General features: G+C 37.9%; 1 protein-coding gene across 1 annotated transcript; it reads left to right on the plus strand.

Moving 5' to 3' along the window:
* Nucleotides 1-30,105: 30,105 nt before the first annotated feature.
* On the plus strand, nucleotides 30,106-30,899 carry LOC122731662 (protein EOLA1-like). Its single transcript, XM_043971916.1, has one exon. The coding sequence runs from the start codon at nucleotides 30,159-30,161 to the stop codon at nucleotides 30,678-30,680; it is 522 nt and encodes a 173-aa protein (XP_043827851.1). The 5' UTR covers nucleotides 30,106-30,158; the 3' UTR covers nucleotides 30,681-30,899.
* Nucleotides 30,900-72,089: the final 41,190 nt, after the last annotated feature.

The following is a 72,089-nucleotide window of genomic DNA, read 5'->3' on the forward strand; positions in this document are numbered from 1 at the left end:
TGAGAAAATATTCTCGATCAGTTCTTCCAAACTCAGTTGACCCTTTTGCACTGAGTTGTTTTTACCAGAATCTATCAATACACAATTACTGGTATGCTGTATTCTAAGTATTCTTAAATCAATCCTTTTATATGGGTATTGTTTTCTAGTTGTCTGTGCTTCCACCCCCATCTGGCTAATGCAGGATTCTGCCTACTCTGAGTACTCAAAATTAAAAGCTGCTGACTGACTGAATTAGAAGAAAGAAATGGGAATTACCATAATAAGGAGGATAAACATAAATATGTCAGAAAGAACTAAGACTGATCCTGTCAAAGAGAACCTGGTAAATCCAAATGTATTTCTTGTTAAAAGAGTGAGGGGAAAACATGAAATTGAGAACCCAGGTAACACCTTTTTTTTTTTTTTTTTAGTTTTCTTGGTGAGGCAATTGGGGTTAAGTGACTTGCCCAGGGTCACACAGCTATGAAGTGTTAAGTGTCTGAGGCCAGATTTGAACTCAGGTCCTCCTGACTCCAGGGATGGTGCTCTATCCACTGCGCCACCTAGCTGCCCCAACCCAGGTGGCATCTTATACTTAATATAATCAAAATACAGTTTATCAAAGGGCATTTATTTGTAAAGAAAACAAAAGGCATTACAGATTTTGCCTTTTTATTTTGGGTGTTGTAGAATTATCAAATTATTATGGTGGTGATAACTTGCAATGATATGACCTCTGGAGTTATGCACTACCTCACATCCATTAGTTCATTTGAAGTGACTTGTTAAATGTAACACATTTGGTTAAGCCAGGTCTTAACCAAGATCTTCTGACTCCACGGTCAATGATCTTTCAACTCAATTCAATCCAGGAAACATTTAGTCCACTATAACATGCTCACTGAAATAACTGGTTTATAATCTTAGACTATGTGATCGAGAAAGTCTTTTAAAACTGCTTAGTCCAGTATTCTCTTTTTACAGATGAGGAAATTTCAGCCTAGAGATCAAGATAGAATACAGAATCTTATAACAATCCAAATGTCTAGCATTTATATAGGGCTTTAAGGATTTATGTAGGATTTTATGGATTACAAATCATTTTATACATGTTATCTCATTTGATTTTCGTAACCACTGTAAGTTAAGTTAGATGTTATTATTCTTATTTTACAGGTGAGGAAACTAACAAAGAAAAGTGTAGTGACTTGCCTAGGGTCATAGAGATAGTGTCTGAGGCAGGATTTGAAATCCAGGTTTTGCTGATTAGCAATTGAGTGCTCTACTCACTATGCCACCTGGATGCCACTGTTATTTATAAAAATGATCATTTCATTATACTTTTCATCATACTTTGTAAATTCATTGAAAAAGAACCCTGTAAAGTACAGGTAGAGCAATTGTTGCCCCCCATTTTATAGATAAAGATACTTAGGATCATGGAGATTAATTGATAATGATAAGTGCCTGGACTAAAACCTCAACTTCTTCCAACACCAAGGCCAGTGCTCATCTGACTATAAGAAGTGTTTCTTTTCCCCATAGAGTTATCATATTCAGATTTTAAAATAACAAACTTTGGACTGTCTTTATTTTGAAAGCCTGAGATGAGTTTCCCATAGAAGTCAGGGCTACACCATTGTGAATCATGTACCCTCTCCAGAGTTGCTAGATTAGAGAACTGGTTTCAGACCATATCTTCAGCACCACAAGGGCAAGAACAATGTTTTTATACAACCTCACTATCTCTTGTAGTGCTTAGCACCATGATCTGGACATAGCAGACAATCATTCTCTTGAGGAATCATTTGAAAAACAAAGCCCTATTTAAGCAATAATTCAATGGTGGTGGATTAATGTTCATATACTAGGTGAAAAAGGCAGCAGTTTATAATTAATAGGAAACTGACCCTGGAGGCAGGAAGATTTAGGATCATGTCTTGCCCCTGACGCATATTGGTTGTATGGATTCTGAGCAAGTCATTAAACCTTTCAGTCTCCCAGGTAACTGTGAACTGCATAACAGGTACAGATCTATACTGGTAGGAGGAATTTCCTCTTGGAGCATTCCCTATAGGGATGAAATCATGGATCTGGTCACAATGCCCTTCCTTTCTCTACCCCCCAAAAATAAAAAATATGTGAGCAGAAAACAATGGAAGCATATTTTAAAGTGACTTATTAAATTATTTACGCCTTCCTACCCAGATACGAAACTGAATGACCACCCTGTAAACTGGGAAGGAGAGACCACAGATGGTAAAATATTCATGGGAATCTGTTGCTTAGATGAGCTCTAAATCAGGTTCAAAGCTTTTCAAGGGTGATTACACGTTCCTTACCTATAAGCAGGTAACAGATTCTTGAGTCTATTTGAAATCAGTATTGAACTGACATATATCTGTCTGATGCAAGGGATAGAGAAGTAGATACCAGGTTTGATATAAGTAAAGGTGGCACGTTCCCTTTCTAAAAGTTCTTTAAAGGCTGCCACATGGAGAGACAGGCTGGATTTGATGTGCTCAGTCCAAAGATCCAAGAACAATGGGTAGAAACTACAGTGGCCATTTTTGGCTTCCTCATAAATAACATCTGTCCTTATATACTTACCAAGTCCCTTCTCTATGTTAGTGTTCTGAACTGTGCTGGTGCCAGGGATACAAAGGTAAAAATGGAACAGCTCCTGCCTTGAAAGAACTCATGTTCAGAGGTCTGCTGGCAAATGTTTAACAACCAGATCTCAGTGGGTTGTGGGGAGAAGTACATGTTAGTAATCTGCATTACTAACATTTTTCATTACTTTCTTAAGTCTAGAATCAACAAAATAATAAATCATGCTCTAAATCATAGCATTTGCCAATTTTTCAGAATAAATGCTGATACCCCTGGAAGACAAATCACATGAACAAAAGCTCTTGGGAGGGTCTTCAATAATTTTTTTAAGTGTAAAAGGATCCTGAGACCAAAAAGTTTGAGAACTGCTACTTTATGAATTTGAATGATGATGAACCAACTGGCTTTCCATGATAATTTTTCTCATTTTGGGGGAGTACCCATTGTTAAGAAGCCTTTTTTTCTCTTACCTAAATTTTTTCATTGCACCTTCAATATATTGCTCCCAGTTCTGCCCTCTGGGACCCAGCAAAGCAAATCTAATTTCTCTTCCACACTTCAAATATTTGAAGATTTGAAAATATATCCCACCCCACCCCTTTCTCTTTTCCAAAAGAACCATATCCAGTTCCTTCAGATGACCCTTCTCTTATATGAACTGGAGGTTCTGAACCACTTTGGTTGATCTCTCCTAGTCACTTTCTAGCTTGTCAATATCTTTCCTAAAATATGTGCTCCAGATGTGAATAAGCAGGTCAGAGAACAACAGGACCATCACCCCTCACTTCTTTGAAACTGTGCCTCTCTTGGTGAAGGTGTGCTTTCTAGGTTGCCATATCACATTATTGAACCTTATTGAGTAGTTGCTTAAACCCCCAGATTTTTGTCCCTAAAACCTTCTGTGTGGATATATCTCCCTAATCTTATTCTTATGAAGGTTATTATTTTGGAACTATATGTAAGACTATTTATCTGGGAGCATCATGGTGCTAAGCTGGGAGGAGATGGCCAAAGACCGCGCCCGATGGAGTTCAGTATTCAGCAGCAGCCTGTGTGCATCTGAGATGAGCTTTCAAGCTCGGGAGGAAGAAAAATGAATGAGACGCAGGAACCGAAGGGCAACAGAGAGCACAGTTTTCCAATGTCCTCGTTGCGGCAGGAGCTGCGGCTCCCCTATCGGACTGCACAGCCACACTGTGGCCTGTGACTCTTCAAGGCGCTGATCCATGGTTGTCTGCGACTGGTGGAAGAGTACTACCAATATTGTTACCTGTCCAGATTTTCTTTGAATCCCAATTTTGTCATCCATTGTAGCTGTCAGGCATGTGTCATCTGCCAAGTCAATAAACACACAGCCTATACCTTCAGCTAAACATTGATCAAGAAGTTAAACAGTATAAGAATATTACTCTCCACAGATAGAAAATTGGCACATAATGACTGCTAGAGATATGCTCACAATACACTGAATAGCAGGTGCATCTTAGACCCCATTGAAGGGGGCTTAGCACTGAAATGGGCAAACTCTGTGGTGGTTTCTTTCATAAGGCATGAAATCCAAGGACAACATTGTATGTGGACTTCAATGACCTACAAGTAGTATTATTATTCCTACAAGGAAACAAAAAAAACCCTTATTTTTTGTAGGGTCACATATCCTATCAGTGTTAGAGATAATAGTAGAGTGTATTTTCTCTGACCCAAGGGCCATGATGTCCCTAAAGGAAAACTTTACACTTAAAGAAACATATCAAAGCTCAGTGGAAGGAGAGAAATTAAAGGATTGTTTTATTCATTGTTAAAACCTGAGGAAATTAGAATATCAGGTTTGAACACTACCCTCTGACTCACAGGGGTGGCTTGTACATCCAGTGAATGTTATATTATGGACAAAGGTGATTTTAACAGGCATGTCAAGATGAAGGGTCATGTTATGTCTGTTACTGGAGTCACGACTTTGGACAAGAGCCCTAGCAAAGGTCAGGAGCCCAGAATGCCCCCAGCTCTATTTGATGAGAAGAGGCACATTCCTTCCAAAACCGTCATGGGAAATATGGCCCATTTTAGAGGGCAAAGGAAAGGAGGTTTTTCAGGTTGGTTCAGTTGAGAAGCAGTAGCCTTGCCTTGAATTAGAATGTTAGGAAAAGTCTGCTTTGCCAGACTCTTTTCCATCTTTTCTACTCCCTGGTAAGAGGAAGGGATGTAGGGAGGGGGAGACGGAGGGAGGGAAAGTAAAAAAGAGCTAGACAGGGAGAAGGAATGAGAATATATACCTTTCTTGGCATGACTTGTGGGTCTACTTTGTCAGGCCAACAATCTGGATCATTTCATTTCTTTTTCTGGTCCTGGCTTCAGAATCAGTCATTTCCTTCTCCACAAACCAGCTTCACTTTATACATAAAAAAAGAGGTCAGAGTCACTACATACTGACATACTCAAAATACCCACTAGCACCCACAGGGAAACTAGTAAAAGCTAACAAGGCATGCCAACAGGATGTTCCTGGTATGTTTTCTCACATAGAATTTGGTTCTCTAGAAGCCTGTCTCTAGGCTGTCTGAGGCTACAGTTCCTTTCTGGACAACCTAGGCCTTGGCATTAGTTTCATCCTGTAGGTCAGTATGGGGTCTGTGTCCATAACTGTGAGGGTCCCACTGACTCTGCTCAGAAGAAGCAAGGCCTCCTTTGAATGCCTCAACTTTCATTTTGTTTTCTCTCTCTGAGGAAGCATGGTAGATTTGATAGAGTGACAGATTTAAAAGTCAGAGAACCCAAATTCCAATCCTTTTTCTGTTCCTTATTTACTGAGAATTCTTGGACAAGACACTTAGCCTTTCTGGGCCTCAGTTTCCTCATCTGTAAAATGAAGGGATTGGACTAGATGACCTTTGAGGTCCCTTCTGGCTCTAAATCCATGACCTGGTGACTGATCAGATCTAGGGTCAGATGGTTAGATAAACCTGACTCCACAGAATAAAGGAGAGTGCACCATGTTCTGGTCCTGCCACTCCAAGCTGAGGTTTCTCTAGCATCCCTGATGAGCCCTATAACAGAGAACAGTGAAACAGAAAAATAGAATTCAGGAGTTTTATCTATACTCATTCAAAGGCCATTTAGAGCACTCTTGGGATTTCATCCTCTGACTAAGCAGCCTGGCTTTATTTTGCTAAAAGAAATGGTTACGGCTCAAGCGAAGGCAGCATATAGGCTCTGGGTCTGCCCTCTTAACTTAGACTTGCACTGTCAGGTCTGGTCCCCAGAGCTGCCTACCCCTTTTCTCTTAGGGGTAACCCTAAAGGGTTAGGGTTTGCCTTCATAGTGCTCTAGCTCACAGACTCCTATCCAGTGTATTCTTCCAAATGATAAGTTTGTGTGTCCTTAACATTATCAATACCAGTGATTAACATTCCATTTTAATCATTATCACTGACAATTTATTAACATCAGTTAGCTTTTTAAAAAGCACTATTTATTGAAATGAAATAGCTAGACTCAAAATGCAAAAATCTCTAAGATCAAGAGCACAGCCTCCTCTCTCCTGGGGAGAGTAAACTCAGACTTTTAAGTGATTGATTTAAACATTTCTCCCACCAAGGTAATTTTCATGTGCAGTATAGCTGCTGAAGGAGAATTCATTCCCTTGTTTTGCAATACATTGTCTCAGCTACCAGGTTGATTCCTTGCTGGGCTGGGTCAAGCAGGTTATTCCTCAGCCACCTTGGCTTCTTCAAACTCTGCTATGTACTACAATGGTTGGATTCCTAATGGTCCTTGTTGCGTTGCAAAGTTCACAAGGTCACAGCCTGGTCTCGTCCATCTCTCCTACCCTTTCACCTAATATCAGGAAAGAAAACACACAGCTGAGACAGAATAAAGAAGAGACGCCGTGCATTCACAGCCACATGGAGGCCCTGATGGAGACATAAGGCCGCAGGTGCTGCTGTCGCCTTTCCCCTCACCCGGACATTTAAAGGAGCTCTTCCTCCTTATTTGAAAGCTCCCAGAAAAGAGATGAAATTTTGTCTCTTCTTGTCCTTCATATGCCTATAATTTTTTCATCGCCACATAGTAAATCCACAAGAAACAGTCCCAGAATACTTGTGCATGCTCAGAATTGGGAAAGCACGATCCCTTCATTAGGCTCCAGCATGCATTTCCAGAAGTAGGCTGAGCAGCCTCCATATGAACTTGAAGTGACTGAGAATACTGCGAATACTCCAAGGAATGACCCCCAGAGGCCAGCCTCCTCTGTGTGTGTGTGTGTGTGCATGCACACATGTGTGCATGCGTGTGCACACACACACACACACACATCCACACAGACCCCATTACCTTAATATAATTCTCTTTCAACATTCAGAATTCTCAAAAAAAAAGTCACACATTATTTTTGTGAATAAGTAAAAAAATAGATAAAGGGTCCCTTCTAGCAGGCAGTGCCTTTTCCCACTCCCTTCTTTTGACAGCCATCACCAAATAAGCAAGTATCTCATTTCTTCGACAAACATTTCCCAAGCCCCTACTGTGTACAGAATACTATGCCAATAAGTGGAGAAGATACCAAGTCTAGGTAAAACAGAGTCCATTTCCTTATAACATTTGCAATTTGCTATGGGAAAACACTTCCCCCCCCCCCACCTTGGTGAAGGTGAAGAGAGAGACAGAAGCAGGAGTCAAAATCTGTGATTCCATCAGAGTGGAGGTACTTCTGTTGTGGAAACTTCCTCCCCAAGTGCTGATCATCAATTCCTCTATAAATTTTAATTTTGCAATTTTCCTGGACACACTGAGAAGTGAATGTGACAGTCATACAGGTAGGTCATCCTGACTTTATTTACTATATCACACTATCATCCAGAAAAATGAGGGATTATATATACTAGGGGAGTCACAAAGAGGAATGGACATAACAAATGTTTCAGCAGTGGGATTTACTGTATATGATGATAGGTGAAGTGAGGGAAAGAAACAGTCAAACATGGGATCCTGGGTGAATGGTAGTTCCACTAAAAGTAATTCAAAGGCTGGAGTAAGTTTATGAAAAAAGACAATTGCTGTGGTTTTTGACATGTTGAGATTAAGATGCTAGTAGGACACCCAGATGAAATTGTCTTGTGGGTTGTTGGAAATGTGGGCCTGGGGCTCAGCAGAGGGTCATTGTTAGAGACAGAGTTTGGGGAGTCATTTGCTTGGAAGTGTTAACAAAAATGGATGGCCAGGGTTTGGAGTATTGAAAGAGAAGAGAGGCACACACTGAATCTTAGGGAACAAAAACATTAAAGGATTGAGAAGAGAAGGCAGAGCTAGTAAACAAGACCAAGTATTAATGGTCATCAGACAGTTGGGAGAAGAACTAGAGGAATGGTTTGATTTTGAATCTTAAAGGATAGAGTATGCAAAGAGGTGTGTGTGGGGGGATGGTCAAAATTGTACAACACAAAGAGATCAAGCAGGATGAAATCTTTTAAGAGGTCAGGGGATTAGGCAATTAAGTCACAAGTGACTTTTGAGAAAGTGTTTTCAGTGGTGTCTTAAGAAGAAATCATATTGAAAGGACTGAGAAGAGTGTGTGGGGATACAGTCCAAGCAATAAATATAAACTTTTTCTTAAAAAAAAGTTAGGGGAGGGGCAGCTAGATGGTGCAGTGGATAAAACACCAGCCCTGGATTCAGGAGGACCTGAGTTCAAATCTGGCCTCAGACACTTGACATTTGCTAGTTGTGTGACCCTGGGCAAGTCACCTGACCCTCATTGCCCTGCAAAAAAACCCAAAAATTTAGAGATAAGAGAGAAATAATTATATGATAGCTAGATCTGGTAAAGAGCATCAAGAATAGGGAGACCTGAGCATGTTTTCAGACAGAAAGGAGCCAGTAAAGAAAAGATTGGGAGAAGTGTGTGAGGAACTGGGAAGGCAGGAGGCAGGTGGAAGAGCCACCTTGGGTCCTAGGGCACTGCCTCCTGGCAGCAGCTGTAGACCCCTGATGTCCTGGCGACCCAGTTCAGAAAGCATTGGAGAGGAGGAGAAGGAAGAAGAAAAACAGGAGGAGGGAACTGCTGGGCTGGGTTTGCTCTGAGATAGACAAGAGGCCTATTATTGACTCATGTAAACTTTGAAGAACCTGTTGCAGCAGGAGTTTCTATGCCAGGCATTTGGAAAGAGAAAGATCCAGTCATGTGACAACTTTTTCCTCCTCTTCTTACTCATCCACTTCCTCTTCCCTCTCTCCTAAGGCCTCTTTTTCCAACAAGAGCCCAGAGAACTTGCAGTTCTTCCCTAAACTTCTGAAGAGGTGGCCCTGTCATAGTGGGTCAACTACTTTGTGTAGCTTGGTGCTCCACTGTTCTGGAACCACTTGAAAGGGCTCTTGACAGCCTCTTAGCTGGGGAACTGCATAGAAATTGAAAATGCAGAGTACTTATGTCTAGATGGAAAAGTTGCCTACATTGTCATGGGACAGTTTCCTTCTCACTTTAATTAAACTGACAAAATTATGTAAACTAATTCTCTGACTGGATTCCAGAGGAGTCATTTATATGGAAGTGTCTCTTTGGAAGCAATGGAAGAATTCTCCTACATGCTGATTAAGAACCAAGTAAATATTGGGGGTGCATGTTTAAAAGATTATGGTGAAGGAAAACGTAGGATTGATAGTGCCCCTGTTGGCAAATTAATGTATTATAGCAATTGAAAAGAGAAGCTCTGAGGGAGTAGGCCTATACCAATCATGTAGTGCAGCAGCAGGTAAGATTGAGCTTCGAGAAGTATTTGAGAAGGATAGCAGGGCTGCAGTCATATAACCAAAGGTGTCTTTAAAGATTACATAAGAGAACTTACATTTCCTTCAACACTGTCCAGACTCTCTGAGTTGGTGTCAGAGGCCATTGCTATAAGGTCTTTGATCATGGCTGGTGATGTCTTGTCAACATGAGGAAGAGGACGCCAGGAATATGGTGCAACTTCTGGATTGTTTCACAGATACTGCAAAGGCATCCTGGAGGATCCTTTTGGATCATCTCAAATTGATAGGCTATTATGAAGCTAAGATGAATTGCTATAATTTAGCAGTTTGCTTCTTCCCAATGTTGAGACAAAGGCAAGAGACTTTTCCATATAAAAACACATGCTTCAGAGTCAAAAGAACTCTCGAGTGCTCTGGACTTTGGAAAACACATAGATTCTTTATTACTTACTCTAGTTATGACCAGTGACAAGTAGCTTGTTTTTTTTTGGTGAGGCAATTAGGGTTAAGTGACTTGCCCAGGGTCACACAGCTAGTAAGTGTCAAGGGTCTGAGGTCGGATTTGAACTCAGGTCCTCCTGAATCCAGGGCTGGTGTTCTATCTACTGTGCTACCTAGCTGCCCCCAGTGACAAGTTTTAGTGCTAAAGAATTAACAGTTTGTTCCCGGAGATGAAATCTCTGAATTGTTTTCTGCAACAAACTCATGTTAAATTTGAATGGCCCAAGGGGTCAAGAGGGCATAGTCCAAGGAAAGACAGACCAGATAGCCTCCTGAAAAATCCCCATATAGAAAGTGACATTATTAAGCTTCTTCTCCTGAGATAATGGGTGACCAGCAAAAGCCCATTAACAAAGAGTGTAAATTCCAAGTTTACTTGACATTGCAGACAATAGATTCTTCAGTGGAAGGAAGGGCTAATCTCAGAAATTTACAAGAAAGTATTAGTGTTTAATTGGAAACCTTAGAGCATGAGCTCAACAGAAAACAAGTTTGTTATAAGCATTTGATAAAAGAGCTTTTTGTGTAATATCCTTATCCTTTTTCTTACCACTTTATGCTTACCCTTTTAATTTTATTTCCAATGCAAATGTTTATATAAACGTTATGTCAAAATATGAACATATTTCCATATCAATTATTTTACTTTTTAAATGTGCAAACATGAACTATTTTTCTAACCCAAAAAGTTTATGCATATTTATATAAATACACATATGTATGTATTTGGAAAGGGGGCACCAAATAGTAGTGTCATAAAATATATATGCCATGTGGCCAAAATTAGAATTTATTTCAAAATATTCCCCTTCTCAAGAGATTTATAAAGAATGGATTGAGGGGGCGGCTAGGTGGCGCAGTAGATGGAGCACCGGCCCTGGATTCAGGAGTTCCTGAGTTCAAATCCGGCCTCAGACACTTGACACTTACTGGCTGTGTGACCCTGGGCAAGTCACTTAACCCTCATTGCCCTAAAAAAAAAATTAATTAAAAAAATCAGAAAAAAAGAATAGATTGAAAGAGTAATTTGTACAGGAACCCATGCCCCAAAGGACACAGAAAGATAATTTTCACCTGTAACTTAACCTACATAAATATTTCTTTCCCAGGTTCTAATTTAGAGATCAGTCATGACACTATAAAGACATATTCTGACTGAGTTGTAAATAATTGACATTTACAATTTCTTGGCTATTTAAAGAAATTTTTGGCTCTTCAGATTTCAGTATTGAGTTTCATTTTCTTCATTCCTTTCATCTTGCTGGGAATTCAGGAACTGACCATAATTAACCCTAAGGGCTATGACTTCCTAGATGAGAAATTCTTACAATTCTATACATTAAAACATATAGCTTGGCATTTAAGTTATTGATTCACATAAGTACACATATGTATTGTAGTGTCACCCCTTTTCCATGAAGGACTCTCTTTGAATGCTATACTTCATTGATTTTAATTAGCTTATTTGGGCTTTATTAATCCAGAAGACAGCCACTACAATAATCACAGTTCTCTTTTTCAGTATCTTATATTTATGTATCACACATCACATGGCTCCCACTGTGAGGCTTTTACTGAGGGGGAAGGGAAGGCTCAGGATTTCTGACTTTTGTATTCCTTCACATTTTTGTTGTTTCCTTTTCCCCATAGTGTTGCCCCTGTTAGAAGGACTGTCCAGTAAAAGATTTGAAACTTGTAATTTCTGAACAGGGAAAGAAAGACCTAGCATTATTGCCTTTTATTGTATTCAACATTTCAATTAATTAATTAATTGACTTTTGTTTTTCCCTTAGGACAGTTCTGTTCTGTAAAACTCTTGAGACTAGGTCTGCTTCTTCTAGAATCTTTGGCACATTTTATTTGTTTCATTTTTGTTCCATTTTTTTCTCTTCTCATTTCCATCTCTTAGTACTACCCTTGACAGAAGGATTATTCAGTTAAAACATTGAAACTATCCAGTTATAATCATTTAACTGTGAAGGTAGTTCAGAAGGTCCTTTAGGACCTTGCCAGCAAAGGGTGGTGTGTGTTTTCCTTCTGATGGTCCCAGTTTCCCTGACAGAGCTTCCTCTCAGACCCATAACTTCTTTCATCCTCAACTTCACTAGTGGCTTCCCTGGTATAGCTTCCTCCCCACCACACCAACCATCCCCCCACCCCACCAACCATCCCCCCACCCCCCTGTAACCTGATTGATTCAGATTCCCCAATGAAGTCCTTTGATTAAGATACATAACAAAGTTCCAGCTGCATGTAATCTGGGCCTGCTGGATATGTTAGTTGTCCAAGATCACACAAATTGCCATAACCTGTAGATCTGCTGCTCAGATAGATACATTTCCATGAGGAGGCAAGGGAGCCTAAGTCTAGCAAAGTTGAAGTGCCACTTTGTCCTTGCTGTGTTTGGGTAATGTAAACTTCCTTTGTTAAATTTCAATTGTGTGGGACAGCTAGGTGGCGCAGTGGATAAAGTACTGCTCCTGGATTCAGGAGGACCTGAGTTCAAATCCAGCCTCAGACACTTGACACTAGCTGTGTGACCTTGGGCAAGTCACTTAACCTCCATATTCTTTCTCTGATTCATTTGACAAATTCTAATACTCTCTCATCACTCAGTCCTCTTCCCTTCTCTTCTAGTTATCCCATCCACTTTTCTGGTTTTGATTTTGGCCTTATAAGGGAGAATACCCTCGATGAGAAATTCATGACACTTCAGCTACTTCCTAGTTCTTCTGCTCCTTAGATTTTATCCTTGGATGGAGCCAGAGCTTCAGATTTGTTCTGGGACCTAGAATGATCAGTTCTGCTTTCACTATAATGCTTCTTGAGTTATTTTAATTCTTTTCTCAGTCTGGTTATATCCAAGTTCATTATTCTCTTAGTTCATCTATGAGAAAATCAGCTGTTTTTTTCCAACAATTTTAAAAAAATAGGTAACTAAGGGAAAAGAAGATAAGCAGCATGGAATAGTGGATAAGAAGCTGGGTGAGGAGTTAGGAAAACCTGGGTCCAAGTCCCTTTCTCTGCATGAGGCTAGCTCTGTGACCATCTGACTGTCCCTTAGTCCCTCATTGGCTTCTGGTAACTCTCCAAGGCTAAAACCTACAGAGAAGTTGCCAGCCTTCATTGCTGGAGAGAGTTTCCAAACTAGGAATTTCTTGCACCAACCAAATGAGAAGCCTTGTAACCAGGGCCATCACTTACAAACCTGAAGGGCAGGTCCTTCTGTGGTTGGTTACCTTCTCTAGTCTATAGATGGCACCCTTGAAACCATAGCTTACCAGTCCCTCATTAATAGGTTTATCACTCAGAGAACACAATTAATTTGAAGCAAAGACATTTAATGAGATCCTTTAGTTGGGAAAATAGGAAGAAAGTATTTCTCCCATAAACTTGGCACATATTCGGGTGTTCTGGTAAAAGGTTAACAACCAGCTTTTTTTTGGGGGGGTATATATGTACAATACATTTTTTTTTGCAGGGCAATGTGGGTTAAGTGACTTGCCCAGGGTCACACAGCTAGTAAGTGTCAAGTATCTGAGACTGGATTTGAACTCAGGTACTCCTCAATCCAGGGCTGGCACTTTAACCACTGCACCACTCAGCTGCCCTACAATACACTTTTAAGGGTTTTTTTGTTTGTTGTTGTTTTTTTTTTGCAGGGCAATGAGGGTTGAGTGACTTGCCCAGGGTCACACAGCTAGTAAGTGTCAAGTGTCTGAGGCTGGATTTGTACTCAGATCTTCCTGAATCCAGGGCTAGTGCTTTACCCACTGCACCACCTAGCTGCCCCCCACTTTAAAGTTTAATCTTCATTATTAACATTTTTTCCATCATTTTCTTAAGTTTAGACAATCAACAAAACAACAAATCAAGGTCTAATTTGTAGCACTTGACATTTCTCTACTGTAAATTCTTACAACAAAAATGTAATAATCAGCTCTCATCAACTGGTACAAGCTGGCTCCAGCACAGTGCTGGATAATATCCCACAAATGCACACCAGAATTAGTGGGAAGAATGGAAATATATAGGGAAGAAATATGTAGGAGTAGATGTATAAAGGATACATTTGGCTGGCCCACAGAAATGGAGTGGGAACTTAAATATCCTACACTGCAGAGCTACTTAAGTCTTCTAGTGATGTAAATCCGTAAATGAGCATGTATTAAGTACCTATCATGGCCAAGCACTGTGCTAGTCTCAGAGAACAGAGGCACAAAACATGACACAGGCTCTGTATGTAAGACACTTACATTCAATAAATTTGGGTGGGGGAGAGGGAGATGGAGAGATAACATGAACATCTAAAAGTATACACTGGATTAAAACAGAATAAATACAAAGTAGCCTAATAAAAGGAGTCTTTGTGTAGAAAGCAGGGCTTGAGCTGTGTCTTGAAGGGAGCAAGAGGATTCTATGAAGCAAAGGTGCAGAAGGAAGGCATTCCAGGCATGATGAACAGCCAGTGCAATGGCTTAGAAATGGGAGATAGAGTGAGGCAGAGGAGGAACAGAGTGAAGCAGGACTCTCATCACATAGTTCCTGGCTATTTGCTTCTGTAATTTTCTGCCACTGACGGAACAGTGGACGTTAATGTTGCTGTCAGGATGCTCTGTTGGACTTGTAGTCTTTGCTGCCAGGGTGTTGCTCTGCTGGATTCGATCTTTGTGGGACACCACTTGGTTGTGGTCTCTGCCCCCTTCAGCTTCCACTCAATTGAATCCTTGGCTCTTTTCCTCAGGGAAGACTGGGTGCTGCCATACTGTTTTCATGCCTTGTTTCCTCAGAGATTTGGCTCCTGTAGTCTCTCATCTACTTAGCAGGAGATTCTCAGTTCCCCTTATCCAGTTTCTTTAGAACAAAAAACAGGTTCTGTTCAGCTAGGAAATACTCAATCTTTTAGCTCCTAGAGAAGAACTTGGTTCCCATTATCAAAAACTTTACCCAGCTTACATAAACATTTACTATACTTCATAAATTTTCATTGTACCATCACAGCAATATTTAGGACCAAAATGCCCCCTCCCTAATATGTAATGTCTCTAACAGAACGTTGGGGTCAGGTATTAGTATTGCTTTTGTACTTGTATCCTCAGCACCTAGGACAGTGCTTGGGACTTATCAAAGACTTAATGATTCATGCATTCATCTTGAAGGTTAAACTCTTAGCCTAATAATGATTATGTACCCAACAACTATAACACAGCTCTCAAGTTCAGGGTTTCCTAATTTCCAAATCCTAAACCTAGTCAGTTCTCCCAATTAGATGGGGGGGGGGGGAGAAATCTGGCCTGGAGACAAAAGAAAGCCAGGGTCAAGGTCTTGTTTCCCATTTTATTCTAACCACATTCCTGGCCTTTCATATGTAGATAAAGCAAAAATTTAAAAGGGTCTTTTCTCCAGCCCCTACTAAAGCAATGTACATAACAATAAAGAAGCATTCAGAGCACAGAAATTGATATCTAAGAGAACTAAAGTCTATCCATAGACTGGCTTGGATAAAATATCTTAGAGGAGCTCCCTACCTCTGTTCCTCTTCCCCCCCCCCCACTCATATTCCTTGCTAGACACACTACCTGGCAAAAGCTGATTCTTTCCCCCATGGTAGAATTGGGCTCACAAGCATTTTTCAAGAGAAGAAATTTAATCAATTGACAGCTATGTGAAAAATGCTCCAAATCACTTTGAGGTTTCAAGTCACACTAATCAGATTGGCAAGGTTAACTGCACTTAGCAGTTACACAGTAGGCACTTAATACTTCTTATTTAATAAATACTCAATGCTGCTCATGTGCTGCCCTTGTTCTTATGCCCTGCTGGACTCAATATCTGTGGGACATCACTTGGTTCTGCCAAACCTCTTCTGCAGACATGGCCCAACCTTAGTTCAGTCAAGTGTGGTGGGAGATCCACTCTTTAGCTGTGCTGGTCCAGATGGGGATGGCTCACAAGTTTCATAGAGGTGTGATGGACAGTGCCCAGGAAGGCTGCGCCTTCAGAGCAAGACTGTCTTTCTCCTGGAGCAAGCCATCCTGCTGTGCTCTGCTCCTAAGCCTTGTAGTGATGCAGTGCATAGCCCTCAGAAAAGTTGTGCCTCTGGAGAAAGCAAGACCATCTTTTTAAGAGGGGGGTGCTCCTGAAGCACAGGGAGGGGGTGATATACAGTCTACCAGTAGGGCTGATAGGGGACTCTGAATCCACAGTGAACGTTTTCAAGAATCTAGCAGTGTTCTCTGGAATACACATTTGCAAAGATGTCTGAGAAGGTCCCTTTATCAATCTGCATGTGTCTATCATGAAGAAACTTAGGAATCTGATGTCCAAATGCTTGGGGCCTTTGGGACTAAAGGGTCAAAGGCTGGCAAAGATTCTGACAGCCCCATGATGCCTTGGAACACTGAAAATGTAAGAAAGAAAATCCCTCTTTGTATAACCAGAGGAAAAATTATGCTGACAAATTTAAGTCAAAATATTTTACGTATCTTCAGTGAAGAAATGAGCACTTGCAGCTATAAAGGACATAATAGCACCAGTGGGCCATATTAGAGTACTCTAAGGACTCCCAATCAGGAAGAAAAATTTAAGGAGAATCAAGAGATCACCCATCTAATCAAATCTGCAATATCTCATCATTTACCCAGACCTGTTCATAATACTACAAATTCTTCATTGTCAAGATATTGTACTTTAGAATTTAGTGAGGCAAAAGATGCAGATGATGGTGAAATATGGTACAACATAGTTGCTAACCTTTTCTTATTTAGACAGTCAGCCTCAGATAAGAAGAGCTGAGTTCAAGTCCCACTTCTAGCACACATTGATTGTGTGACCCTCAGTGCTCAGAAGATACCAACCTTCATTGGTGGAGGAAGTCTCCTCATCAGGGGTTCCCTATACCAAATAAAACACAAACCCATTCCCAACCACATATATTGTATATGTTTACATATGTACAGTTTCTTTTTTCTTTTTCTTTCTTTTTTTTTTCACTCTGGATTCTGAACAAAAATTAGTGTCTGTCCTCCCAGGATTGGAGGTGGGACAAGGAATCCAGGCTAAAGATGTATAGTAAAAGTGACAAACTATGGTGCTCTCTCTTTGGTCAGGAGACAAACAGTTTTGTTCTCTCAGGACAAATCTCATCTCTCCTTACACTTGGTATTATACCTCCCACTGTCCCCAAGAGCCATAATCCCTTATTGGGGCATACCTACTCCTAACCATCATGGTTGGGGATTAGGATATGCCCACTATTTCTTTCAGGATAATGCCTGGTTGCAGTTGTTGAGTCCCACTGGTATCCCAAGATGAGGATGATTTGGGGACATTCAAAGGAAGGCAGAGAATATGATTTAACTCTCAGGATGATCCTCAGACATGTGTAAGATATTTACCAGACTTCTCACAAATGAATGAAAGTGAATAGTTTCTGAAATGGAGGGTGACTTTGTCAAATTAGAATTCTGATATAGGACATTTTAAAATGCTGTCTAATTTAAATGACTTTGGATAGCTACATAACACTGGGAAAAAAGTAAACAGCACTATAATCAGAACTCATAGTTTTATTATGATACACTTTTCCCTTAAAGAGAAAAGAAAATTTAACCCAGGTGCCATTTTTTTCATGATACATTGTTCAATCTGTTCTAATTCATTGAAACCATCCTCTTGTGGCTGCTGAGTGGCTTTGTAAATTGCATTTGAGATTTAGACTCTAAGCAAGCAATAGTTTTAGCATGTTTGCTTCAATCATGTATCAATCAAAAGGTATTAAAATTTAAAGTTTCACAAGGGCTTTATCAACAACACTCCATATTTTATGGATGGCTCCCCTAAGCTAAATTGAGCAAAGTTATGTTAAAATATCCTGGAATTTAGGGCTAAGTCCCTGAGCCCAGACTAGAATTATCACCACCAACATCAACTAAAACAAATATATTCCCACCATTTATAGAACATTCTTTGCACCATTTGAAGAGATGGAAAGTAGTCTATATATGTACCATCTCAACAAGAAAAACACAAATGAACATATAGAAAATCTCTCATGTATACTTGGGCAATCAGTTATTTTATAGTTAAAGATGGTATCAGCTCATGTTTATGGCAATAGACAGATAAATGGCAAATTATATGCTTTTAAAAATTTTGTTTTGTTGTTTTTAACATACCTGTAAATACTCAGAAGATGACTAGATTGAATGAAGCAGAATATTGTTCATAAACTTTCCACAAGTGACAGTGTAATAAGAAGTGGAATCACATTTTTTTTTGTTAAGGTTGAAAGAGTTTAAATGTAGCCAGTAGGTCAATAACACTTAGGGAATCTCCCAAGGGTTCAGAGTGCCAACCTTAACACTTTGGGGAGCTGCTCTGGAAGGACTGTAATCGATGATACTGCCAGTAATTACAATAGCTTAGTAGAGCTCTGGGCAGAGAACCAGAAAAACCAGGACCTTGCCTCAGCCCAGAAACAAACTGACTGAGTTACCTTGTAGTAAGTGAGCTCCCTTTTCAGGGGAATAGTAGAGAGTGTGAGTAGCTTTAATGGTCTAAACCAGTTGTAAAAATTTTACAATAATAATTTAAATTTTTATGCTAACTTTACCTCTTCAAAGTATAAGCACATATTTCCTTTATCCTCACTGTTTTTTTGGTTATATATTACATTTGAAAAAACTTTTCATAAGTCACACATATTTAGGCATTGCTAATTATTTTCCCAGCACCACAAATATTACATGTGAATTTCTTATTTACAGTGTGAGAATTCCCTTCAACTACACAGATTGCAACCCATCTTTGACAAAAAAGTATATGTCCTACAGAGTTTCCTGAGGCTTGGAGGGAGGGAGGGAGGGAGAGAGAGAGAGAGAGAGAGAGAGAGAGAGAGAGAGAGAGAGAGAGAGTGAGTAAATGACTTACCCAGGGTGCCATAGCTAGTAAAGTATCAGAAGTAGGATCTTAGCACAGATTGTGGATTTCAAGTTCAACCTTCTATCAACTTATACTATTCCACCATTTCTTATCTATACTCAAATGGTCACTGTTTCCCTTCTTCTGCTATTCTTTCGTCTTCTCTAAATCTCCTTAGTCAAATATCCTAAGACTTGCCTCTATTCCTATCAATATTCCTAAGTAGACTATTGTCACCCTGGTGTCAAGCTGTCATGACCTGAGGGATCTAATTGTATTTTGAATGATTCTCTTATTTTCTTAATTTCTTCATTTTCTTAATGCATAGTCTCCATTCAGAGAGCAGGTCCACAGCAGTTTGGTGGTGCATTGGAAAGAGCCAGAAAGACTTGCGTTTAAATCCTACCTCAGATACTTGTGTGACCCAAGAGAAATAACTTTTGGACCTCAGTCTCTTCATCTGTAAAATGGTGTTTGACCCTATGGCCTTTTGGTTCCCTTTTAGCATTTGATCTGTAATCCCATGAGCCTGCTAAAATGTACTTTGATTTTCAAGCACAAAGTTCAGCCAAAAATTATGGGGAGGAGATATTATTTAAAGGAGAAAAACAGAACAGAAATCTTTGAAAGAGCAAACATGAATGCCAAAGATGTTTGCAGACCCCCAGAGCCACTGCTCCATAGACAAGTGTTCTTCAGGCAAATAACCTATCCTCCCACAAATTCTGTCTTTGCCCAATTCCCATGAAAGAGGGTAGGAAGAAAGGGCCATTTATTTATGTCTACAGTTTTCCTCCTCTTTCTCTATAATGTCCCCAAACAAAGCAAGAATGATTTCTGGGGGGGGGGGGGCGGGATTCTCCAATCTTTCAATATAATCACACCAGTGTAAGATGAAGGCAAAGCTTTCTGAGGAAGCTCCATATCTCAGTGTGCTACTGTCTCCCCTTCTCTCTGCCTCCTTTCCTTCTTATTCCCCATCAGTCTTCAATAAGAATAGTGACACCTGTGATTTTACTCACAGCTATGTGTTAATGGTGGATATAGCACTAGGCTAGGAGTCAGGAAGACCTGAGTTCAAATTTGACTTCTGACTTAACTAGCTGACCAAACCACTTGACTTCTGTCTACTTCAGTTTCTCCAGATATAAAATAGGAAGAATAATACCACCTAGTCTCAGGATCAAATGAGATCATATTTGTATTACTTTAGCAAACATGCTAGTTACTATGATTATTAATATCATCATTATAATTGCCAGTAGTATTATTGTTATTATTATATCACATACAAGAGGATGGTAGTATTGAATGGATTCATTGATTTAAACTCTCATATTATCCAAGCAATTTTCTTGTTGTAAATAAGTTATATATTGTAGTGAGTTCTTTTCTGATGCTTTTTCATGGTGAGGGGTTGACCCTAGTCTCTTTGGGGCTATGCTAACAGTGACAAATATGGCAGGTCTTCCTATGCTAGGAAGAATTCAAGAATCATCCCAGCAATCAATGACATATCTGTTGTCCAAGGAATAGGCTAGCTAAGTTTGAAGAGCATCATCAAGTTGGCCATAGGGTGACATGTGGCCACAGCAACTCTGAAGACCTTCTTTGGGAGCAGCATGAGAAAATCAGGCACCAATAAAGTATTGAAATAGGTTCCTGGGGATAACTAAAAATAGCCTTATGTTTCACTAAGTAAATTTTTATTTTGTAGCAGAGGCGTAATTTAGTTAACACTTTTCCACATGACCTTTTTCAGACTTGCCAATTATGAGTCATCCCAGTGTGAAGTAGGTATGACAAGCATTATTATGCTCACTCTACATATGTGGAAAATGAGACTCAGAAGTCTTGTGATTTCCTCAAAGTCCTATAATTTATGTTAGAACATACCCACTGGGAGAGTGAGTGCCCATAGTAAGAAAATCCATTTGTTGAATTTGCATTTCAAAGCAGAGAAGGGTATTCAGTTGTCATATTTACCCACAGACTTTCTTAGACTAGAAGATTATTATGCATCCCAGGGACAGCCACGGTTCTGGAGTCTGGATATGGGTTCCAGTCCACTTCAGATGTACCCTTGGGTCTCTCTTAATTCTAGGTCTTTTTTACTTTCCCATGCCTCTAGAAATTGTAGTAACACCATATGACAGGATTCATGGAATTTCTTATCAGTATCCAATGCTCTTTGGAATTCAATTCTTTTTAGATAGCATAGCTTAACTGTCAGGACTTTGGGGTTTTTTTGTGGGTTTTTTTTGTGTTTTTTTTTGTCTGAAAATGCCCCAACCATGGCTGAAGACTGTGGGCAACTCAAGGAGCCTTGCAGATCCAACAATGCTACTTGCTTAGGAGAGCCTGTAATTCTCTCCTCTGCCTAAGATTTTGCTATATTAACTATTAGCCAAGTGCAGGCAGGAGATATGTCAGGAAGATGGAATTCTACTGTCAAATGCAGTAAAAGAATGAACAGAAACAGAAAGGAATAAACTGCTATATCCTCAGAGGGAACTTCCCTTGCCTACCAGCTTGTTAGAGGGGACTCGGTGGAAGCGCTAACAGTTCTGATCAGAAGAGGATAATTTGTTTTGCAACATCCATCAAAAGGAAAGCAGAAAGTAGCTTCTAAGGAAGGTGCTGGCAAGGATACTCCATCGTAAGTGTGTGCTGCTTAAAAGGGTATCAGCCCAGTGACAGCATGGTGGCGGCTCTCAGCACACACTCTTTTCAATCATCTCCACCCACTTGCTTTCATAGTTTTCCCATGTCTCCAGAAAGCAAGGTCTGATGTTTGGAGACAAATTGAATAACTCATTGCATGTTGGCAATTTGGGAAATATAGAATTGTATAATAAATTTAATTATAAATCAATAGATTTGGAGGTGGAAGGGAGCTTGGAAATCATGTAATAATAACCACAATAATTTAATCATTTCCATAGCATTTTAAGGTTTGCAAAGTACTCTAAAAGTATTATTTAATTTTATCCTCTTATCAACCTTGAGAGGTGGGTCCTGCTATTATTCTCATTTTGCAGATGAATAACAGAGGCAGACAGAGGTTAAATAACTTGCTCAGCTAAACAGCTGGTAAACGTCGGAGGCTGGATTTCCACCTGAGTTTTCCTGACTTCGGTTACAGGACTATATCGAGGGGCAAATCTAGCCTCCTCTGGTCTGGAAAGGACTTTAATTAGGAAGAACTCATTTTATTTACTTCCTCAAACACTAGCTGTGAGACCTTGGGAAAGTCATTTAAATTCTCTGTGCCTTAGTTTCCTCATATATAAAAAATGAGGGGGGCTAGACCCAATGGCCCCTAGGATTCCTTTCAGTTCTCGGCATGTAGTAGTTCTCCTGAGGGACAAGCTGTGATGTTGAGCACTACAAAAGTAGAAGGAGACATGACTCCTGATTGACTGATGAACTCTTTTGAGCGGATTGCCATGGCTAGACAGTCTTCCACTTTCTATGCGTAAGCAGGATTATATCTATCTTTTTGTTGTTATTCAATCATTTCTGTGCTCTGTCCATTTTGTCATCCAGCTGCCCCTCATTTCTATCTACTACATATAAACTGGCTTTAATCTAAGGGTATGATAAAGAATTCAGAATAAAAGGCATTTCCCTCATCACTTTCAAGGGAAGGGTAACAGTTTCCTATGGCTGACTTAGCCCCCTCCCATCAAAAGCTGGTTATACAAAAAAAGCCCCAAACAAAAAAACCAAAACCAACAAAAATAAAACAAACAAACAAAAATACCCGGTTATACAAAAGACCATCCTAAATATCTAGTATACCATTTTACCAAAAGTAAGGCCTGAACAAAAATCAGAGAAATTATACGTATTAGATGAGTAAATACACATGAGTAAATGAGCTTTTCATCTGGGAACCAGATAAAATCTCAGCTTTGGCAAGGAAAGCAAAGATGGGTTACTGAGTTTGTAGTGGTGTACAGGTGGACAGTTCAGGGAAAGAGTCTGAGAGAAGTAGTTGAGAAGAAGCAAGCATAAACTTTTGAGTAACCAACTGGGAAACTCCCTGGAGCTGCAGACAGGAGGTGAAGTCAGCCCCCATTATGTCCCTTGACTCCTAGTTGGCTGGGAAATCTTATCTTGCTCCCAGTGGAAGAGCTCCTTCATTCTTATGTATTCATTTATCTGCTTTGGTCAGTGGGATAAAGCACTGACCCTAAATTCAGGAGAACCTGAGTTCAAATCTGGCCTCAGAAACTTGACATTTACTAGCTGTGTGACCCTGGGCAAGTCACTTAACCCTCATTGCCCCACCCCCCAAAATAAATAAATAATGTTCAATGAGAGGGCACTAAACTGGCAATCATAAGCTGTTATCCTTCCCTTGTGAGCTATCAGAAAAATGACTTTAAATTCTGAATTTATTGTGTTGATACATGGTAGATAAATGAAATTTTCTTGGAGATAGTGAGCCACAGAAGTCTTATAACCTGCCTGCCCCTTCCAGCAATGTGATACTATTATAATTAGCTTGAATGATATAATGTTGAAAATACTTTGTTTTATTTGCTCATATTATGGATACAAATATAAGTGACCACATATTACAAATAAGGAAACTAAGGTTTAGTAGGTTAGGACTTGATGCCACATCTTTACATTCCAACCCAGGGTTCTCTCTACCTTATTTATATATTTAATGCAATGTAGGAAGCAAATAAATATATCTAATCAGCATACTATAGGACCTATTGTTTTTGAGATTTCATTTGATTTGTAAATTCCTCACTTAAATATTTTGAAATATTGCTTGTGAACCAAGGAAACATGATTCCACCTATACCCTCCCAAAAAAGGAATGGAATTTTTTTGATTTTTCAGTCTCCAGAATAAATTGCTGAGAAGAGAAATATATTCTAGCATTTTCTGCATTTTGAATGTTGGTTTTCTTACATATTTCTCTCTCTCACTGTCTGCATGTATTAACTGAATTGAACTAATGAACAGTGCCATTGTTCCTGGGTGGGGTTTATCATTTCGTTTCCCTGTGGTCTTTCTCACAATCCCTGTGACTTTTCATAACAAAGTGTCTCTTTGTGGCAACGACTCCCTTTGTAAGTTGTCTCTTTGCTAGAATGAAAGCTCCTTTTGAGGGTAAGGACCGTTTTTTCCTCCTGTGTTTTCCTAATGTTTAGTATAATCCTTGCCAATAAGGCTTAATACTTTTTTCATTTATTCATTCATGAAGTGCCAATTTCCTGCCAATCACAGTGCCAAGCCCTGAGTGAGTGTAGGCAAGAATTAAACTGTCCCATGAGTTTATATTATATCAGGAAGGAATAATATGTGTATATATCACTACATATATATTTATTTTTCAGTAGATATATGTAATTTTCCCAAATATCTCCTCCAACTGGGCAGAACATAACCCATCTGTGCTTGCTTGTCCAGTGTGACTGTTCTTCACAACCCCTAAATACAAATCTTTGTAGATATGCCACAAGGCGTCATACCAAGTGCTGAGCAGAATATTGCCTGTTAGTTATTTCTTGTTCTCAACATATAACCTTCTATTTTTTCCCTAGTCATATATTTTCCTGTTAGCTATTAGACCTTCCTTTATACAGACACTTATATTGCATAGTGGTTAGAGCATTAGGCCTGGGATCCAGAAGACCTGAGTTCAAATCCAGCCACAGACATTTATTAGCTGTGTGATCCTGGGCAAGTCATTTATCCTCTATAACTCAACTATAAAATAGGGATAATAGTAGCAACAACCTAACAGGTGAGTTCCATGCCGGAGACAAAATAAGTGCTATATAAACGGTGATCCCCTTCTGTTTCCCTTGTGATTGTATTTTTTGAAGTAAATATTTCTTTGTAAAAGTTAATCCAACTATTAATGTCTAAATGGAACTGGAGTGCAGGGGTCTACACCCACTACACTTGGAGGAACATAATTCATAGGGGCTGGAACCATTCGAAGAAAGTCTATATGCTCCAAACTCCCTTAATGTTACTGGAGAACCCTGGGGGATGAGTGAAATCTAAGCCTTACCCAGTCTACAGGCATTAGGAGCCTTTATCCTACCAGTCCCCAACTTCTGAATGCTTTAATGATCATTGGGATTTCTGGGGATCTAGTGGAATCAGTGCTATGTCACATGCAAATTGCAGCAATAGCAAATAGCAATAGGAATTCACATTTAGACTCTGTGAAGAACATCTGCCAGGTTAGTGGCAAACATCCTTGGTGAGCACATGTCTTCCTAGACTGATATTAATAATCAAAAAATTGTCATACAAAGTTATCTCAGCTGTTCCATCTGTGAATTTGGCACCATGTTAATGATCCCCAAGCTTCTCCTAGAAACAAAAAAAATTCCATCTTTCTAAAACCAATATTTTCCTGGTCATGCTATACACCCTAAATTATATAGCATTGCTGTCAAAATTGTGGGTTACCCAAAGGGTAATATGTTGTGGGTCAAAATAAACTCCCTAGGGGCAGCTAGGTGGCTCAGTGGATAGAGCACCAACCCTGGATTCAGGAGGACCTGAGTTCAAATCGGGACTCAGTCACTTAACACTTACTAGCTGTGTGACTGACCCTGGGCAAGTCACTTAACCCCAATTGCCTCACCCCCCCAAAAATAAACAAACAAACTCCCTAGGCATCAGTTGCCTGATCTATAAACTGAAAGATTTGGGCTAGATGATGACCCCTTCCAGCTATAGATGCATGATCCTTCTGTTGATTATCTCCAATTTATTTATATGTCTTATTTGTACATAATTGCATTTTGTTTTCCCCAGTAGACTGTGATGCTTTGATAGCGGTGACCCCCCCCCCACATTTCTTTGCGTCCTCAGTGTTTAGATCCATAGTAGTAGTTCCTGATCCATAGTAGGTACTTGTTTACTTGTCCAAGTAAGAAATGTATGACTAGAATAGTAGGTTGGCTGGGAATGTGGTGTAAAACAGAAAGCATGCATGCTACCCTTGTAAAACAACTCACAGAATAAAACCTAGAGTAAGTTCTTCAGCACTTTGTGTGGAATCGCTCCTCTAGAGTATTTTTGAGAGTTGCTTGGGCACAGGTCCTACTGGATGAAAAGGCCTGGGTAGGTTGTGACCTGAACCACTGAAGGATTACTCCTGAGATTGGAATTACAGAATCATTGATGTACAGAACTACAGACTCTCTGCCATACCTAATGGGGAAGAGAAGAGAAGGCAGAAGCCAGTCTGGTGGTTGTGTGACTCATCCACAAATCCTTGAAAGGAGGAGAAGGTTGACAACCTTAGTTGAGTTTTGCATTATTTATTATTGACTTCTTCTCTGCTACTTGCCCTTCCCCAACCTTTATGCATTTCCTAACCGTATTTAGAGTTGACTTCAGACTTAATAGGCAATTTAAGCTGATTGTTTAGAAGGAGAGCATATGGCAAAGATGAAGCAATAGTCCTTTTTGGATGCTAATGACAACTGAATGTGTTCTGCCACTGTATAATTGTCAGGTTGTTTATGTGTGAACCCTTCATACATCTAATGCTCCAGGAAGTGAGTTCAGGTTACAATGGTTGATGAGGTGCAGGTGATGAAAGAAACGACTTAAAAAGCTGTAAAGTTATTCTAGCTTGAATTCCATTAGCACATTTTTCTCAGATTGGCCTCACTCTATTTTCCTTATTTGGAGTAACAAATCCTGACAAAAAGCAAGGAAACCATCTCATGGAAACTTTGTGAGATTTCAAAAAGATATTTCAACCATTTAAAAAGAATTCCATGGAATCCATCTCTTCACTGCTTCTCCTAAGATCTTTAGAAGGTCTTCCTCCTCCTCCTCCTCCTCCTCCTCCTCCTCCTCCTCCTCCCCCTCCCTCTTCCTCTTTCTTTCTCCTCCCTTCCCTATAATCATAGTGAATGTTTCTTGTGCCTGCTGGGCATCTGGAGGCCAGCGAATTTAAGAACCTTTAAAAATGAACCCAACACCCTCTAGATGGCGCCCTGCTATTACTTTTCCCTCAAGTAAGCGTCATTCCACTGTCAAACAAGCCTAGCTTTCTTGTCCTCCAAAGTTGGCATGGTTCTTTTGAGTTTCACTTAGGCTAATTTGCCGTAATGTTCAATCTTTGCTTGAAAACCTATTGTTTTTTTAGGCTATCCAGAAACCACTGTACTCTGAAAACTGCCCAGCAATGATGTGCTTTATGTGTTGTTCAGTCATATCTGACTCTTTGTGACCTCATTCAGAGTTTTCTTGGCAAAGATATTGAAGCAGTTTGCTCTTTCCTTCTCCAGCTCGTTTTACAGATGAGGAATGGAGGCAAACAGGGTTACGTGACTTGCTCAGGGTTGCTCATGAAGATGAGTCTTCTGGATTCTAGGCCCAGTGTTCTATCCATGGTGATAACTAGCAAAATGACTCATATCAATGTTGAATAAAACAAGCCCATTATCATAGAGTTTCTGAGTCGAAGGAATGTTTGTGACCATCTAGTTCAATCTATCCCTGGACAGAAATCCTCTGCAGGACATTCCCAATAAATTTACTTGAGGGGGAAAAACTACTTCTTAAGGTGGTCCTTTCCATGTTGGGTTAGCTCTAATTGTTGGGAAGCTTTTCCTTACATCAACCCTACATTTGCCTTGGCAGCTTCCATCTCTTGTTCCTACTTTTGCTTTATGTGGCTAAAAAGAATGAGATAATTCTGGGCAGACATGCCAGCCTTTCTATGCCTTCTCTAGGCTAAACTTCCACAGTTCCTTCAGTCAGTTCTTATATAGCATAAACTCGAGTTCCTTATCTTTGCAGGTTGTCAATGTCCTTCCTAAGGTGGGGTCCTTGGGAATCAACATAATACTCTAGCTGTGGTTTAACCAGAGGTTTCTTCCTTCCTTAATTCTGGATATTCTCCCATTCTTAATGCAACCTAAGATTGCATTTGTTTCCTTGAGTGCCATCTCACACTCTTCACTCATATTGAATTTATATAATTTACTAACCACTTACCTACCCATCTCCTTCCTATATGGACTACTACCTAGTCACATCTACTCTATTTTATACTCGTGAAGTTGTTTTTTCAATCCAAGCATAAGACTGTACATTTATCTCTATAAAATTTCATCTAATATTATTTGACCTAAAGTTCTGTTCTGTCAAGATCCTGTTACATCCTGACTCTATTTTGCAGTATGTTAGTCATCCTTTCCAGCTTTGTTCTATTTGTATATTTGAAAAGCATTCTGTCTATGCCAGCCATTGATGAAAGTATCAAATATAGTGACATAAATCCTTGGGACATTCTATTTGAGAGTTTCTTTCAAGTTTACATGAAACCATTGGTAACTACACTCTGGGTCTGATGATTCAATTCATACCGTTATAATCCATCCTGATCCATTGAAGGGTACTATGGCCCACCTAGCATCTCTCCATCTTTCATATATGGTTTTAGAATGAGAAACTTTATTAGATGCTTTATGAAAATCTGGGCATGCTATATTCTAGATTATACCAGTCTGCCAGTCTAATAAGCCTGTTGAGAATAGAAATTAGATTAGTTTTGTCATGGCCTATTCTTGATGAAGACATAGTGGTTCTTAGTGATCATTACTTCCTTTCTAGGCCATCACTAAACATCTCTTTAATAATACATGCTAGAATTTTTCCAGAAATTGAAGTCAAGCTCATTGGCCTGTAGACAGCTCTCTTCCTTATTTAAAAATTGGGGATTTAAAAAATCTTTTTCTAGTTCAGTGGTATGAGACTTGTCCTCCATGATCTTTTAAAGATTACTGACAGAGGCTTTTAAATCATATATGCCTATTCTTCCAGTAACCTAGGCTATAAATAATCCTCCTGATACCATTCCCCACCACAAACAAACCCCACCACAACTTCTTTTCCCTCAGGCTCAACTCTTTTTGTCAACTACCATTCATCCAGTGTCCTATATTCATAACTAGGCATTATCTTTGGTCTGCTATTTTCTCTTATACTTTAAATATATTCAGCTCCAAATTAATTTTCCCTTTCTCTGCAACATCTCTTGCAAAAGTCTCAGGATATGTATGTGGTGTTTCCCCCTCTCAACTCACCATTCCATTCCTCTTTTCACTACTAGAATAATATGAATAGAATACAGAATTTGGAGTCAAGAAGACCTGCATTTTGTCTTTAGAGATTGTTTTTAAACCATTATTTTTTCTTTATGACTTGCTAAGAGCAAAAGGATGAAGTAGTGCTTCCATTATATAGATTTAGCAATCACATCACAGTGAGATGATTTTGTTGTTTGTCGTTCATTTCAAAGAGGACCAATGACATCACAGGTGATGTCTTGACTTGTGTGTGAATTTGATTTAAGTGAGGCAGAGTTGAGCAAAGTTGTGAGCCTCACTCTTCCAGAATCATTCACGTCCAGTGGCAAAACAAAAATCAAGATAACTGGTGATGGCTTGGGATGCAGTGAATGAGCTTGCCATCACTGATGTCTGAACAAGCTCTAACCATTCCCCAGAGCAGACTTTAATCACCTTCATGGCTCCTGGAACAAATTGTTATGATCTGCATATTCCGCCTAGGAGAAGTTGGGGTGGACATTCCCCTAACTCTACAGGTTTGAGGCCTATGGGTTAACCTCAGCCTGATTTAGCCCATTTCCCAAGACAATTTACTGGGGTGTGGCTGCTGCTCATGCTACAGCTTCTTAGAGCCACAGGTGAGAGCTGGATAACAGGTGGACACAGGTGGATGAGTAGCCTGGTATTGAAATCAGGAAGACTTATACTCAAGTTCTTCTGATATATACTGACAAGTATTTATGGCCCTGGGTAAGTTATATAATTTTTCAGTGCTCTAGGCAACTCTCTAAGACTTAATAAGGCCAAGATATGATACTGACCTTTATTAATAGAGGCAGTTTCTTCACCGTGGAAGTCCTTATATACTAATGATATCATAGATTCAGTCATTGTTCTATTTCCAGGAGAAGAAACCACTTTTCCAAGGCCAGACATAAAGCAAGTCAGAGAACAATGAATGGGAAAAATACTTGTTATATTTTTCATTCCAACCACTGCATCACAGAATAATTTCTAGAGATATCAGATACCCCCAATTCTTTGTCCTCTAGGCTTCTCCACAAAATATTGAGTAACAATTGGAGATGACCTCACAAGTATCCGATTGTATTGGGTACCATATTGCTTCTTACAGTGTAATCATATTCTTTTAAAAGAAATGCCCTGCTGTTTTCCCTTGAGGATGTGGTTCATTCATTCTTTTGGAAGCTATGATTGCTCTTCTAGACAATTTGGCTTTTAAAAAAGGATTATTCCCGCCGAGGCTCCGCTCTGCTCTCCTGCACTCCCTCTCTGGTGAAAGACTAATCATACATGAATCAGAGGCTTGAGAAAGAGATGAAGTTTGGCTGTCTTTCCTTCCGTCAGCCTTATGCTGGGCTGGTCCTAAACGGAGTCAAAACCCTAGAGACTCGTTGGCGTCCTTTGCTGGCAGACCAGCATGGCTGCACCATTGCTATTCACATTGCTCAGAAAGACTGGGAAGATGAATCATGGAAGTATATACTGGTGGACAGGCTCGGGATGACAAGCACTCAAATTCAGGCGTTAATGGATGAAGGGGAGAAATTTAGTAGAGGAGTTATTGCTGGACTTGTTGACATTGGGGAAACATTGCAGTGTCCTAGAAATCTGGCTCCGGAGAAGATGGTGGACCTAGAGAATAACGCTGTGCTGACCGACTTGAGACAAAAGTACCTAACAACACTTTCAAACCCAAGATGGCTCTTAAAACCAGTACTTGCTAAAGGTGGGAAGGATATATTTCAAGTCAAGATCCCCAGAGAACTGATCCCTGTGGAGCAAGGAAGTTTTATCATGGCTTCCCAAGAATAAAGTTGCAGAGAACTGAGCCAAACATCTTGAATGGATACGAGCCATACTGTAAATTCCTTTTATTGTATTAATTGCACGAGATGTCCTCTACAGGAAAAAAAAAACCCATCATTTCTCAAAACCAGATCAGTGGGAATCGTGATTTTCAAGCTAAAGCATCCGTGAGGTATATATCTTTTTCACCTATTGACGATAATGTTTCAGATCATGAGGTCTAATGCAGACAGTGATAGCGGTCAATAAATGTCATCATGTTAAAAAAAAAAAAAGGATTATTAAGGTCAAGTTCTCATATCTCTTATTGTCATCTCTCCAAATTCTCACTTTCCTCTGCTTGTCCTGCTTGGTAAAGGGCACTATGTGAGAAGGAGTTTATCCCAGGGAGTTTGGTTGACTGGGAATCTTGGCCAGTTTTTTCCCTACAAAGTTGTTGATTGACCATTTTCCTTTGAATGTTTTCCAGGCCCACAATACTTGCTCATATATTATAGAGTAGCTTTTCAATATCTCACTCTTCCAAATGATCTTGAATTGTCTAAATTAATCTCTATTAATGAGAGCTAGAAATAGTATGAAGTTCAAATTAAGAAATATGGTAGTGTTTAGTTAATATGGACTAGATCTATGATGTCATTAGTGTAAGAAACTTCCTCTACAAGTAATGATTGGTCCCTTCTCTGCAATTTATAGACTTAAACAGCTACCTTAGGGGTCAGATGACTTACCCAGGTTCATACAACCAGTATGTGTCAGAACTAGGACTAGAACTAAGGTCTTTTTGGCTTTGAGGCTAGCTGTCCACCTGCTATCCTGCCTCTTTGATGTATAAAATACATACATAGGGAAACAAATAGCAACTTTTGGGTTCTTAATGAAATGATCATATGTCATTTGTTTAAGAGTTAATTGGATATCAAATCTAACTCCTAAGGTGAGTCAAATCACTGCCAATACCGCTACCATCACTTCCCCACAACTCCATGAAAAGAGATCAGCACCTTGAGTAGTAGCATACTGTTTGTTACCCCTCCCAACCCCTAACACCACCCCTGAAGGCATCATCCAAGGAACCAATGCTTGCAAATATGTAACCTGGCACCCGATTCTGTAAGAATTCTAGCCCCTACGTTCATGGCAGCCAAAGCTACTAAAGACCTGGATATGAAAGTTTTTACCACCAAAGTCCTTGAAACATCAAAGGATTCAGATTTAGAAATGGATATGGTTTTGTCAGTGGAAATAATATTAAAGAAGATAAATTTCCAGCTGTTTTGCTGGTATACTCTAATGACAATGGATCCTTTCCATTTGACTTGTAACTGAAATCTCTTTTTTGTATTATCTCTCCCATTAGAATATGAACTTGTGAAGTCAGGGAGTCTCTTTTATATTAGTGTCCCTAGCCCTTAGCACTTAGTTACAAGAAATTTCCATTCATTCATTCATTAGCAATATTTTTCCTCAAAATCTCTTTAATGGTGTCAGTAACACAAGGATGACAGGCTTCAGTCAAATAATTATATGATTATTTCAGAGATCATTAATATAGGACAATCACCAAGTTGTGGTTTTAAATAATTATATACCTCTGTATCTTGGTTCTAGTCTGACTATGGCATTAAGGGATATATTAAATGAACTATATTTCAAAACCATCAGTTCTATAGCAATTAAAAAAATCTTTGACCTGTACTTGCATTGTCCATTTCTCATTAACATCACCACTGCCACCACCACCATCATCGAAATTAATGCAGAAGGTTTGGACATAGCTTTCCTTTCAAATAGTAATGATTTTTCTAGTGACTAAAACATTCTGATAAACAGCTGCTCTATTCAGAGACCAAACTTCCGTCCATGACTGCTCAGAGTAGGAAATACTGAATTTATGACCCAGAGGGCTGAGAAGTAAGAATAAGAATCAGAGTGGCTTTTATTAAATTTTCCCATTCACCTAGCACTGTGGACACACTCAGAAACAGGGGAAAGAGCTTGACTGGGAGAGAAGGAGAAGAGCAAAAGGAGAAAAAATGCACATCCAGGGGAAGGAAATCAATGAGCAGAAACATTTCTAGCTTTCCATTGCACATATCAAAAGAGGGAACATGGATGAACTGATAGAAAAACATGCTTGGAGTCAACCTAGGCTAAATTCCTGCTTCTTACACATATGTTCATGTGATACTGGGCATTCTGCCAAACTCTTCAGTGATCTGAATTATTACTTTCTAAGACTATAGGTTATACAGCAGGTGGTGATCTGTATTGACAGAGGAAATTCTCTCAATGGGATTTCCATAAAACAATTAAATTATGTGTCTGGTTTTATTTATTTATATATACACACACATATATATGTACATGCATGCACATACATATATATGTATGCATATATGTGTCTTGTTATATATGTACATATACACATATCAATACACACATATCATTGGAGTTAGAATGGAAGTTCTTTCTACCTCTTCATTACCAAATAATCTAATTAAAGTCACTTAGTATCTTGCAGAGGTGATGGATATAATCTGATTTAATGAGGCTTAGAAAAAATACTGTGTCTTAAGCGTGTGACTTAAAAATATGCATTCATATATATATATATAAACTTATCCATATGCAAAAAATATATAAGCTTGAAAAACAAGCCACTTATAAATTCATGTTAAATACTTAATTATTTCTTGTGATACATCGTATATTATCTTATAGCATTGTTTATTTGTATGCTATGTTCTCCCTGCTAGAAGGCAAGGTTCCTGAAGGCCTGAAATATACCTGATCTGAATCTCATCACCCAATACGGTGCTCTGGCCATAGTAGAGGGGTTCTGAACTCTTTCAATATTGTTTTCTTTTACATTATTGTGGTCATTTTTGCATACTCTTCTCCTGGTTCTGTTTACTTTACTCTGAATCAATTAGTACAAGAATTCCAGATTTCTCTGATTTCTATTTTTGTTATGTTTTCCATTATAATCACACTCCATAATTGGATCAGCCATTCTCTAATTAATTGGCTGTCACTTTTTCTCTAATTCCTTGCTACTATAAAAAGTGCTGCTACATTTGTATACATCTGGAGTCTTTCTGTTTGTCTTTGACTTCTTTAGGGTATATGTGTGGTAGTGAAATGTTGGACATTTTCATACTTGAGTGTGATAATTATCAACAAAACCATTAGTGATTCGGTCTTAGGATTTTTTTTTCTAGTGAATTTAGTTTTCCAGAATTTCAAATAGCAAAATTTATAAGCATTTTGCAAATGTGCATTTCAAACACCTATGATCTTAACATAAAATGAATAAGAATTGCTTTTATGTAGTGCTCTAAGGTTTACAAAAACCATAAATATTATTTTCATTTTAACCTCATAACCACCCTAGGAGGTAAATGCTATTACTATTTTCCTTTTATAGATGAGGAAACTGAGATATACAGAGGTTAAGTGACTGATCCTGGACCATACAGCTAATAGGTTTATGACATCTTTGCCAAACACTTGCTTTTGTTTTTGTTTTTGTTTTGTGTTTTTTTTCAGGGCAGTAAGGGTTAAGTGACTGCCCAGGGTCACACGGCTAGTAAGTGTCAATTGTCTGAGACAGATTTGAACTCAGGTCCTCCTGAATCCAGGGCCAGTGCTCTATCCACTGCGCCACCTAGCTACCTCTGCAACTTGCTTCTAATAGAGGATTCTCTGTTATAATTATTTGAATCCAGAAACTTCTACTGTTTCCTCATGGTCATTGTTGTTATTGCCATCATCATCAATGTAGTTTTCCCCCATCCTCATCTTCTCTCCCATACTTGAAGTCATTCTATCATAGTGGGACCTGTCAGAGCTTAAGCCAGGTTGAAACAATGAGACATAGAAGTAGAGCTTTGGTTGAGCATCATTAGGAATGAGAGTTTAGTTTCCATAAAGAAAGGTCATGGCTGATGGCAAGTCAGGTAGTTCTTACAATCCACTAAATGAAAATTCTCTAACATAAATGGTATGTTAGAGGGTAGTTTCATGGATATCTGATAGTCAATAAAGTTGATAGTTTGAAAACCTTACCATTTCTTTGAAGATTGATTCAGGTTGGGTGATTTTCAAGAACCTCAACTGAAAAATTCCATGTCCATGAAAAGGGCTGGGACCAGGGTAGTTTTCCTAAGGATGAATCATTACAATTTTGAAGGTAGGGCTAATGGAAGTGTTTTGTTCAGTATATTTGCATGAGAAAACAAAGTGACTCTTTTTTTTTTTTTTTTTGGCTCAGGGCAATGGGGGTTAAGTGACTTGCCCAGGGTCACACAGCTAGTAAGTGTCAAGTGTCTGGGGTCAGATTTGAACTCAGGTCTTCCTGAATCCCGGGCTGGTCCTTTATCCAGTGACTCCTTCTTATTATTAAAACACATTACAGCTAGGTGGCATAGTAGATAGAGCACTGGCTTGGGAGTCAAGAGGGCCCAAGTTCAAATCTGCTTTCAGACACTTATTAGTTATTTTACACTGGACAAATATCTCTTTTTCTCAGTTTTCTCCTCTGAAAAATGAGCTGGCGAAGGAAATGGAAAACTACTCCAATATCCTTGCCAAGAAAACTCCAAAACAAGTCACAAAAAGTTGGACATGACTGAAAAAATAACTGAACAATACTACCACATGGTTGAAGAAGTTGTTAGCGAGTACAAATATCTCACAAATTGATGCACCACAATTGAAACTATTACATTAATGAAAGGAAGATTGTCATAAAAATCTAACATAATCATAAACTCATAACGTGGGAGCATCAATGGAAATGATGTGATGTTGTCAATGGAAGTAGGATTTATCTTAATGGAGTGCATGGATGAAGGAACATCACATCTGTGTACTAGAAAACATTAAATATTTAAAAAACAGAACCACCTTATCAATGCTATAGATTTTAAACAAAATAGGTCTTACTGCTAGAGAGCATAAACTTATCAATGCATTTCTTTATATTCTTTATTTTATTTCAAAGCCAATGATAAATAGAGAAATTTGATACCATAGAAATATATCACCTTCCACAACCCTGAAGATCTATAGCAGTTCATGTAGTATATGGTTATGGTTTTTGCTGTACCTATTCTAATAGTCTAGGAATCTGATGCATATTCATATCTGCAACATGGAGCATTTTTCTTCTTGAAACCAATGACACCCCTGAGCAGAAAAGTGGCTGTGGGAACAGAGGTTTGTTACTAAGGATCAAATTGTATAAACTTTAAACTTCTTACAACTATTACAATGGAAATGAAGTCCAAACTTGGCCACTATGTCAACGCATGGGCAATGAATAGAATTGATCTTGGTAAATAGTTTTTTTTTTAAATAGTATTTTATCTTTCCCAATTACAATATAAGACAATTTTTAACATTCAATTTTTATAAAATTTTGATTTCCAAATTTTCTTTGTCTCTGCCTTTGCTCCCCCTCCTCCCCAAGATGGTAAACAATTTGATGTAATAAATATATTTCTATATTAATCATGTTGTAAAAGAAGAAACAATTTACAAAAAAAAAAATTGCAATAGGAAAAACCACAAAAAAATAAAGTGAAAAGAGAATGCTTTCATCTGCATTCAGATTCTATCAGTTCTTTTTCTGGATGAGGATAGCATTTCCAATCCTGAATCTTTTGGAATTGTGTTGCTGAGAAGAGCTAAGTCAGTTATAGTTGATCTTGCATTGTTGTTATTACTGTGCACAGTGTTCTGGTTCTGCTCACTTCACTTTGCATCTATTCATTTAAGTGTTTCCAGGTTTTTCTGAAATCTGCCTGCTTGTCATTTCTTATAGCACAATAATATTCCACCATAGTCGTATACCACAACTTGTTCAGTAATTCCCAAATTGATGGCTATCCCCTCAATTTTCAATTTTTTGCCACCTCAGAAAGAGCTGCTACAAATATTTTTGTACATTTTGGTCCTTTCTGCTTTTTTATGATCTCTTTGGATTACAGACCTAGTAGTTGTATTGCTGTATCAAAAGGTTTGGTTGCTGTTTGGGCACAGTTCCAAATTGTTCTCCAGAATAGTTGGATCAGTTCACAAATTGATGAATAGTTCTTGAACAGACTTCCTGGTGTCCTACCAATGGAGAATGTAGAGGGTCTTTGTCAGGATGAGTATTAGTGCTGCAGTGAGGCTGGTAGATTTATTCTCTTAAAGAGCAGATTTTATTTCCCCAATCCCCAAATGAACATTTTCTATCTACTTTAAGGTTCACTAAGGAGTTGAGAACTGAATTGGACTGATAGTCTCAGACAAAGGCAGGAGATGTATTCCTATACGTTTAGACCCTGTGAACTTCGTGATCTCTCCCAATTCTCTAGCTTAAGTTTATTTATCTGGAAATTGGGGATAAATACTTGTACTGACTACTTCACAGGGACCAAATGAAAATACTATACACAAAACAACTTATAAACCTAAAGTATTATATAAATGTAAGCAATGAGTTAATGTTAATATTAACCCAAACAATAAAACCAAAACAGAGAAAAGACTTGAGGGCTTTAAATTAGTCATGTGAGAAAGCAGATCATTAGCTGGCCAATTATCACAATAAAAATGATGATTCTTTGTTACATGAAGAATTAAATGCCATGACAATGAACCACCGGCATTATTTTTTTTTCATATTTTATAAGCACAAATTTGGATTATCTAAAAATGAAATAAAATGTTATTGAAATATTACTCATTTGCATTTCACATATTAGAGAATTTTACGCAGTTTTGAAATTTAATTTTACATTCTGCCACTTCCCTCCTCAGCTCAGTAGATTTAGGACATCAACAAGTATTTATTGCCTATTATATGCCTGTCACTGTACTAGTCATTGGGGATACAAAAAACACCCAGTACTTGCTCTCAAGGAAATTTTATTCTACTGGAGGAATGAATCATAAATGTAGACATAAAAATATATACAAAGTAAATTTGAGAATTTTTTTGCGGGGGAGAGGGGAAGATTGTGGCAACTGGCTATCAGGAAAGGCTTTCCATAGGAGATTGTACCTGAAGGAGACTGGGGCTTCTAAGAGAGTGAAAGAAGCAACACCTTCAAGCCATGAGAGACAGTCTGTGTAAAAAGCCTAGACACAGGAGATGGGATGTGTACTGTGAGGAATAAGAAGTTCCCATTTGATTGATTATAGATACTATAAAAGGGAGTAAAGTATAAGAAACTTGGAAAGGTATGCTGGATTTAGGTTTTGAAGGACTTTAAATATCAGAATGGAGAAGTTATTTTAATTCTGAGAAGCTAGCCATTTAAGCCTTAGAAATATTAATTTATGGAGAATATGTGGCAATAGAGTAGAGAGGGGAGAGTAGAGAGGCCAAGAGACCAATTGGGATCCTATTACAATAGTTCAGGGGAGATGTTATAAATACGCTACTTCCTTCATAACCAGTATTATCAAGCATTATCAAGATATCCCAGGTGTCAGTGAAATGGTTGGGATCAGGCATCCTTAATATCTTTTGTCTGATCAATTGATTTGTATAATATTGATAAACTCCATAAACTAACTGTGATGCTTTATCTTTGTACCTTGAAAGCCAGGGCTGGATCTGCATACATATGTAAACTTTGTCCCAGTATATTCACCCATGAATTTCAAAAGAATTTCTCAGACTCCTACATCTTTTAATGACAACACAGAGAATAGGTTTAAACAATTCAGCCTGAGCTTTTTTGTTTTGTGGAAGTGCAGAGAAAATGGGAGAAGAAAGGCACTTGATCACTGCCTTTAAAGACACACACACACATCTGGCTTCTCTATTTTTAAAATATGGCAACAACTGATAAAAGCAAATTTTAAAATAGTCACATCAGTGCTGAGAGATGACAAATTACAAATGAAAGTGAGAAGCCTCTCTACAGAAGGTTTATAATGAAATTGTCAACACTCTCTTAAAGCGGCCCTGCTGGAGGCTGACACAGCCTCTGAGATGGCTTGCTTTAGGTTGTCTTTTTTCCCCCTTTCTCTCTCTCACTGAAATGCTAACATCAGCCATAGGTGGTAAGTGGTATCCAATTAAGCTCCCACTTTCAAAATTAATGGCATTATGCAGCATGCCTGTCTTGTGGCCTGGTCTCTGTGCTTTAACAGGGTGGCCTCTGCTACTTTTTCCTTTTCTCCCATGAGACATTGACCTCAGCAGGCTAGAGGTGAACAAGGAGCGTGAGTCAAGGTGATAGAACTTGTCCTTTGGGTTTTGTGGTGGCTTTCTATATGTATTTGTCAAGATAAGGAATGAGCATCATCACCCCTGCAAAGCTGGTCTACCTGGTAGATAAGCAGCACCCCCAGCCCCACACATGTTTTGTAACCTTGTACTTGGCTTTCAGGCATATGGATCATATACACACCTGTCAGTTCTGGAGGGAGAACCAAGGAGGGCATAGAACAGTATTTGTTTTATTATTTTTTTTCCTTTCCTTTTTGGTATTGCTGAAAAAAGTCAAATATAAGTATAAAATATTATAATAGTTATGATAACTGCCATTAATATAGTGTTTTAAGGTTTATAAAATGCTGTACAAATACCTCATTTCATCCTCATAATAACCCTGTGAAGTAGTTGCTATTAATTTATCCACATTTTACAAATGAAGAAACTGAGGCAGAAAGAGGTTATGAGCCACCTTTACTCTATGAAACACTCTATTTACTGCATTGCTTAATTTTCTCTATGTAATAATCTATCTAATTATACTATTTAAGAACATGAGGAATGTGGATAACTTTACTGGTATTCATAAAAGGAACTGAATGCCATGTATTACTTTTTTTCTTCTTTTTGTGAGGCAACTGGGGTTGAGTGACTTGCCTAGGGTCACATTGCTAGTAAGTGTCAAGTGTCTGAGGCCAGATTTGAACTCAGAACCTCCTGAATCCAGGGCTGTTGCTCTATCCACTGTGCCACCTAGATGCTCCCATGTATTATTTTTTGCGAGAACAGCTCAGGAGCTCAGTGCTCTTTCCCTGTGCCCTGATCTGCCTTGTTAAGTTCTGGAGTAGTAGGTACTTCTTGGAGAAAGAATGGGTCCAGAAGCCAGGTCAGGGCATCCATAGGGAGCATGACCTCAGGCAATCAGAGACTGCTGCCATTGTCAGGTCCAGTCTGGCTGGTTTTATCCCAAGAACCCCTAGGAATTTGAGGTCACAGGTAAGGCCCTCAGGCAGGGCTGGACCTCTCCCATCTCCCCATCAATTGCCAAGCCTCCCTGCCCTCCCCTACTCTTCAATCTCCCTCTATATATTCCCCAATAAAATGCAAACTCTTTGAGAAAAGGAACTGTTTTGTTTGCTTGTTTTTGTATCTCCAGCACTTAGCAGAGAATGTAACACACACAGTAAGTGCTCTCTTTTGTCATGATTAGTCTTGATGTTAACTCATCGTGCTCATCTCTCTCTATTTTGGAAAACCCATTTTATATTTCAGTAGTCCAATTCTTCATCCTTGGATTTCTGCACCAGTCTTCCCATCTCCAGCCTTCACGCTTAAATTCAACATTTCTTTGCTTTCTAATAGGCACTTAATGGGTTTGTTGATTTTAGTGTGACATTTATATATTGCCTAAGGTTTGAAAAATACTGTCCACACAACTACCCTGTGTGCTAAGAATTGCAAGTCTTGTTAGCCCCATTTTATAGATGAGGAACCTGAGATAATGAGAGCCCCTTTCTCTCCACTCACACAGAGACTGCCATAAGTTAGGACCTTATCATCTTTCAATTTAGTCCATTGCAATAGGCCCAGTTACAACTGGTCACTCCATTTCTTCTCTAATCCACTGTATACATGGTAATATTGCTAAAATACCTGGAATATGTATAATCACGTCCCTCCTCTGCTCTATAAACTCCCAATTAACTCTAGGCTAAAATACAAAGCTCTTTTTAAAAGCCCTCACAAGCTGCTTCCAGCTTTTCATTCTAGGCTTCTTATACAATATTCCTTTTCACATACATACCGTCCAGAGAAACCAGCTTTCTTTTTGTTTCTCTGACACAATTTTCTAACTCCCTTCTTTCTTATTTTGAAAAACTGTGCTCTTGTGCCCTCCTCATGTCCACATCGTAGAAACTTGAATTTCCTTCACATCCTTTCTTCTTCTCAAATGACGCATGCTACGTGAGACTTTTCTTAAGCTCTCCAGCTGATAGGCTCTATTTTTTACATTTTGATATATCCCTACATGTATACATACGTCTTGTTACCACTGAGAGAATGCAATCTTCTGGAGGGTAAGGACAGTTTAATTTTTTATCCTTTTATCTCCAGAACCAAGCACAATGCCCAGACCTAGTAGAAACTAGATAAGTGTCAGTCGGTTCGTTGTTACAACACAGCTTGATGCCACTAAGTTCAGTTTAATGACTACAGAGTCACTGCTTAAATATAATAATTTCTTTTGGTGGTTTTAGTAGAATGTTAGAGATAATGTAGAGAACTACAATTTTCCATGAAATAGATATACTTAATGTTGGCTGTGTCTTTAAGGAAGGACTGTGATCTTGAGGGGATTATTGGTATTTCAAGATGACATTACTTGAACCAGGAAGTGACAAAGTACACTTGTCTTTGCTCTTTGCCCCTAGATTATCACTTAAAAAATTTAATATTCATTAGTGGGTTTTAAAAACCCTTAGTCAGCAAATTCTTATAAACAAACCATTTAGAGAGAGACTCTAACTGCTAGTGAAAAGGTAATATATTAATTTTCTGAACCCTGGTCACCAGTGATCTCTCCTCTGTGAACTTCTATTGAACATCTATTTTGTAGCAGATTTAAATGCTCAGATGTATTCCCATCAATTTGGCAGTTCCAGTTAATGCTACAGATCACAAACCATTCATGCTTGCCCATGCTATAGGGCTCTCTTTCATGCCCTCCCACACATACACCACAAGAGGTTCACCTAATTTGCTGGATGCTTTCCTGGCTTTCTCCTAATATAATGGATAGATTGGATGGAAACCTCTGAAAATGTATGTGTCATCTCTTGCTCTTGATCAATGAACTGCACATTTTCTCTTCCTAGCATATATTTTCTTGATATCTTTTATTCCTGTTCTTTGAAGCTCCTCATTAGTTTCTTGTTATGGTTTGTTCACAGCTGTCATACATTTTTCATTGCTCTATGTGGAATATCTAACTTTTTCTTCACTGGAGACTGTTGTATCCCATGGCCAGCTTCTATAGAGCAACACTAGTAGAAGGTTGACAATATAAAGATGGGATCTATGCAGTGCTCTGACAATCCTGGAAGCCAATTTAAGAATGTGCTTAAAATTTCCTATCCTTTCGTCCAGGTATTACACTGCCAGGCATATATGCCAACAAAGACAGAGAGAAGTCAAGGTTCAACATGCACCAAAATATTTACAGGAGCACATTTTTAGTAGCAAGGAAATTGAAACTAAATAGATACCCACTGATAGGCAAATAGTGGTACATTAACTTAATGGAATATTACTTTACTGCAAGAAAAAGTGAATATGATAAATACAGGGATACATACAGGGGAAACTCATAGGAACCAGTTCAAAGTAAAGTAAGGAGAACCAGGGAAGCAACAGCTACACTAAGGATACTAATATAAATAGAAGGAAGAACAAAAACAAGAAAACTTCAGACTGGACATTGTCATGGTACAGTTTAGTCTCAAAGAATGTAATACATGCTGTCCAATTTGATTGATATGTTTATCACATGAGTTCAGAACTAATATTTATTTCTTTTGTTTGTATTTCTTTTTCTTATGAGGAATATATATCTGGATAACATGAAGGGGAGGTAGATAACAGGAAATATATAGGCTATATAAAGACAAAATAAAATAATTCATATGAAAAAGAAAAGGAAATCATTGGATGGGTCTTTGTTTCCATTGGAAACTTAGGGTCACTAAAAGAGCTTTGACATTTTCTAAAGGTGATGTAGCATACTTCCCCCCTCTTTTCCAGTTCTGGGTCTAGCTCGTTGTCTATCCATACTCTGTCCTATTTTTATGCATATATACATATAAATGTGCATAGGCATACACACATATACATATATGTGTTGTTTGATTGTGTCAGTCATGTTCAACTCTTCATGACCCCATTTGGAGCTTTTCTTGGCAAAGATACTAAAGTGGTTTGCCATTTCCTTCTCCAGCTCATTTTACTGATGAGAAAACTGAGGCAAACAGGATTAAATGACTTGCCCAGCTCACATAGCTAGTAAGTGGCTGAGGCCAGGTTTGAACTCAGGAACATGAGAATTCTTGACTCCAGGCCCTCTATCCACTCAGTCACCAAGTTACCCCAGAATTAAGAAGACTCAGATTTAGAACTTGGCTCTAATCTAATGTTTCCTAGTTGTATGTCCCTAAGGAGTTGTCTACTAATCAGCCAATCAATAAGCATTTGTTTATTAAGGAGCTATTATGTGCCAGGGATGAGAGTATAAAGATCAGTTATAATCTGTCTAGTGGGATGCAGTTTCCATGCTGGGAATTCTCTAAACTGAAGCTATCACAGTCCCTTTGTGTATTCATATAATATGAATCATGGCACCATCTTGCATTGAATAACATATCCAACTTTTAAAACTGCTTTCATACTTACTGTCTCCTTGGTATTTTATGCTACTGACTCCTAACCTTTTGGTACAGCAGTTGCCTCTGGCTCATTTTATAAACTGCACATGACACTTGTAATTCAGTTTATGCCATCTTTCTTCATGACTGGGCTGTTTTAAATAATCTTTTTTATAGGTGCCTTTTGCTTTTGAAAATAAAACTCAAATCCCATTTTCTCAATTTTTACAGTTTAGAAGGTTTTTTTGTAGCCTTCTAAATTTTTTATCACTCTGTAAATTTCCCCATCACATATAACCATGAGTTGTGATACACAGGGGTGATACAATCTCATTCTTGAGAATCACTGTACTTGCTACACTCATGACCAAAAGTTAGAAATTAAAGGTGTTGAATTATTGTTTTTCAGTTGTTTCTCATTTTTGACTGACCCCATTTCTTTCTGTGTATGTGTGTGGGTTTTTTCCCCAAAGATACTGAAGTGGCTTGCCATTTCGTTCTCCATCTTATTTCATAAACAAAGAAATTGTGGCAATCAGTGTTAAGTGACTTGCTCAAGGTCACATGACTAGTATGTGACTCTGAGACCAGATTTGAACTTGGGTCCTTCTGACTCTAGGGTCAGCATTTTATATCTACTATGTTGATTATAGATTTAAATACTCTTTAAATCAATTCTATTTCTTTTGAGATCTGATACCTGTATTAAAACCTTAACTCTGCTGCTTATTAAACATAGGGCCTTGCATAATTCCCTTAATTTCTTGGGGCATCAATTTTCTCAACTGTAAAACTGGGTATCTGGACTTCAAAATTCCATTTTGACCTGCATTTATGATGTTATGATTTTCCTGAGTTAATGATTATAGATTCTCTGCTGAGTCACAGTGTGCTCTTTATCAAAATCTTGGGTCATACTTAAATGACCTGAGGGGATCATTGTCCAATGTCACCTCTTTTATCATTTTAATATTGCCCATGGGATTTTCCTGGCATAGATATTCTAGTGGTTTGCCATTTCCTTCTCTAGATCACCTTTTGAGATCTTGACAACTTGTCACATCACTTCCTGCAAATGGAGAAAAAATAGAAGCAGTATCAGATTTTATATCCTTGGGCTCAAAGATCACTGGAGATGGCAACTGCAGCCATGAAATTAAAACAAACAAAACAATATTTTCTACTCAGAAAGCTATGGCAAATATGGACAACATACAAAAAAGCAGAGATGTTACTTTGCCAGCAAAGGTCCATTGGGTCGAAGAAATGTTTTGTTTTTTTTTTTCCCGTAGAAATGCATAGGTGCTAGATTTGGACTATAAGGAAACCTGAGCACTGCCGAATCATCTCTTTCAAATTTTGGCACTAGAAAAGATTTTTTTTTAAGTTTTTTGTTTGTTTGTTTTTGTGGGCAATGAGGGTTAAGTGACTTGCCCAGGGTCATATAGCTAGTAAGTGTCAAGTGTCTGAGGCTGGATTTGAACTCAGGTCCTCCTGAATCCAGGGCTGGTGCTTTATCCACTGCACCCCCAGAAAAGACTTTTGAGAGTTCCATGGACAGCAAGGAGAACAAATTGGTCAACACTTAAATTAATTCAGACTATTTTCTGGAAAGTCAAATACAGAAGCTGAAGCTTAAACATTGTGGGCCCATAATGAGAAGAAGAAACTCATTGGAAAAGACACTCATGTTAGGAAAGAATGGAAGCAAAAGGAAAAGGTGACAATAGAGGATTTGGTAGAGAGTGGTAGAGTAACAATGAACATGAACATAGACAGACTTTGAGATACAGTGCTGTGCAGTGGAAAGAAGAGCCTGGTATGCTATGGTCCACGGGGTCATCAAAGAGTCAGAAATGACTGAAAAATTGAACAACAAAAATGCCTTTGTATAGAAAGGTTAAAGCCATGGATAGGTATTATACATATATATTCCATGACACAACACTCCTATACTCTGAGCTAATAAGAACATAGTCCAATATTAGGGACAATCTCAATCCATCCTGAAATGCTCCTAGTTTCTCCCGAAAAATCTGTGAGCCTATCTTCTGTTCCGGGGTAATGCTGGAACTAGCTCAAGCTTCCTGAAAGATTGTTAAAGTTTCAGTGCGAGTATTTATACCTCAGAAATATCTATAAACCAAGCTTTAAAATTTTTTTTCTTAAATTGTCAAGTCTTAAGACAGTGCTGCTAATGTAGAATACACTTAACAGTGTGGCAGGAAAGATGGGTATTAAACTTTTACCAGCACATGCCCTTACTTCTGTGTCTTCATAGATGTGGTAAAAGGATCTGCTAGAGCCCATGGAAGTACTTAAGATAACATTGCAAGTATCAGATACAGGACAACTTTTATCTCACACAAAGTGAAGATAATGCAGGGCTTCACAGGCTCCCCCCAAGCAATGCAGACAAGCATATAAAGTGTTTGTAGTAGCCATGAACAGTGAACACAATTCTCTTTTCTATCTGGTGGATCCCGCTTTCCATAGCTACCTCACTTTATTCAGAGAGCTTCAACCCTGTTGTATAGCTTCCCCTCAGAAAAGAAAAACACACTGGAGTTGTTGGGAATGCAGCCTCTAGCATTCTAATGAGGCCCACTTTAATCCCACAGAGAATGAATGAGAGGTTGAACTCTTCTGGAAAGGAAAACAATTAGGAAAACTTTGTCATGGAAAAGAAACCTGCTGTTCACTAATTAGTGTACAAATTGATGAAAAGTTTTATTTTATCCGTAGTTATCAGCCAAGTCAGAAAGAAGAGAATTCTCTACTGAATAAGTGAGCTTTGGAAGAGAAACCATTTCCCACAGATATCCACAGTACAAAGAAAACACACAGTCACGCTGGTTTTATAAATGGTCAGTTACTTGACCAGTCTTGCAGGCAATTTGTTGTGTTTCAGGGTCAGAGACATAGCTTTTCTAATCTATTAGTCTATTTTTGGTCTCAGGCGTCTGAGAAACAGTGAACTCTTTTTTTTCTTGTCTGAGATTTAGGGTACAGGAATTCACAATATAGGGGCTAGATATTGGTTGTATTCTAAAATGGTATTTACTCATGTTGAAAAAGGGAAAATACAGGGCTCTCCTCTCTCTGCCACCACATGCCCTTCCTATCAGACCTTTGCCCTCTGAACAATGCAAGATAATAGGAGTGCAACCCCTGGGTCTCTTCCCCCATCATATTATGTGTCTTTTCTCTTTCCACTGCTTCTCCCGATTCTGGGGGACACAGGCATAATCCTCTTCTCTCACAAAGAGGCTGCTACTCAAGAAGTTCTTCTCTTGGGTGAAAGGAAGCATCTCTTCCATGTGTCTCTTACCCAAAGATATCCCCAACTACCAACTAGTCCTTCTTAGTTCTCCTGTGCATTCAAAATTCCTCCGGAAGAAAGAGGGGGAAAGGCTAAATAGGACTATTAACTCCCTTTTTTAGGCAAACAAAAGAGTTCCTTCATTCCTAAATAGTTTTTTCCTGTAGGGGTGCATTGCACTCAACAATGTTATTATGAGCAAATTAGCAGCATCTCCAGAACTACACCCCTCTTCTCCCATTGGTGAGTTCTTTCTGGAACTTCCATTTTGGGAAAGGGCCCAGACCAGTCATATTTCATTCTTTATACTTTGATATCATTGCCTGTACCTGTATAGGTACTGCCCTTCATGCCCCCCAACCTTAACTTTTTTTTTTTTAGCTCTCTTTAATGTATTGTCTGTCCTCATCATAATGTAAGCTCCTTGGGGGCAGGTGGTGTCTTTTTTCTTGTATTTGTAACCTTAACACAGTTATTGCTTAATACTGATTGACTTGACCTTTACACAAAAGCATGGCTTTCCTCACACTGGTTCCTCCTACCAGAAAGGGACCCCCAAATTAAACTTGGGGCCAATCTCTGAAAGTGCAACTGATTATCTAGAGTGTGCCTGGGGTCATGGGAACCATACAATAAAAGTCCCAAACAAAATGGAGTGAATCAAGTTGATCAGGAAATCTTCTCCATATTGCCAACCTTGATTTTTCCACTTCTAGACCAGTATTTTAACCCATTAGACTTGCGTGTCATGACAGAAAACCAGCACAGTATGTAGACTCATAGATTCCATGGAATGCCATTCAAAATATAGCAAAGCAAGAATTCTGCCAAAAAGAATTTTAAGATGAAAGTGGCTATTAAAGGCTTTTGAGCTATCGATTTGTAAAAGCTACTTGGAGGCATTTTGTTTTTCATTCTATAGTGTGAGCTAGTGCTAATCCCTTAGCTCTTTCTATTTTTTCCCCTTCTAGTAATTCTCTTATGCTTCCTACTTGTAGCCGAATTGACATATCTGATAACAGCTTCTAGTGACATAGTCATCCACTAATATCCTAATCCTATTCTGATGTCTTGGTATGGCTTCCCAAAGCTCTGTCATCTAATGTCAATTCTGGAATGTCCTGCCAAAGTGAAAGGGTTTGAAATTTGGGTTGAACGTGAACAATAGTCTGAGAATCAGCCTAGCTAACTTCAAAGAAGCTTATTCCTTCAGACACTGAGGATATTGTAAACTCTGAAAATAAATCATTGCAGCTTAACTCCACATTATATTCTGAAAGTACCATGGGATAGGAACTAGTCTTGGGATCCTGAAGTGTTGGCCTTGGAACTGGGAAGACTATCCAGGTGTCCTTGGGCAAGTCACTTGACCTCTGATTGCCCCAGGTAAAACTCCAAGATGATTGGTGGCAGAAGAGATGTTCATCTGCATTGATAGTAGGAATTATCTTATTGGGAATTCCATAGACCAATAAAGCCTCACCCTTAAGAAAAAGCATAGTACCATATTCAATGCAATTATTATTTATTAAAATGCCTAGTGAGTACCAAGAACTAGTGTGCTAGATATTTGGGAAACAAAGACAGAACATAAAACATTGCCTGTTCTCAAGGAACTTATATTCTGCTTTATTTTTTACTTCAGCTGAAGTATAATAGATTCTGCTTTACCCTTTTACTTTGTGTTTATCTCTCTGCTTCAAATGTGTTTCTCGTAAACAAATTTGCTTACATTTTATGGGAGAATTAATCTCATTCACACTCACAGTTTTAAATACTGTAGTTCTCCCTGCATCCTTTCCCCCCACCATGTTTATATTTTTTTCACTTTTTCCTTTCACCCTTTCCCTCCTCATGAGTGTTTTGCTTCTCGCCACCACCTTCCTTAATCTTCCCTCCCTTCTATTAGTACCTCCTTTTCTTTTTCCCCTCCCCTCCTACTTACATATAGGGCAAGATAGATTTCTATGCCCAACTAAGTGTTTAAGCCAAATCTAATAAGAGTAAGGTTCAAACAATGCTCACCTCCAATCCTTTCTCTCCACTGTTATAGGCCATTCATGCCCCTTCATGTGATATAATTTACCCCATTCTGCCTCTCTTCCCCCTTCTCCAGTGCAATCCTTTCTCACCCTTTATTTTTTTCATATCACCCCATTAAAGCCAACATACCCACACTCTTGAATGTCCACTTTTTCCCCTGAAAAATTATGCTTAGTTTAGCTGGGTAGTTGATTTTTGGTTGTAAACCAATTTCTTTTGCCTTTGAGAATACATTCTAAGCCCTCTGATCCTTTAATGTAGAAGCTGCTAAATCCTGTTTAATCCTGATATTTGAATTGTTTCATTCTGGCTGATTGCAGTATTTTCTCCTTGGCCTGAGAAATCTTGAATTTGGCTATACTATCCCTGAGAGTTTTCAGTTTGGAATCTCTTTCAAAAGGTGTTCAGTGGATTTTTTTCAGTTACTATTTTATCCTCTAGTTCTAGACTCTCAGGGAAGGTTTTCTTGATAATTTCTTGAAAGAAGCTTTTCAGCCTGTTTTTGTTTTTTGTTTTGTTTTGTTTTTTTGAGCATGGCTTTCAGGTAGTCCAACAGTTCTTAAATTATCTCTCCTGGATGCATTTTCCAGGTCAGTTATTTTTCCAGTTAAGTATTTTACATTTTTCTTCTATTTTTTCATTGTTTTGATTTTGTTTGATTAATTCTTGATGTCTTATAGTCATTAACTTCCACTTGCCCAATTCTAAATTGTAAGGAATTATTTTTTTCAGTTAGCTTTTGCATCTCTTTTTTAATTTTTCCAATTTTGCTTTTTAAGGAGTTATTTTTCCCCCAGTGGATTTTTGAATCTCCTTTTCCATTTGGCCAACTCTGCTATTTAATTAGTTGTCTTTCTCAGTGGATTGTTGTACTTCTTTTTCTATTTGGCCAATTCTGATTTTTTTTTTCGGGGCAATGGGGGTTAAGTGTCTTGCCCAGGGTCACACAGCTAGTAAGTGTCAAGTGTCTGAGGCCGGATTTGAACTCAGGTACTCCTGAATCCAGGGCCGGTGCTTTATCCACTGTGCCACCTAGCTGCCCCCAAACAATTTTAATTTTTAAGGAGTTGTTTTCTTTATTCCATTTTTTGTGCTTCCTTTTCCAAGCTGTTGACTATTTCCCCATGATTCTCTTGCAAAACTATCATTTCTTTACCCAATTTTTCCTTTACCTCTCTAATTTTAAAAATCCTCTTTGAGGTCTTCTAGAAGGAATTTTTGAGCCTGAGACCAATTCATATTTTACTTTGAGATTTCACATGTGGGAATTTTGTCATTGGTGTGCTTTTCTGAGTTTGTGTTTTGATCTTTCCTGTTGTCATAGTATATTTCTTTTTTTTTTTTTAGTGAGGCAATTGGGGTTAAGTGACTTGCCCACAGTCACACAGCTAGTAAGTGTTAAATGTCTGAGGCCGGATTTGAACTCAGGTACTCCTGAATCCAGGGCTGGTGCTCTATCCACTGCGCCACCTAGCTGCCCCCATAGTATATTTCTAATGGCAGGAATTTTCGTTTGTTTTGCTCATTTTTCAGCCTATTTCATAACTTTTAAAGGTGACCTCTGCTCCTGGGGTACAGGGGTGGGGTGACTGTCCTAAACTTCTTATGCTAGAGGCCAGGGGGTTTGTCACTGTTTTCCTGTGCCAGGGCCTTTAGGACTGGCAGGCCTGACCATTAGCTTGCTGTGTTGCTGGCCTGTTGAGCCAGTACTGTGTAGTACTAGTTGCTGATTTGTGTTGGGGCTAGGGACCTCCCAGACTCTGCCTATGCAGGGCTGTGCTCCCCTTTTACCCACGTGAAACAGACCTTTCCAGCCATCCTTCTAAGTAATCTTGGGCTGGAGAATTGTTTTACCCCATCTTTTGTGGGTTTTGTTACTCCAAAATTCATTTTGAGGCATGATTTAAAGTTGTTTTGAGGGAAATTGGAGAGAGCTCTGGCAACTTTTTGCCTTTTCTTCACCATCTTGGCTTTGTCTTAAGGAACTTATATTCTGTTGGTAATAACTCTGTTCGATCAACTTGGGGCGTGAGGACTCGTAATGTAAGTAATTTCCTTCTAATCATTTGAATTTTAAAATTGATGCCATGTGTGTGTTTCTTTTTTTCTTCAAGATATAATGAGACTTTTAGGCCATATAAACAAAAAGATGGTGAACTAGAAATTTTTCTTGATTTCTAAAACCTTTCATACCTCTCCAAAACAGAAATTATGAACCAAAGATAAAGTGACTTAGCTATTTCCATAGACTAAGACACAAAGAATCAAAAAGTTAAACACACACACACACACACACACACACACACACACACACACACACACACACATACACACAAAGCCCATGAAATGATGTTAACTGTCCTTGAGCTCATTCAGCAGCCTTCCCCTACCTCCCATGAACATTAATTAATGTAGTGTACATTAGTAGGCCTGAGCACGAGAGATAAATTCATAATACCAGCAAAACCTGTGCCAGGTAAAAAGAAATAAGGAATAAAAGGAGCAGATAGGACATCAGAAAAAGATACTGTGCATGTGTGCACACATGTTTTGGGTGTGTGTATGTTCGAGCTATGAAACACTCCACTAAACCTCTAGGAAAGAGAACAGCATTAACATGGAGCCAGTTCTGACCATCTAAAAATCACCTGGGGTAGGGACCTAGGTTAGTGAACAGTGAGTTGCTCAGTGTAAGGAGGAGGCTGAAATTTTTTGAAATCCAACTCTCAAGGTAATCACAATCAGATGGGAAGGAGTCAGAAAATGAATGATAGGGAAAACAAAGGGGAAAATACTGAAATTACCAAAGATTTCAATGAGAAAAAACCACAAATCTCAGAGACCTTGAGAATAAACAAATCAATAGCAAAAATAGTATCAACAGAAGGAAATATGACTCATAGACCTAGTAGATGAATCCAAGCATTCATGAATAAATGCTTAAAATGATGGAAAAATAATCCACTGAAAAATAAAGTAAAATAATCCAACACTTGATGAGATAGAGAACCTCATGGAAAAATGCTCTAAATCATTATTGATTAGAGAAATGCAAATTAAAACATGTTGTTCCTGAATGATTTAAAAGGGAAATGAGAATTATGAGATCAGAATTTATGTCCTACATAGGAAAAGTAATGAGCATAATAGAAAGAATTATAGGGGAAGAATTAAAGCAGAGTTATATACCAACAAAACCAAGAACTCAAAAGAATTTTAAAAATACCCTAAAAATGATCGCCAAACTATCAGAAGACCAGATAGAGATCTTAAATACTGTAATCTCAGAAAAAAAGAAATAGATCTAGCATTAAAAGAATTACAAAAGACAAAAACTCCTAGTCCTGATAGATTTCACAAACTATTTTTAAAAACTGAGAAGTAAAGCACCCTACCAAAATCCTTTTATGAGACAAATATAGTCTTAAAACCTAAAGCAGAAAAGACAAAACACAGAAAAGAAACAATAGACCCATTTAATTAATGAAATCGCTTGAAATAATGCAGGGTGAAATGAGCAGAACCAAGAGAACATTGTATACAGTAAAAGCAATATTATTCCAAGAGTAATTGTGAATGTCTAAGCTATCCTGAGTAATAGTTATTCAAATCAACTATGAAGGACTTATAATCACCCTACAGAGAAAGAAGTGATATATGGAAGTATGTACTATATAGTTCCACATATAAAGAGGGAAATAACTTGGAACTCAAAATGTAACCAAAGATTTTTTAAAAAGAAAAAAAAATGGACAAAATCCTGTCTGACTGCAGCAATTTTTCCAAGAAATCATTCATTATGTTTTAGTGGGATTTACTTATATAAGTGATGCAAGGATGGCTCAAGGTTAGAACAATCAACGTAATTAATTATATTAAAACCCCAAATATGCAAAATGACATGTTCATTTCAACAGATGCATGAAAAAAACTTTGACAAGGTAAAACTTTTATGATAAAAATACTATAAAATATAAACAGAGTGAACTTTTTTAATATTATAAAAATCATCTATCTAAAACCAAAAGCAAGCATCATATGCAGTGGAGATATGCAAGAAACCTTTCTGATAAATATGAGAGTTAATCAAGGATGCCCATTCTTTCTGCTATTATTTGATAGAGTTCTAGAAATGCTACTAATAGCAATAAAGCAAGAGAAAAACATTAATAGAGTAAAGACAGGGAAAGAAGTTAAAAAAACATCCCTTATTTTCTGATAATATAATGGAATTGAAGGAATCAGTAAAGATACTATTTGAAGCAATTACATTAGCAAAGTTGAAGGCTGCAAAATAAATCCTCAAAAATCAACAGCATTTCTGTATAACAAAACACAAGAAACAATAATAGAGAAATTTCATTAGAAAACTACAAAAATCATAAAATATTTGAGGATCAGCCACACAAAAGAAATAAATTTAACCAAAAAGTATTCCTTAATGAAATAAAAAAAAAAACAACTTAAACAGCTGGAGGAAAATTCAGGTCTTATGCAGTATAATAAAAACATACAATATTACCAAAATAAACTCACTCTTTTAATGCTAAGCCAATCAATTTCCCAGTGGGATACTTTACAGAATTTAATAAAATAATAACAAATTCACTTTTAAAGATAAGAGATCTAGACAGACAAGGGAAATGACGAAAAGAAGAATGAAGGAGGATAGCACTTTCAAGTCTCAGTATATTATTAAGCAATCAAAACCATATGGTACTGGCTAAAGAATAGAGGGATCAGCAGAACATATTAGAAAAGAGAGACCCATAAATAATAGAACTAAACAACCCAGTAGTTATTGAGTCAAAAGCATAAATTACCTAAGGAAAACTTTTTATTTGGGAAAAAAAACCCGCAACAACCTACCCACTGGGAAGTCTGGAAAGCAGTCTAGCAGCTATTAGGCTTAGACCAATGACTTATACCATATCTCAAAATACATTCTATATGGATTTGTGATGTTGAATTTAAAGATCATCCTATAGAAAACTTAGAAGAGAAGCAGATCATATACCAGTCCCATGTGTGGGTTTGAAATGTATTTTCAGCCAAACAAGAGATAGATGCAATTACAAAAGATAAAAGATGTTTGATTACTTGAAACTGAAAAGCTTCTACAGAGACAATAGGACAAGAAGAGAAGCGGTTGAATAGGAGAAAAAAATTTCTTTGATCAGGGTTTGGTATAGAAGATATGTAAACTCTCTCAAATATTATATATATGCATATATATGCATATGTGTGTATATAAACCTATGTGTACATGTGCATACACATATATGAATAATAGCCTTTTCCCAATTGATATATGGAGATATATGTCACACCCTAGAAATTCACAAAAATGACAAAAGTCAATATTGGAAGGATTGTGGAAGGATAGGCACACTAATGAATTGTTGCTGGAGCTATGAAATGGTGACTAAAATGACCATATCCTTTGCAACAGAGCCACCATTACTGTGCTTATACTGCAAGGAAGTCACTGGAGTTAGATAAGAAAAAGAAACAAAGTAGATGTCCAGCAATTGGTGAATGGCTAAACAAATTGTGGCAATAAATGTAATGGAAAATTACTGGGCTGCAATAAATGTGTGAGATCAATACAGAGAAGCATGGAAAGATCTGTGTCAACTGAAGAAGAGTGAGTTAGCAGGGCCAAGAAAATAAATACAGTGATTATGACAATGTAAATGAAAAGAACTGTACCCCCAAAAATTAACATATAATTTTTTTTAAAGATCAAACAGGACTAGAATGGATAAGATGATACCCCAACCTACCCTTCTTTGTAGAGGTTTGAAGATACACAGCTGATACACATTACATATGTTTTTTAGACAAAAAAAATTATTAATAATGTACTAATTTAGCATGCTTATTTTTTTCCATCCTATAAAAATACTATTAAGTAGGATGACTCTTAGATACTTTGGATACTTATGGTGATATAATAAATAGGAAATATCAATAACAACTTTAAAAAAAGATGTGATAGGAAGCTAGATAAGGGTTTCAAAAAATGAAGACTATAGGTGTTAATATCCTATAGGTCTAGACAAGTAAAATTACTTAATTCCAACAGAATTAGGGAACAGAAAAAAAACACACACGCAGATTCCTGATGGAGACCTTATTTTCCATTAAACATTAGTCTACGAAAGGGGTGTGTGGGTTGTTCAGAGAGGACTAGCACCTTTGGTGGGAGGGCTTGCAGAGCCTCTTTTCTGGGTTGCTCATTCACCTTTGGTTTCTACCTGTCACCCAACTCTTCCTTGTAGCTCCAAGAAGCTCTAACACGTGCAGTGGCAACACCCTGGTAAACCATCTTGGCAGACAGGCTGACAGTAACAGTAAGGCCTCAAACCCATTAGTGAGTTAGAGGGGTGTCTACCACAAGCATGTGAAGACTTCTGTCAGTGGAATGGGCAGATAAAAACAATTTGTTCCAATGGCTATGAAGAACAGGCTCTGTGGCATACTTAGAGCTTGGTCAGACATCAAAGATGCCAAGGTCATCCATTGCATCTTAGTCCATCTCCAGTCATCTTGACTTTTGTCTTGCCACTGGACTTTGGTGACTCAGGAAGAGAGAGTGAGGCTTCGTGAAGACTATGGAACTCTGGCTCACTCAAGTCCAATTTATCCAAGAATCAAGACATCATCCATGATATCATCAGTCCTCTTTGAAAATGGAGGACAAACAACAACAACAACAACAAGCAACAACAACAACAACTATAACAACAACAAACAAGAAAGACAAGTGCAGGGAAGTCTTATCATACAGAGCTGAAGGTAAGTTCCTTGAGGGCAGGGAATCTTTGCCATTATCACTTTTTATCCTTAACACATTACCTTGTAAATTACAGACACCCAAGAAATGTTTATAGGGTTAGATTGAATCTTTATTCCCTGGTTCATGTTGTTTTCTGAGCCTCTCCAAATATGTGTATTTCAGCAGATTTATTTTCCCGTGTATAGATTTGGGGAACTGATGAATTGTTTTATAAAAGAAATATTAGAGTACTTGGCTTATGGGTCCCATGTCCTGTCTTCAAACCACAGTGTGTGTAATACCTATGGATTCTTAGATTCATTGGGATGCTCACACATTTCCTAGTGGGGAGTTGAAATGAAGCTAAAAGTAGATGAAATGGTCAGTGGAGCAAGGGAAAATAAATCTAGAGCTTCAAGAAAGGGCTTGCTTCCTTTAAAATATGTCACAATACCCTGTCCTGGCAGGTGACTTCTATTAATCTGTTTTATGTCTCATATGGGAATGGGTTCAAAGTGGCTAAAAAACTGCTTTTATATTATAAGATAAATTGGCTCCTATAAGAGTAGCCCAGGGACATTGATATTTTTGTTTGCCCTCCCCCCAGCCCAAATGATTTATTACTTGCAGAATTCATAAGGCTAAATATCAGTTTACCAATAAATATGACCTTTAAAATATACATTCATATCCCATTCAGATAGTCTACACAAGGTCCTGTATCATTATCATAGATCAACAGATTGACTCTTCAAAATGGGGTAGAAGCAAGGAGATTGTAGGATGGTGGATAACTTTAAATTGTTAGTTCTTTCTAATATTTCTAAAGTAAAATGCTTTGGGGATGCAAGAAACATAAATATTCTGTGTTTAAAAATCAGCCAAGGGGCAGCTAGGTGGTGCAGTGGATAGAGCACTGGCCCTGGATTCAGGAGGACCTGAGTTCAAATCTGGCCTCAGGCACTTAACACTTATTAGCTGTGTGACCCTGAGCAAGTCACTTAACCCTCATTGCCCCACAAAAACAAAAACAAAAAAAATCAGCCAAGCTTAGATTAAACTGTCTTTAGATCACCTCAACTGCTAGTACCCTTCCTACCCACTTTGTATTTATTTTACATTTATTCTTCATGTATTCATACTGCATATACTTATAAATATATATTTATCCTCTAATCGACTTCAGGTTCCTTCAGAGCAGGTACTGTTTCATTTTTTGCCTTAGCATCTATTAAATGCATTGGTTGATGGATTGGTCCTAGTTTTGTGACTTGTAACGATGGTTATACTACAGAGGGTGATGTGGATGTTAGCCAAGTTTCCTTTTGTTTCATGGCAGGATATCAATGACCTCTTTGCTCTGTTCTCTGCTTACATCATGTTGGGATCTAGCATAGAATTATTGGCTATAGAGATGGGAGCCTTCAATTTAAATGAAGAAATTAAGACCCAGGGAGGTTACATAACTGCCAGAGGTCACACAGGCAGTAAGCCCAAGGGGTAGGATATCAACCCAGATCTTCTCCAAAGACAACGTTCTCTGTGTCACATTATATCTGGGCATGTGCTTGTATCTACCAATTAAATCTCTCATATCCTGTAGCTGGTTACTACTTAATTTCTGTCATTAAGTCCTTTTGAGTTGAGTTTTGTCGAATTGCTATACCAAGGCTATTACTTTAGAAAACATTTAGTCATAGTATTGAAGCAGCCACTGTACGCATTTCAGACGGTAACTTTCGTTTAGTCCCATCTATGATTATCTTGAGTAGGAAGGGAAAATTAAAAAAAGAAAAAGTCCGCATCTAGTTCCCCCAAGCTGGTAACTGAACAAAGTTATTTCATTCACAAATGATGATAAATGCAGGAACACAGTGAAATTCCAAAGCTGTTCTTGGTCTCAGGGCTTAGGACCCTTTTATGAGGTCAGGTGGGATGGCATGTTGCCTTTAGCATTTGAACAGTCTTCTCTGTTTCCCCAAAAGGAAGATAGCATTTCCTGACTGGCCATTGAAATCACTCCACAAGTCAATAGCTAGAAAGGAAGAGAAGGGTTAGTTTACATTTCATTGCATTGTTCCTTCCTGTCTCCCTGCAATATTTCTCAAAATCCTAGTTCCTCTGTCTCATCACCTGCATTAGGCTCCAATCCAAGGGGTGTTCCTCACTGCCCAGTAGCAGTAGACCCATTACATGCTGGTTACTTGAGTTTTGTCAAGTCAATTATATTCTTGGCCTCAGGGTTTTGTTTTGTTTTGTTTTATCTGTAAAATGAAGAGTTCAAACTTGCTGAACAATCTCAAATCCTTCCTGTATTTTTCCTTACAAAGTATACCATATTAGTTTCCAATTGGGACAGTGCTGGATTTAAGTAAATCACAGACAGATCTTACCTTTACTTTTGCTATAAAACCTAGATTAGAATTGTTGACCTCCCAGTCTATAAATACAAAATGCATGACAAAGGCCTTAGCAAACAAGAAATTTATCAGCAAGCAGGTCAATTGTCAGAGCACAGGTAAAATCTAGCAGAGAAGCTTTGTCAAGCAGTTCTTTTTTGCTGAATGAAGATAAGATTGATTGGTGCAGCCAATCTCTCTGTTCCCTTAGGCAAAAAAAAAAGAAAAAAAAAGGAGGAAATGGTAGTGGTGGAAAGGGTATTGCCCAGAGAAATGGGGAAAAAAAAGTAAGGAATCTATGAGGAAAGGGAAGCAGCAGATGGCACGTGAATAGAAAAAACTTGTTACTTAGCATATTGCCTATAATTACGCCATTGATCTGACTGTGTTCTTTAGAAAATGGAGGTAGCTTCCCCCCACTGCTAGGAAAGGTTTCATTTTTTTATCCTAATAGGAAGCATAAAAAAGAAGTTACAGTTCCCTTCTGTAACCCTCCCCCCCCCAAAAAAAAACCCCCACAAAAACCAAAAAACAGCCCTGGTTCTTATCACATACATGCATGAATTCTCCTTTTATTTTTAATTCAACTTGGTGATATTTATGAACTTATGCATTGTAGAAGAATAAAGAATTCACTTATATATGGTGCTATGTGAGAAAATAATTTTAATCAAAATGGAACATTTAGAACAATAACAAGACAAACTAGTAAATGGGAAAAAAAGAGATTTACTCTGTTACTACTTATTTTTCTCAGAATTCCAAGTATTCCAGAAATAAAGGTTTTGCATTTTAAATCATTCAAATTACAAGTAAGAAACAACTGAAGTCTTCCTTGGTGGAGGTGGGAAAAAAGTATTTTCCAATTTGCCTTTTTCTTAACAGTAAGAAAAATCTAGTATACCTAAAATTACAATTCTGTCAGAGAATCAGAAAATATAAGTTTAGGGAATTTAGGGATATGAAAGATGTGTGTGTGTGTGTATGTATATGTGGGGGAGGTGATAGGAAAGCCTTCACATGAAAATTTCTATTAGCCATTTGGAGAATTAGAATTTGAGTTCTGCATTAGAAATATACATTTGCCAGTTATCCCCATTGAGCTGTTAATTGGCACTATATGAGTGGATTCTTTCATCCTTTTTCCTACCAAGAAAAAAAAATATGTAGAGAAGAGAGCTAGATAGTTGACATGTTTGTAGTTGGAATTGAGTATTGGAGAATGCTCATTGAAGAAAAACTAGTTAAAAACAAATGTACCAGCATTTGGGCATTAGGGCTGCAGGATGGTAAGAAGACAGCCATGGAAACCAAGGAGGTGAGGATGGTTAATAGTGCTGTAGAGTTGTGGGAAAGTCAATGAGCACTATAGACCTGTTGAAAGTATTACATGGGCTTTGATTGTTGACAATTTTCAGGAGCAAAGTTTTGATGTGATTATGATTGTAGAAGTCATATTTAGGGGTTTAGAGGAAAGAATGAATGGTGAAGAAATTTTAGTCAAGGACATTTGACAAACTAAATAGTGAAAGAGGAGCAAATTAGGATATTGAGAGGGAAGTAGGGATTCATGAAAATGTTTTTAAGATAGAAGAAATCTGTGCTCACTCTTGAATGTAGGATCAATTACAACCTAATTTGTCATTTAAAGTTCTTTATAACATGATCTAAGCTAATTTTGGTTTTATTTTATTTATTTTATATGATATTTGTATTTATTATATTTATATTATTATTAGGATTTATTATACATTAAACCTCTTCATACACTCCATGTTGCAACTAAAATGATCTTCATGTTCTTTGCACATAACATTCTATCTTTTTATCTCATGCTTTGTAGAGGCTATCTCCTATCCCTGGGATACATTTTATCTTCACATTCATCTTTAGAACCCCTGATTTCTTTCAAAGCTTAGCTCAAATCCTGCAGTATTAATAATTGCTAACATTTATATAGTGCTTGTTAAGTGCCAGGCACTGTGCTAAGTGTTTTATAATTATTACTTCTTTTGTTCATCACAACATCCCTGGGAAGGTAGGTATTGTTATCTTTAGTTTACAGACAATAAAACTGAGGCAAACAGGTAAAATGACTTGCCTTGGATCTTACACAGCTAGCATCTGAAGGCAAATTTGAACTCAGGTCTTCTCTGATGCCACCTAGTTTTCTTAATGCCTCATGCTTTCTACATAAAACCTTTCCTAGTCTCTCAGTTGTGTGTTTTATGAAATTTAATTACTACTGACACCAGTTTGGGGTAAGCATATTAATTTATGTTATTATACTAGTAAAGGACTAACTTCTCATAGTCTCAAGCCAGAAAGTGTGGAGAGAGCTTCAGTGTGCCAGTTACTGAGAGCAGGAGAAAAGCCCCCAAGAGAGACCCATGTGGTCTAAGGGAGATCCAAGGGAGGGGGGGAGAGAGAGAGAGAGAGAGAGAGAGAGAGAGAGAGAGAAAGCAAGAGCGAGAGAGAGCATGCACGAGAGCAGGTGGGGCGGGGGGAGGGACCCGATGTGGTCCTCAAGAGCCAAGAGAAGCCCCAGTAAGCAAAGAGAAGCTAACATGACTACCTATATAAGTTTTTTTTTAATCCCAAAATAGGGGTGGGTTATTTGTACATTAAATAAATCTAATTGGTTATCATCTTCAATTCCATTGGTTGACATGACTTGAAGGTAGTCTACATTAAAATGAACTCTACCTATGACGTCAGGGAAAAGAATGCAAAAGGCCCTTATTGAAGTTGTTTAAGACAAAGTCCATTAACTAGGTGTGGTTTAATCAGTCCTTCACCCATCTAGACAGAAGAATATATCTTCCTTCCTTTTGTTCCTTTGGGTTTATAGCACATGAGATTTAATGAAGTTTCTGTAGGAGAACTGGACTTTCAGGAATGGGGGAAGAGAAAGGACTGATCCCTGGATCCCCAAGAAATTGATTATTAATAATTATTTTCTCACAGTTGTTAATACCCCCTCCCAATTATCTTATGTTTATTTTGTATATGACAATACAAGTTATCTCTTTGAGACCAAAGACTTTCATTTTTGTCTTTGATCCCTAGCACTTAGTACAATGCTCAGTACTGTGTTCAGCCATTTCAGTCATATCTGACTCCTTGTGATGCCATTTGGTGTTTTCTTGGCATAGACACTGGGATGGTTTGCAATTTCCTTCTCCAGATCATTATACAGATGAGGAAACTGAAGGAAACAGGATTAAGTGACTTGTCCAGGCTCATATAGCTAGTAAATGTCTGAGGCCATATTTGAACTCTAGGAGCTGAATCTTCCTGACTTGAGGTCCAGAACCCACTGAATCATGTAGTTGGCACCAGCACAGAGTAGTTAATTAATAAATTCTTGACCATTGATTGATACTATGCTTCAAGACAGAATTGAACCAGGGAAGGGGGGAGGGAAACGAAGATTCTAGAGAGAGATCATAATTGAGGGAGCTAGATATTGCAAGACATAGGAGGAGACACAGGAAAAGAGCTTTTCTTTCTTGGGTGATGAGCTCTTATATGCTGGGAGAATTAATAGGCCCCATTATTCCAAAGTCATATTAAAACTTCCTGGTCCATATTGGGAATATCAAGATTTGTTTCCATGAGGATATTGCTGGCAGCAAACTGCTGTCCTTAATGGAATCTCAGGTCCTTAGGGGCTGTCTAGAGTACCCCGTGACTGAAAGATAAAACTTTTATGATGTCTTCACTCAGGACAGGTGCTTGTTGTGGATGTGCCTGGAATTCTAATATAGGAAGCCTTCAAGATGGAAGACAAGCTGACAGGCAAAATAGCCAAGAAGATAGTTCTTTACGGGAAGTTCTGAGAACATAGAAGTGGATACTCAATCTGCTTCTGTCCATCCCATAATGCTTAAGTGAACTTTGTCCTCATGGCCATTTTGGGCGATGCTTTCCCCAAACATTATATAGTCTGAAGATGATTTCTAAAAGTGAACACAAAGCTGTTTACAGTAGATTTACTGCATGATGTGTACAAACACAGTTTCTGCCAAATATTTTGTGCTGTTGCCATATTGTACCTGGTAATTAACTCTTTGTAAATGTTTGATGTAGTTCCCTTGAGTTGATGGAAATTTGTTGCTAAAACATCTCCTTTTTTCCACACCCTTCAACCCAATTTCCTGCTCTGTTCTGGCTTTCCTCATTTGATTCCTACTTCAAACTTCACGCATTTAAGCTTTGTAGAAGGCAGGAATCAGTCATAGGAGAATTACCACCTCATGCTGTCTATTTACTTGGATGAGGAAAGATGAGGCAAAAGCAGCTCTGAGGGAAACCTTTCCAGCTGCCTTCTGGAACGCCAAGAGAATCAGCACAGAGCATTATGGGGAAAAAGAGCTTGTCAAATTCAGCATATTAATCTACTGTAACTAGAGGTTGTGCCCATAATTCTCTTTTCAATTTATTAGTTGTCTGGCTTCACCCACCCAAAGTACATTTGTCATAATCCCAGAGATAGTGTTCTTTTTAGATCTCGTCGTTATCTGTCATTGGAATAAACTTTCGACCCGGAGATCTTTTGTCCCAAAAAGAACCTTTCTACAATTGGGAGTAGCAGGCAGTTGAGAAGAGTGAATAAGCATTTATTAAATATTTGCTACATGCCAGCCACTGTATTAAGTGTTGGGGCTACAAAAAAAGTCTAAAATATTGTCCTTGAACTCAAAGGCTCACAGTGAATGGAGGAGACAATGTATAAATAATTAGGCATGTGAAAGATAGATACAAAGCAGGGATAGAGCAGGAATCATGAAGAAAGGAACTGAAGAAGGCAGGATTTAAACTGAGTGTTGAGAAAAGACTAAGCTAAGAGCCAGAGGTGAGGGGAACAGTATTAACAGAAAGAGAGGGAAGCAATGGCAAAGTCACACAGACAGAGTGTCCTATGAGAGGAGCAGCAAGGAGATCAGCCTAGCTGGATTGTACAGTTCATGGCAGGGAGTAAATGTAAGAAAAGCAGAAATGTACTTATGCATAAAAGCATACATACATACATACCTTATACTAAATATTTTCCTGGTTATAATTTATTTCATTTGAATGTTATTTACATTCAACAAAATTTATAAAATAAATTCAATATGAAATTTTGTAGATAATAGGAATTATATAAGGTTTTGCTGGATTACTTTTAATATTTATAGATTATCCCAATTAAAATATTCATGATTATCTTATACTTAGTTTTATAATTTTATTAATTTGTTGGGGTTTTTTTGGATAAAAGCTATCATCATAGTTATTATAAACACAGTAAATCTGAAAGAATATTGTGGTATAAGGGCCTAAAATTCTAGCTATGATGTCTAAAATCTAATGAGTCGTCGCCTTAAATTAGAAAACATATAGCACCAATCTTTGGACATTAAGTATTTATTAAAGTATATTATGGGTTAGTAAAGAGAAACATGTGGATAAAGTATGAGATTTTCCTGCTCTCCCTATTCTGCCTGTTTCTGCTGCCAATCCCACATCCCATGACGAAAAGGCCTTACTCCTCCCAGAAGCCTCCTGTGAAACAGGAAAGAGGGCCGTCCATACACACACACAGCTCCAAGCTAATTCGTTGGTAGCTCTGATTGAAAGGACCCACTGGGAGGCAAACATCACTTCCTGATGCCGAGAAACCCCAGAAAAGGTCACTTCCGGATGCTAAAGTCACGTGCTTTCTTTTCAGGCCAGAGCTCACAATGTCCCTCCCAGCAGGGGGTGTCATTCCAATTCTCACAGTGGATAGTAAGTTAAACTACTCTGGACATTCACAACACATTTATTGTTGTTAAAAATGCTTCAAGGAACCACCACAACCAAAGCAATGTGGGGAACAGCTGCCCTACACTAACCTGACAGCGACCCTTGTGGAGACACATGGCTGGGTCAGCATTTAGAAATGCTCTTTATTGCAGGGACCTCCTTAAATTGTTCTTGGAGAGAGGAAAGTAGCCGATGAAACCTATGTATCTTGAACTGTGTCCAAGAACTCCTTGTTTCAGAGCCTGCTAAATAGACAGAGTAGTTAAAGCCAGTCTGGGGGACCAGGAAAGCAGCAGATAAAGAGCAGTACAATAGTGTATTTCTGATTTTATCTTTTCATTGATTCGATGCCTGACTGAAATTGTATAAACACGTCTGTCTAATTGCTTGTGTGGCCCACTCCATTCTGCTATTTTTCAATACTGGGACTATGTGAAATACAGTCAGCAGAGGAAGGAGATCGGGTTTCCTGTGGCTAGGGGAATGGAGGACTGTCTAGATTCGGTAAGTCTGTGCTAACTTCACCCCTTTGCACTAAAAGATGAGTGATAACACTGGGTGAGGGAGAGGAGGAGGGATCTACCCACCTCCTCTTTAAAAAACAGTGAGAGTTTGGCACTCACTGGTCTTAGAATGGATCACCACCAGGGTAAGCATGGAGTCTTCCCAGAATTTGTTTCTCCCAGAATCTGTTTCTCATGTTGTAGAGTAGTCATTCTCAAAGTATGGTCCTGGGAACTTTGGGGGTACCTGAGACCCCATATGAGAAGTCAAAACTATTTTCATAATAAATTAAGACATTTAATTTCTAATATGGTAAATAAGGATATAACCTGTATAAACAAAAGCTCTTTGGGAGTCCTCTATAATTTTTGAGTGTAAAGGGGTTCTGAGATCAAAATGTTGATGACCAAATGGGTTCCTACCAATCCCACCTACTGTTTAAGGGTAAAGAAAATAGGCATGTTTAGCAGAGGAGAGAGGTGTGCAGTGTTAAGGGATCTTAGATTTAGATTTAGAACTGCAAGCCATCTTAGAGTTCATTAAGTCTAATCCTTTCATTTTACAAATCAGGAAACAGACCCAGAGAAGTTAAATGAAATACCTAGGATCACTTTGGAAATAAGTACAGTGTCTGAGTAAAAAGAGCTATCATGGACTATGAAGTATATTTATTCTGTTTAACCCAAAGAGGATAGAATTAGGAACATTGGGTTGAATTTAAAAAGAGGGAAATTTAGGCTTTATGGAGGAGGGGAAAAATCTTCCTAACAATTATAGCTATCAGAAAAGTGAATGACTGGGGCAGCTAGGTAGCGCAGTGGATAAAGCACTGGCCCTGGATTCAGGAGGACCTGAGTTCAAATCCGGCCTCAGACACTTGACACTTACTAGCTGTGTGACCCTGGGCAAGTCACTTAATCCCCATTGTCCCCCAAAAAAAGAAAAAAAAAGAAAAAAAGAAAAAAGAAAAGTGAATGATTTGCCTTCATGGCTATGGGTTTTATTCTCCCTGGAGGGAGGTATGCTGCAGAGTCTATTGCTTCTGAGATACATGTTGGAATAGATGGCTTCTTCAGCCTCCTCCATGTCTGAGACCATAATGAATTGAACCATATGTTAACTATATTATTTGGAGTTTTGATTGTTCATGTTTTATTGTTGTTCCATCATTTTAGTCATGCCTCACTCTTTATAACCCAATTTGGGGTTTTCTTGACAAAGATACTGGAGTGCTTTGCCAATTCCTTCTCCATCTCATTTTACAGATGAGGAAACTGAGGCAAACAGTGTTTAGTGACTTGCTCAAGGTCACACAACTAGTGTCTGAGGTCGGATCTGAACTCAGGTCTTCCTGATTCAAGAGTTTGCACTCTACCCACTGTAGACTAGCTGCCCTAATATGTGTGCAACTAGGTGGCACTGCAGTGGGTAGAGCACTGGACTTGAATTTGGGGCCACTCGTCTTCTGGAGTTCAAATCTGGTCTCATATACTTACAAGGTGTGGGACCTTGCGCAAGTCACTTAATTTCTGTTTGCCTCAATTTCCTCATCTGTAACATGAGCTTGACCTTTGGAAAGTCACTTATTCCTGTTTGCCTCAGTTTGCTCATCTGTAAAATGAGCTGGAGAACAAAATGGCAAACCACTCCAGTATCTTTGCCAAGAAAACCCCAAATGGGATCACGAAGAGTTCGACGCAACTGAAAAACAAAACCTATTTGATTATATAAAGATATATAGGATTCACTTGTAGAAAGGGAGGACTAGAAAGAAGTAGGGGGCTGAGGGAGTGTTCAGGGACTAGTTTATTATTTTTTTGTAAGAATTTTGTTAGATTATCAAGGGAATAAAAGTGTGACTTTCAGTCAGAGGGCCTAAGTTAAAATTCTGTCTGTTACCTACTACCCAAGTGACCTCAGACAAATCACCTAAGTTCTCTCGGCCTCAGTTGCTCATCTTTCAAGATAGATAACTTCTGAAGTTATTTCCAAATATAAATCCCTGATTCAATGATTTTCTGAATCAGTTCTTCCAGGAACCTCCCCCTATAGCAAATTTTATAAATCTAAGAGAGTTACAATGGGCTCATATTACTATATGCATACTTGAAGCAAATGGACAGTTTTTTCCTTGATGAATAATGTTATCTTTAATTGGTTCATTTACAGAAATGGAGGTCCAACAATAATAATGAGGAAATAAAGAGATTTAAAAATAACATTTTCAAAGGCAACAATCATGTCAAAAATAGATTCTTATGAAGATGTAATATCCAGTATATGGTCTTAAAAAGAAATATCTCGGGATACTGCAAGAAGGGCAATTTCAGATACCGACTGATTTAATAACATAGCTCAGTTTGCTAGCTATAACCTCATTTTTCACTAACTGTTCACATTTCAATGGAAGTTGGGACCAGATCCTAGAACTCACTGAAAGACCAGTTAATATGCTCTTAAAAATGAGGTTTCTGTGTATTTGTGTTCATATATATTTATTACACTTTAAAATGTGATACTGCTGTGTGAGATTGTTGAATTTTAAAGTAGGAAGTAGGCTTATAAGGCTCAAATAAGGTAATGGATGTAAAGCATTTTGTAAACCTTAAAGTGGTATATAAAAGTTACCATTATTATTATTATTATTGATGTTGTTGATATTATTATTATCTCTTACATACTGGTTGGCAAACAATCTTAAGGGCCAAACCATCACCTCTTTTTGTATAACCAGTGAGCAAGGAAGTATTTTTACATTTATAAATAAAAGTTTTACTGTATTTATATCTATGTATATATACATATAGATATGTGTATATATGAATATGTGTATACATGTTTGTATGTGTGTATGTATATATGTATACTAACATTCTTAACTTGTGGGTCATATAAATAACCAAGGAGCTGGCCTCAGTTCACTGATCCCTCGCTTCTAGTCACCAGGCATTTCTGTGGTTATGACTTAATTCCTTGAGCCTTCTGCCGAATTCCCACTAAACTCAGGCAAGTTTTATAGAACATGGAGATGTGCTGGTAAATTTCTTTCAATCAGGATTTCTAGAAAAATTGTAGAAGGCATATAAGTACACACACATACTTTTAAGTTTAATATGAATTATTAACACTTTCTAAAGTCTAGACAATCAGCAAAACAGTAAATCAAGTTCTGATTTGTAGCAATTGCTAATTTTGAGTTATCAATGTTTACAATAAAAATTTCATGATTTCTAGAGCAGCTAGGCGGTGTAGTAGATAGAGCACCGGCCCTGGATTCAGGAGGAACTGAGTTCAAATCTGGTCTCAGACACTTTACACTTACTAATTCTGTGACCCTGGGCAAGTCACTTAACCCCAACTGCCTCATAAAATAAAAAATCATGATTTCCAATCAGTGGCTCCAAAATTCCCATGGATGGAAACAATTTGAGAGGTCATTTTTTCATGAAATCAAAGCTGCCAGATTCAATGGACTTTTCTCAGTCCTTATTTTCCTTGTCTTCTCTGCAGACTTTGGTGCTATTGATCACCCACTCCTCCTTGGTCCTCTCTTTTCTTCTTTAGGTGTTTGGTTCACCACTGTCTTCTACTTACCTGACTGCTCCTTCTCAGTCTCCTTTGTTGGATATTTATGGAGATCATGCCATCTTATCATAGGTGTCCCTCAGGATCCCCCTCTACATTACTGCATTTGGTTAATGAAAGCAGTCTAGCAGTACCAGATTTCAAACTATACTACAAGTGGTAATCATTACAGAAATTTAGTACTGGATAAAAAATAGAATGGTTGATTAGAGGAATAGCTTAGTTACATAATATATAGAAGCAATTAAGCACAGCAGCTAGTGTTTGGTAAACCTACGAATCTCAGATTAAGGCAAGAACTCACTATTTGACAAAAACTGCTAGGAAAACTGGAAAGTAACCTGGCAGAAACTAGTTAGGGACCAGCATCTCATACCATATACCAAGTTAAGCTCAAAATGGGTACATGATTTAGACATAAAAACTGATATCATAAGAAAATTTGGGGAGCATGCAAGAAATTACCTGTCAATTCTATGGTTGGGAAAGATTTCATGACCAAACAAGAGAGAGAAGTTCACTGGAAGTAAAATGGGTAATTTCAATTACACAAAATAAACATTTTACAAAAAACAATATCAATGCAGCAAAAATTAGAAGAAAAGCAGAGAACTGGAGAAAAGTCTTTGCATCAAGTTTCTCAAATATATAGGTAACTTAATCAAATTTATAAGATGAGCCATTCCCCAATTGATAAATAATCAAGGCGTATGGACAGGCAGCTTTCAGAGGAAAACAATCAAAGCTCTCAATAGTCATGTCAAACAAAAAAACAAAAAACACCTAGGAACTAATAATTAGAGAAATGCAAACTAAAACAACTCAGAGGTACCACCTCATAACTATCAGATTGCTTAAGATGAGAAAAAAAGTGAAAATGATATATTTTAGAGGAGATGTGGGGAAAACAGGTACAATAATGCATTATTGGTGGAGTTGTGAACTAGTCCTCCAGCCATTTTGGAAAGCAATTCGAAACTATCTCTAAAAATCTATTTAACTGTGCATAGCCTCTGACTCAGAAATACTGCTGGCAGGTCTGTTCTCTAAGGAGATCAAAGAAAAAAGAAAAGGATTCATATGTATAAAAATATTTATAGTAACTCTTATTGTGATGGCAAAGAATTTGAAACTGGTGGGGGAGATGATTAACAGGATGGTTTCAGAAAAACCTGAGGTGACTTACATGAACTGATGCCAAGTGAAATGAGCAGAACCAGGAGAAAAAAATGTATACAGTAATAGCAATATGATAATCAATAACAAAGGACTTAGTAACACCAATCAGTACAATGATCCACCAAAATTGCAAATGACTTGTGATGAAAAATGCAATCTACCTCCACATTGAGAATTGATAAACTCAGAATGCAGATAGAAGCATTTTTCTCTTCTTTCTCTTCCTTTTTCTTTTTTTTTCATTTTTAGGGGTGCATAGTTAATACAGAAATTTTTTTGCATGATTTCATATTTGGATGGGATTTTGTATTTTTTGCCTTCTCAAGGGGTGGGAATGGTAGAGTAGAAGAATGTGAAACTGAAAATAAAATAAAATTAAGCAGAATTAAAAATAAAAAATGAACAAAACCCAAGAATTTAAATGATCTTATTTTCATTTAGAGAAAGTTGGCTTTGGTACCCATCAACATAGCTTTGAAGGACTAAAAACAAATGGAATAAATGTCTTATATCTCAGGCCACTGGTGTGATAATGAACAGCCATTTCCTTGTCTAGTAACTATTCTCCTGAACAGACAACCAGTAACCACTGTTGACTTTGTCAGCCTTTGTCTGTTAAAATTAGATACAACTTCATTGCTCCCCACGGATAAAAAGGGAGCTGCTATGCTTCAGTGATCAGCTTTCCCAGCCTCTAGTCTCCAGTCTTCAGTAGTCACAGTTCCTGCTTTTGCTTTCTCCATTGATTTTTCCTGCAGTTGCTCTAGAAACTTTCCTAACCTATTTTTGGGTTCTAAGAGGACGGCGCTATCTTCTTGAAAATTATATCTCCCAGAAACCCACACTGGCAGGGTCAGGGCACTTCTCCCTGACTGCAGCAGGGGTTATATTAGGGCCACCTTACAGCGGCTTGTGAAAGCCAATTGTTAAATTTTGTTTGAATACTTATACCTTGTAAATCAGTAAATGCTAGAAATTAGGGTTTCATTTATTCATTCATTCATTTATTTATTTTTGTTGATGGTCTAGATGTAAGAAAGTGATAGAGAAAATGTAAATGATGCAGATTAAACTTAAACATATGTGATGAGGGCTTTGTTTGTTTGTTTGTTTGTTTGTTTTTGGAGAGCTGCTTGTTAAACATTTGCCAGTATATCTCTGCTACAGAGGTCTTTCTAATAAGGTTATACTTAGGATTTGTACCAGGATCCTTTGATTCCAGACCATGTTCTCTTTTCACTGTACCACAATATCTCCTTTCTTATTTTATAGACTAGGAAATTGAGGCTTAGAGACATTAAATGACTTGTCACACAGGTATTCAGCCACAGAAACAATATTCAAATCCACATTTCCTGATTGCCATCCCTGTTTTTTTTTATTCCCATTTATATACACACACACACATTTCCTATAAACTGGTATAGCCTATCATAGAAATTTTAAAAATATACTTCCTGTGTATATCTATGTAACCTAGGGTAGAAGCAGGGTGATCAGAGAAAAGAAAAAGGGTATGAGAGGTGCTGCAGATATAAGATTAACAGATTTTTATAACTAATAGTATTTGGTAGATGATAAAGTTTAAAAAAATTACCTAAACCAAAGGTATTGGGAAGATAGTGATATATTTGCATGTGTGTATATACACAAATACACTTATATACACATATGCATATGTGCATGTATATATATACTTACACATGTATATAATATAATATGATGAGATGCTTATATATGAACATGATACCTATAGATATTTAGTGAGATGAGAAGGATGTATATACTATGTGTATATATAGATACATGTACATATATGTATATACTTATATAGTAATTCATTTTGTAAATAAAAGAGCTGGAAAAATAACATATGTTTCATATAAGAATAGAATTATGTCATAGAATGTCATAGAAATTTTTTCTGAGGCAGCATGGACTGGTACACAGGTGTCAAACTTGCTTTCTAGAGAGGTCTTCAAATCTCCAGAGTGCCAAAAATGTAATTTGGATATATTCACAAAATAACACACACATGTAGAACTATGTATGTACATATATATATGTATATATATACATGTATATATGTATATGTATATATATAAAACACACCCGCATATAAGGCATATACATATGCATGTGTATGTGTGTATATGTAAGCATTTATATTTATATACGAACATATATTTTAATTATTCTTAGTTGGATCCAACTCTTTATAACCCCATTTGGGATTTGTTGGACAAAGATACTGAAATGGTTTGCTTTTTCTTTCTCTATAGCATTTTATAGATGAGGAAACTGAGGCAAATGGGGGTTAAGTGACTCACCTTGAATCTCACAGATAGTAAGTATCTGAGGCCAGATAATGAAGATGAGTCTTCTGGACTCCTGGTCCCATGCTCTAACCACAGCACCACCTCACTGCCCTATACACATATGTGCATATGTGTTTACATACATATATACATACATAGATATATATGAAATCAATGCTATTTTACTTCATCATCTATTATAGACAATCATCAAATTCTGTTGCTTGTATGTCTATTATCTTTAATCTTTATCCCCTTCACTCCACTCACCACGCTACCACTCCACTTTAAGTATCATCACCCTTCCCTACATTATTGTAATAGGTAACATTTTGCTCATTTGAGCAAACCCTTATTGAAACTCAATTTCCGTGATAGACTTCCTTAATTCTCCTACCTCTATGACCCCCTATTATATACTGAATAAAAGGGAGACTCCTTACCCTGACTTTGAAGACCCATCACAGTCTAAACCTAATCTAATTTTGCGAGTTTTATTTCCCAATACTAACCTAACTGAAGCCTCCAATGCTAGGCAGTCTTCCCCTTCCCTGATATTGCCGTGTTTTCTGGTCCTTCTATTTTGTTTTTCATTTTTCTCTATCTTATCCAGATTTAAAGGGTCTTGAAGTCCTTGAAGAGATGATGTAAGGATTCTTATCTTGGAACCACAGTTTCTAGTTCAGTCTTATACCACTAAATGTATTCTGACCAATAAATTCAGTTTTAAAATTATTTTAGTCTAAAATTCTTGCTGTGGGAATATAAAAGTAATAGAAATATGTTTGGTAATAGAAATATAATTATGTAATAGAATATGTCATAGAAATCTATGTATATATGTGTGTATAT

Source organism: Dromiciops gliroides, chromosome 6 (assembly GCF_019393635.1).
Source record: "Dromiciops gliroides isolate mDroGli1 chromosome 6, mDroGli1.pri, whole genome shotgun sequence".
Taxonomy (NCBI): domain Eukaryota; kingdom Metazoa; phylum Chordata; class Mammalia; order Microbiotheria; family Microbiotheriidae; genus Dromiciops; species Dromiciops gliroides.

Excerpts from the sequence above, each read along its gene's own strand:
- LOC122731662 (XM_043971916.1), top strand. The coding sequence starts at position 30,159 with ATGAATCAGAGGCTTGAGAAAGAGATGAAGTTTGGCTGTCTTTCCTTC.